Source organism: Rattus norvegicus, chromosome 1, assembly GCF_036323735.1.
Source record: "Rattus norvegicus strain BN/NHsdMcwi chromosome 1, GRCr8, whole genome shotgun sequence".
Lineage (NCBI taxonomy): Eukaryota > Metazoa > Chordata > Mammalia > Rodentia > Muridae > Rattus > Rattus norvegicus.
The window spans coordinates 178870776-178942864 of record NC_086019.1 but is presented as its reverse complement, the minus strand read 5'-3'; the positions used below and the strand labels follow the sequence as shown (position 1 = coordinate 178942864).

At 44.1% G+C, this 72089-nt stretch overlaps 1 long non-coding RNA gene across 2 annotated transcripts; it reads right to left on the bottom strand.

Moving 5' to 3' along the window:
* Nucleotides 1-37183: 37183 nt before the first annotated feature.
* Nucleotides 37184-43962, bottom strand: LOC120097959 (uncharacterized). Of its 2 annotated transcripts, XR_005495908.2 has the most exons (3): nucleotides 43851-43962; nucleotides 41795-41943; nucleotides 37184-37384 (listed from the first exon to the last, which is right to left on the bottom strand). It is a non-coding gene; the product is annotated as an uncharacterized LOC120097959 (long non-coding RNA). The 2 variants fall into 2 exon arrangements; XR_010062723.1 differs by lacking the exon at nucleotides 37184-37384 and having other exon boundaries at nucleotides 41266-41943.
* Between the last annotated feature and the right edge of the window lie 28127 nt (nucleotides 43963-72089).

Genomic DNA, 72089 nt, shown 5'->3' with positions numbered 1-72089 from the left:
CCCCAGTGGGGTCTCGACACACAGATTGAGAACCACTGCTCTAGAGGTTCACCTTCTAGACCAGGGAGAAAAGTCCATCCTTCTCCTGTCTCCGAGGATCTCTGCTGAGTCTTGGTCCCCCACCCCTCTAGCTCTGGCCTTCCTTCCAGAATAGTGTTGTTCTCCATCGCTATTCTGCTCTCTTGACATAGTTGAACCACAGAGGTTCCCCAAATGCTCTGATCCCAAATAGTCCTTTCCCCAAGGGGACACTGTGTTGGCTCGGGGTCGTAGGTCTGATTCTTCCACCTGTTCAAAGCATCTTTACAAGATGCACACAGAGAAATGGATTGTGAAGTACCCGAAGTGTTGGAGAATTTTGCGAAATGTGTGTGCTCTCAGGCAAAGTACTCCAGTTTTCTGGGTCTCAGCTTTCCCTTTTTAGAACCAGCAGCTGGAGGAGTTATTTCTAAGGTCCTCAGCGGCTGGCAAATGTGGCCCTGCCTTCTTCTTGTCTATTCTCTGAAGGCATTCTTTGAAGATCATTTTCCCAGGAGCAAAATGCTGGCAGGGAGAATGTATCAGGTTTGTGTTCCCTGTGGGTATCTTTAGGAACAGCATAGAATGTGTGAGACTAGGTGGAATGAATGAGAACAGATATAGCAGTGGGATTTGCTACTGCCTTGGAAGATATAGATGACCACTGGAAGGGGTCTGCACTCATGGGGGAGATAGGGAACTGGGGAAGGCGAAATGACTTGATTACCACCAGGTCCCAGACCCCCTGACTCTTCAGATTTCAGCAAACTTCAGGCAGGATTTGAGCAGGGTTGAATCTCAAAGATTAAACGGATAACTGGGGGTATAGCTCAGTTGGTAGAATGCTTGCCTAGCATGCACCAAGCCCTGGGTTCTATCCCCACCATCCCATGCATGAAGTGTGGTTAATGCATGCTTGTAATATATGTTCTGGAAGGGTGCAAAGTTCAAGGTCTTCCTCTGCTACATACTGAGTTTGGGGACAGTCTAAGATTCATGAGACCCTATCTCACCAGAACAGAGAGTATATATAGCAAGGCATATACAACAGAAAGGCTGCAAAGAAAGGCTGTGTGGATTGATGTCTGTATGCAGGTGAGGGTAGGTGAAGTATAAGATTAGAGCCTGTGTGGAAAAAGAAGGTAGGGCTGAAAGTTTTAGAGAGAAAGGGAACAGAAGAAGAGGAGACAGAGAGAAGATGGTGGAAGAAGATGACCCTGATCCACGTAGCTTGAAAGAGTCACTGGTAGTTTTGGATATCATAGAAGGACAATAGAGTAATGTAGGGTGCCCCATCTAGGTGTGCAGCTTGTGTTTATTTCAATTGAGTTTTAAGTTCTTTGTGTGGGCATTTTGGGAGTTGAGGATTTATTGCTGTAAATCTGACTGATAAATTACAAGTCTCTAGAGTTTTCTTTATACGTGGCTGGGGGTTTAGAGCCAGTCTTCACAGATTAGCCACAGGGGACAGATGACTGGGAATGCAAGCAGTTAGGTGGCAAGCAAACTGCATGAAGTTGGGTGGACGGTCGCTTAGGTATAGCCTTGGGGGCGTGGAGACCACGTTGCTAGTGGGTAGCTGGTGATAGCGTGGATTGTTTTTAATAATTACACACTACCAGGCTGCCACCTGAAAGTTTTGTTTTTGCAGTTCCTTCTATAAGAGGTCTCATTAAATGGTGATATAAGATTCAAGTGAGGAAGTCACTTTTATAAAATCGTTTTAGTATAACTTCGTGTGCATGTGTGTATGCATGCATGTGCCTGTGTGTGCACAGAGACTGGGGGAAAGCAACTGTAGCCTCATCTATCACTCTCTACCTTATTCCTTTTGATGTAGTGTCTCTCAGTCTCTCTCTAGACCTGGAGCTCATGCTATTTTGGCTAGAGTGTCATCCATCAAGTGACCCATCACTGGGTCAGGGATCCATACAGATATATTCTAGACCCCATCTATCTTGTACATGAATGGTGGAATTCAAGCTTATACAATAAGGATTCTTAACCCACTTAGCTGTTTCTTTGGTCCCTTATAAAGTCATTTCAAAACTTTTATCCAGAAAGAGCTAATACACAGGCTCACACATCAACTGGTAATACCCACTTGCAGACCCAATTACTCAATCCTATGCAGAATGAATTGTTTCTTATTTTAAATAGTACTTGAACATCTAGAAATACTTTTGTTCGGAGCTGGAGGCCAGACCTCCATTCCATTCTTGCAACTGTAATCCTATTCACAGATTCTTGGTTGTTATAAGTCTAATAACCAATTCTTCAAAGAATTTCTAGATAGGAGCAATTTCAACTTGACTTACCAATTAAAGGTTGCATATGTTGGAACAGAGAAATAAAGGATAGGCAAAGGCCTCAGGAATACCTGACCAACTTTCCACTATGTGCCAGACCCTTATTCACAACTTTAGTCCCTAAACCTCAGGTCTTCACGAGAGGGTTTGGTACTGAAGTTGTTAGGGTCAGAGCCTAGGTTCTGGCGCCCCCTAATAAGCTAAACTTGGTCACCCATCCTCAACTGGCCAGTTACAAGTAGTTGTGAAAGGGCAGAAAACTGGCATTCATTTGATACGGCTACACTGAGAAAAGGAAGCCAGTAAGGGATCCAGTGACTTGTACTCTATCTTCTGGGTACTGACATGAACTTTGGGCTAATGTACAGAGTAGGAAGTAGACATGACAAAGAAGTCCTGATCAAGGTGTGGTTGTGTCCATCAACAACCCATCATCCTCTCTGCTCTAGTCTCTCCTGCAAAGAGTTCTGACAAGTCAGAACTGTACCTCCTAGGAGACAAGATCCCCTTGGGCTGGTACAAGCTTCAACTCTTTCCTTCTCTGAGAATGAGATTGCTGAGGAAATTCTAGTGCCCTGAGGACCACCATTTCCATAGTTTGACTGTCTGTAGTAGGGTAGGGTAGGGCACACAAGTGTTTCTTCAGAATATCTTCCTGTCAGTATGGTTACAGGTGACTCTTGGAAAGGAAAGATACTGTGCCATCTTGTTCTACAGTACCATCTATTCTACATGGTACACATTAAGAAAGAGGCTGGAGGACCCAGGCCTGGCATGTCTTAGGTAGGACAAAGTCAGGATGGGTGCTTACTTAAGGCCCCATTCTTAAGGTCATGGAAGTAACCATAAGCAGTAGAGAAACAGATCCTCCAAGCTTTTTCTGGTTCAGAATCCTTTTATCACCCAGCCTCTGGTTTGGGGAGCAGGGAATGAGGCCTTCTCCTCAATGTATGTACAATGCATAGGCTTAACCCTACTCCCTTTCCAGCCTCTGTTGCTGGTTTTGAAAAAATATATATCATTTTCTTTTTGTTTCATGTGATGAGTCTGCATGTGTGTATGTATGTACTATATGTGTGCAGTGCCCATGAAGTCCAGAAGAGGACATCACATCCCCTAAAATTGGAGTTAACAATGATGTGAACTGCCATGTGGGTACTGGGAATCAAGCCTGGGTCCCCCAGAAGAGCAGCAAGTACTCTCTTTTTAAAATTTATTTTAGTCTTTATTTGTATAAATGTTTATTTGCATGTATGTCTGTGTACCACATGTATACCTGGAGCTCACAGAGGCCAGAAGAGAACATTGGATGCCCTGTCTAGAGGTACAGATGGTAGTGAACCTGGGCCCTCTGGAAGAGCAGCAACTGCAGTGTTATTAACCACTAATCCACCTCTTGCTGATATCATCATTTGTGCACCAGCTTCTACAGTCTCTATGACTCTTCATCTATCTGTTAAAAATGTCTTCCCTGCACAGACCTGCATCTCCTCTGAGAATGGACCACATCCACTCTGTGCTGGCCCTCTCAGTGCCTGGAACACGATGAAGTTTGGAGATACTTGCTAAATGGAAAGCTGAATGACTCAATCAACAAGAATGATTAAATAAGCAAATCCATCCCAGTCTCCAGCTTCCTGCAGGCATCACAAGTGAGTCTGTTTACCTGTCTCCTGGTACCCCATGTATATGAGAACCCCAGACCACCACTCTGATAATTCATTACAATTGTGATGGACTAGGGGCATCAGAGAAACCTTCACACAACAGATGTCTGGTTAATCAGAACAGAAGCTTCTTCCTTTCTCATGAGAAAGAAGGAAAGACAAGCATGCTCTGTCACTTACTGCCCAGGATGGCTACTCTAGTTCTAGCCATCGGATCTGCAATTCCACCCTGAAGGAAGGAAGAGTGGATAATGAAAGGCGTATTCCAGTACAAGTAAACATTAATGATCAAATCTCTGTCAAATGGCTGCAAAGAGGCTGTGAAATGTAGTCTTTGTTCTTGGTAACCACCTAAACTATAGGATCTGAATCACTGTGGAAATGTGATGATTGAGAAGCAACACTCTTCTGTAGGGATGGATGAAAGTGCTTGCCTTAGTTTTGGTAAGGAAATACGGGATCAAATCAGGAATTGAGGAAGATTAATGTGGTGGCTGGACAGAGGAAGGGGTTGGAGACAGAAGAGAGTGACTGTAAGGAGAGCAGCAGGGGGCGGTTGCAGAAACCCAGACAGGAGAGAAGAGCAGCAGAGGAGGCTGAAGGGAGGATTTGGCTCAGTAATTCAGTGAGGTGTTAGAAAACAGACAGTGCCTACTGAGTCTCACTGTTGGTGGCCAAGAAAGACAGGACTGAAAGAGAACTCAGGGCTGGTAAGAATGTAAACAAGTTCAGCCACTATGGAAATCAGTATGGAGATTTCTCCTAAAACTAAAAATAGAACCACCACATGACCAGCTATATCTTCCTGAGTATTTACCCAAGGATACAAGTCAGCACATCACAGATACACTTGCTGATCAGTGTTTATTGCAGCCCAAGCCACAATAGGGAAGTCATAGATGCAATGTAGGTATCCAAACACAGAGGAATGATAAAGAATACTATGGCCAATGTGGACAATGGAATTATTTTTCATCTGTAAAGAAATGAAAATGGATGCATACAACTGGAGATAGTCTTAAAGTTTGAAACAAAAATTACTTGTGTATGTATACTTGTTTGTGTGTATGTGCAATGTTGTGCAGTTGAGCACTGAGGCCTGAAGAGGGTATTAGAACCCTCTGTGTCCTGAGGCACTGCTATTACTGTCAGTTGTGAACCACCCAATGTGGATGGGTACGGACAACTGAACTCAGGTCCTGTAGAAGGGCAGGAAAGTGCTCTGATGTGCTGAGCTAATACTCCCTCCTTGTGGAGATAGTCTATTAAGTGAATCAGGTCAGTCTCAGAGAAATACTTGTTTTCTCTCATTTGTGGGTCCCAGATGTTAGGGAGGCATAATGTCATATATGTCTTTATGACATGAAAGTAGATAAAAATGAACTGAAAATGAGAGGGGACTAATGGGTAGAAGGAGGTATATGAGGTACAGGGACAATGTGCTCAAATCATATCATATACTTGCATAAAAATGGACTTATGTAGCCCAGGATAATAGAAAAAAATAAATGAATATTTTAGTATAAGAAGGTGTCTAGTTGCAGTCCTGTTTCAGAGTGGGGTCTGTCCCTGGCTGTATGGGAGGATTCAGGAAGACATCATCATTTGACCTAGCGAGGGGAATACTGATGGTGCTAATGGTCAGTTGAGTCCTTTGAAGAGTCAGTCAGGACTCTCTAGGACTTTCTATGGGAAGGGAATTTTAAGGAAGTGGGCAGCAGGAACAACTAGAAAGGGTGAGGTACAACACAAAGCTGTGAGGGTGTCAGATGCCTGTCCTGTCCTAGCAGGAAGGGTGGCCCAGCCCTGTCCATGGGGTCTTCATCGTCTTCCATGCTGCCAACCAGTATTCCGAAGAGTTCCGGACAGAAGCAGTTTCTCTAGTTAAAGGGAACAGCTCTGCAAGTGCCGGGAGGCCTGCTGCTACTGCTGGAGCTGTGTGTGTTTGGGGTGATGCTCTCAAATCCCCAGCCAAGCCTCAGACTCAGAGGGAGGTGCTAAGGGAGACTAAGGAGGGGCTGCCACGTGCCAGCTGGATGTGCCAAGCGGAGAAGCCCCAGGCCTGGGGTTCTGCCATGTGTTTATTTGGTTTGGCTGATGTAAAACACACACACATACAACACACACATAGACTCACAGCCTCAGGGCCTGTGTGCAGAGCCCACATTCAGTCCTCCACTAAAATCAGAAACAGCACAGTACAAAGAATGTAGCTAAAACATCGGGAGGCAACCACGTAGAAGGAGTTTAATCATTGACTCACTCACTTCATTCATTCACCCATTCACACGTTCACACACTCATTTAGCAAGTGAATGTCAGACCAGGCAGAGGCTAGATAATGAATGAAACAGGATTCAGCAGGAATTCACAGACAGGGTTAGGGAGAAGAGCGAGGACAGAAACCATTTAAGGATAGATACAGTTATTCATAATACAGCCTGTCTATGATCTGGTCATTTCCTGCCTTAAAGTCATTCAGAAGTCTTGCTCATCTCCATCTAGGCTTTAGTAAGCTTGACAACTGCATATTCAAAACTCCAGCACGCTCCAATTTCAGGGGGCTCCAGACTGTTCTGGGACCACCCCTGTCTGATCTCTGATTTCCATCTCTCTTCTGTGGAGACGGTATTACTCTGTTGCCTGCTACTTCCTGTTCACCCTTGGGGTTTAGGGTAATGACTCCTGTCAACTCTAGACTGTGTGCTCCCTGTGTTTTTTAAAGCCTCGACTCTGGGAGTCACTTACCTTACCTGCCCACCCCTTCCCTTGTTCCGTAAGAACTCTAGCAGAGGCTAGTCTGGTCCACATCTAATCAAGCCAATCAATGGATGGCTAACAAATGCCTTTGCAAATGAGTGACTATCATTTAGTGCCACTATAGGTGGCCTCAGTATTACACAATAAAAATACACTGGGAATCTAGGTTAAGATTGTACTAGAATTCAAATCTTGACCTCCGTCACCTCAAACAAGCCACTTCCTTCTCCAAGCCTCAGCTTATTCTATAGCATAATCCAGTGATGTCCATGAGTATGACGTACGTGGGGAAACTTTCCTTCATGAGTGCTTGTCTTTCTTTAATGGGCCTGGAGCCTTTCTTTGATATCTTTGCAAGACAGCAAGGCCCTACCCTAAGAACTGAGTATGCATTCAAACAGGCAAGAGGATTGCTGATGTCAGATTCCTGAGAGATACCCTTCATGCTCCCTCTATTGATTCAAGTATTCTTGACTGTCCTTACTTTAGTTATGTCCTGTAAACACTGGAAAATACTAAAGAATAGACTAAGGAACCAGATAGCCCCGGTTCAAACCCTGTTGTGCTTGACTTGGAATTCTTACCCTTCTTGGATACTTTAAGTGTATTATTCTCTCTCTCTCTCTCTCTCTCTCTCTCTCTCTCTCTCTCTCTCTCACACACACACACACACACACACACACACACACACATACACACACAAACTTGCTCTCGCTCTCTTTCTTTCTCAGATGGAACTCTCTAGATTTGGTAGAATGCCATACTATAGGTATGAGATACGATTTCCTCTGTTGTCTCAGAAAGGAGCAGCATGGCTCTCTGCTCTGTATCCCACTTGTTATAGGGCTTTACTCCCGTGTGCCCAAATAATTTCCTTTGCAATGAGGAATATGAGGGGCCATTGGTGTGATGTATGAACCTAGCACCCTCATCTTCTCCTTATAGATCACACTATCTATATGTGGGTACTGTATTTCCCAGAGAAAATAACCTACAAACTGCTTTGGGGGTCTCTTCAGGCCTCTACTCCTAAAAATAGCCTTCAATCATTGAGTTATCTGAGCCTGAAATGTGACCCTGGGGTGACTATGAGACTGGGAACAGAACTTGGTTCCCAGATGTGAGCGTGTAAGGCTATTCATGGTATAGGACCCAAATAGGGGTGGGAGTAACAGAAGCAGATCTTGTAGGCTGGGAACAGGAAGTGGGGTCTACCGTACCCACCATTCCCAATCCATAGAGCAGAATCCTAAAAAGTCCCACATTCTGATGTGGCTTCTCAGGCCATTAGCATGATATGCTTGACAATAGGGAAGGGAATAAACAGGGCACTTATCAGTTAGCATCTACTAAATAGACTCATGGTGTCTGGGTCTCTGTATTAGTAAGCTTGTTTAGTCCATCTGGGCTACCATAATAAATCACTTTATACAGAGTGAAACATAAAAAATAGAAATATATTGCTCAAGCGTCTGGTCTGCCTGATTCAGTTTCTGGTGAAAGCTCTTTCTAGCCTACAAATGGTTACTTTTTCCGGGGGGACATAGAAAAGAAAAGTTGGGAAGTTGAGTTTTGGCTCAAGAATACTAACATTAGTGTACATGTTCAACCTCCCTACCAACCAAACCAAATATTCTTACCTTAGAGTTTAGAGCTTCAACATAAAAATTTTGGATTATGTAATTGCTCACTATGCCCTGGAGTGTGTGTGTGTGTGTGTGTGTCTTTGGAAACAGTGTCTTTTGCTGAACATGGAGCCCACCTGATTTGGCAAGGCTAGCCGGCCAATGAGTTTCACAAATCTGCTTGTCTTCACCTGCTCTTGACCCTTTCCAACTAGTGCTAATGTTACTACTGACAGCACCATCATGCCATCATGTCAGGCCTTCATGCTAAAGATCTGAATTTGGATCAGCCCAGGCACATGTTTTAGGGGAGTAGCAAAAACAAGGCTATGGACATGGTTCAGTTAGTAAAGAGATTTCTGTTCAAGATTGTCCCCAGCCCTATTCTTACTTTTTTTTTAAATCCCCAAACAAATTAGAGGTGGGCCTAGAAATCTGGGAGTGCAGGGGGATCAGTTTCCCATGGAGTGATCCAGAATCAGGGAGAAAAGAAGGTTGGTAGAAGCTACTTTCCCAAGTCCCCTCTCCTTCTTCGCTTTGATAACTGCTCCTTGCAGATGATTCTTAAAACTGTTGCTAGGCCTCGGCCATTGAGGGAGGTTCAGCTTCTCTCTGGCCAGATACCTTTATAGCCTTCAATCACCCCTACCTCATTTTTCACTTTATTTCATCCTCAGCACCCACTGGGAGCTTCCTCAGGCACTGGCTTGTTCTTCCAGAGTGTCAGGCCTTTAACTCCTGCCTTGGGCTCTGCTCTCTGGCAAACACAGAATGAAGCCACTCCTCTGCTCCTTACTAGCCATGACTTTGTAGCCGGCTGCTTTGCCTGGCCCTGCCTTAGGTGTTTCTTTGTAAAGTGAGGATAAATGATGTAGCCCTTACACAGACTTACCGTGAAGACTAACAAGAGCCAATGTGTGTCAGTTTACTGCCCTAAAACCATTAGCTTTTACTATTGCTCCTCTCTTTCAAGGGTACTATATTAATCTAGAGGCTGCCAGAGCAGTACACCAGTAACCCGGTGCCGCAAACAACAGAAATTAAGTTCTTCATACCGTGGAGACTGGAAGTACATGATGCTGGTGCTGGTGCTGGTAGTGGGTGTCTGCTACAGCCTCTGTGACTTGTGTGTGGCTGCCACTCACGGCCCCTTTTCTGTGTCCCAGTGTCCTTTTTATTTTCTTTTGGTTTTTCAAGACAGGTTTTTTTTCCCCCTGTATCCCTGGCTGTCCTGGAACTCTCTCTATAGACCAGGCTAGCCTCAAACTCACAGCGATCCTCCTGCCTCTGCCTCCCAAGTGCTAAGATTAAAGGTGTGTGTCACCACTGCCCGGCTCAGTATCTATTTTTGTATCCAAAAATTTTTCTTTTTACAAAGACATCTATCAGAGTGGGTTATGTTTACTCCAATGGCATACTCTTTATAAAATGCCCCATCTCCAAATATAGCTACATTCTATGGGACTGGGGCTTAGGACCTAGCAGATGAGTCTTGAAGAAGCACACAACTCAGCCCATGACAAAGACTCCCAAGTACGATCTTACTGTAAGGTAAACACCATCGTTGTACCCTAGCAAATGCTTCTGTCCTGGGAAAACAAGGAACTCCATTCAGCTCTTCTACTGTCTAGCCTATGTCACAGTATAGAAAGATAATAAGGACTTATATGTTCAAACTACAATGGTTCCACTTATGGTTTTCTTTTTTTTTTTTTTACCTCAAGAGGGGGCAATCGATATGCAATCGATATAAGTTGTATTAATAATAATATGCAATCGATATAAGTTGCACTTTTGTTTTTATAATTTGGTGTTCTGCCATGTTAGAAATATATAGTTTAATTTAATTACAATTCCCTAACAGTACACTAGTAAGCCAGTGCCAAAGAGAGAAATATTCCACAATGTTGCTAAGCTGCAATATTTGGTTAACAACGGATTTATCTGTACTGTCATTAGTTAATTCTAATTATCTCCAAGACACATTCAAGAGTCACCCAAGAAGAGGGAGTCTCAAATGAGGAACTGCCGGGATCAGATCAGCCTGTAGAGTTGTCTGTGTGTTGTTTTGATGTTGATTGAGGTTCAAGGGCCCAGACCATGTGGGTGGTGCCATTCTCTGGGCAACTGTTTGTACTTGTATTATGGCTGGGTTGTACAAGGACACTGGTTGATCTTTGAACAGCTCAGGTAGAGAGCCAGGGAGGTGCTTTTACCTGTGGTTTTTGTCACTACTCTTGCTTGAGTTCCTGTCTTGACTTGCCTGAGTGATGAACGGTGACCTGGCAGTGTAAGATAAAGACCTCTCCTTCCCCAAGTTCCTTTGGGTCGTGGTGTTAGTAACTGAAAAATAACTAGTATATCTACACAATCCCCACTGGAGGAGAAGGAAGACTTGTATGCACTTATAATGCTCCACTTTCTCCTGATGTCTGTTTATTAGTGTGCTAGATCCACACTTCACCAACCTTATGAAGTAAGTACACGGTACAAGAAATAATATTTCATTTAAAAATATAGGAAAGGGGACTCAGAATGAATTGTCTTTGCTAGGTAGCTCTACTTGTCTTTTCCGAATTCCTTTATTTTTTTTAAAGCCCCCCCCCCCGGAGCTGGGGACCGAACCCAGGGCCTTGCGCTTCCTAGGCAAGTGCTCTACCACTGAGCTAAATCCCCAACCCCCGAATTCCTTTCATTACTAGTGCTTCCTAGACCAATAATAATAATACAGATAATAATAATACAGATAATAATACAGATCTGGATCCACTTGCCAAGGGCATAGGTAAGAGGCAATTAACCATCATATGTCCACAAATGACTCCTGAACTCTCTCTATACTAATGAGAATTAAATAAACTAAGCAGACAATCACACCTGAATGTAAGTGGGGGTGATAGTTGGTCCAGAGGCTGGACCTCAGGGCAATTGGCTGTATCTAAAAACAAGAGAGAGAGAAAGATGGAAACAGGGAAAGATGCGGGCTGGAAACAGGGGAGACGCAGACTGTTTGATGATCTGTTCCAAAAGGCAAGAAGGAAGCCATTGATTAGTGAGCTTTGTTTGATCTGCTCAAGGATCAAAGGGACAAACACCATGAGCTAAGATGAAAGATGATGTGGAAACCCTGTCCCCCAGCCTGCTGGGAAAGCTGCTGCTGAAGGCTTAGGAGTCATGATGGAGGACACTGACAGCACCGGGGGAAGAGCTGCAAGCCCGTCTCTCCCTCAGCCTGACCTCTGACACTTCCCTCACCCAGGCCTATGAGAAGAGCCTCTGTTTACCCTTTGAGCCCTCTCAGGGTTCAGGGAACACAAGGTTGGAAGGGGACCTAGGGATAAAGCAGTAGCTCTTTGGCTTAGAAGAACATGGGCATGGCCATCAGCTTACATGTGACGGATGCTATGACTGGGCTGAGCTTGGGGAACTGAAACATGTCACTGTCAAACCTTTAAACTCTGTGAAAGAGCACAGGAGACATCTCAGCCCAGGCCTCAGAAAGTGTGCAGCTAGGAGGAGGTTTCTGGTTCTGACTTAGGTGGAAAGAACTCTATGCATGAAGCCAAGGAAGAGCAAGAGGCCCCAGACAATTAACAGGATTTCTGATCTGGGCCAGGGCCTGTGTCATCCCTTTGGGTGCCAGTAGCATCTGGTAATCATGGGGGTATTTCATCTCTAACAGAACAGGGACAAAGATGCTCACAGAGTTCACAATGAAGTCACATAGTTGGTAAATAGAAGAATCAAGGTATGAACTTACCTCTGCACACATGAAAACCTGGATTCTTACTAATTACTATATCCATATTCTAGAGTGCTCCCTCTAATTCCTTGCTAGAAGCTGAGAGAGATTGATCAACTAACACCCCATTGCAGTGGTTTTTAGGGTGTCAGTTTGATTTTCCAAACCACCAGTTCGTCTTTTGTGAACTTGAGAAGCCCATTGCTGAATGGAGTAGAATCTTGGTTCAGGGTGCATTAATTTTCCTACTCTGTAACACAACACCTAACAGAAACAGAACAGAGGAAAGATTTATCCTGGCTTACAGTGTTAGAGAGATTTTGATCCTTCATGGCAGGGAAAGCATTCTGGCAGAGGCCCCTGTCTGTGGAGGCTGAAACATGCAGCAGTGCCTAATCACAAGGCATAGACCAGAAGCAGAAGTTAGACTAGAAATGGAAAATGTGGTCCCTAGTGACCTATGACTATCACCACCAGCTTGGCCCTACCTCCTGAAGGCTTCAAATAAGGCCCTAAACTCTAGCATTCAAACAAGGGGACTCTTCCTCTTTTTCCTCCTCCCTCCTCAGAGCTCTATGAATGGAAGGCTTCATGGCATCATGACAGTTGAGGAGAGGAGGAAGTGGGTATGATGTAATCATACACTGACAGAGTACTAGCCAGCCTCAGTTATTCATTTCCACAGACCTTCTTATTACTTTTGGACTTCCTAAATATTAAAGTGTGTTCAACCCATGGCATGCAGGAGTGTCCATGTAGAACTATGAATTTGGCCAATGTAAAATTGTAAACTCACTTAAAATATTATGGGCTTCTTTTTTTCTCTTTTTCTTCCTTTCTTTCTTTCCTTCTTTCTTTCTTTCTTTTTTTTTTTTTCGTCCTTCTTGGGGGTAGTTAATTCAATGCATGTTTCTTGAGCAAAACTTTGTAGATGACAATATTGGGTCACAGTGTCAAAAGACTGGACACACACCTGGCAAACTGTATACTTGGGGACCTTCCAGACTCTGTGGTAAATTCAGTGGCTCTGAAACCTTATGACTGGATGTCCCAAGCCACTACAACTAATCTTTCTATTCCTTTTGAGGTGGGTTATGGGAGAATTCCTATTATGATTGGCCGAGGCAGAAGAGGAGGAGTAGGGCACATAAGCATCGCTCTGCCTTCCCAGAGCTCATAACGGATGTTGAGAACTGTCACTCTATCTCAGCCCCTGGCCTCAGCCTAGGAGGGCAGGGCACAGATCCGTCTTAGAGATATACTTTTGTATCAGTTACCTTTCTATTACTGTGACAGAATCAAGGCAACTTATGGAAGTAAGGATTTATTTGGGTTTATGGCTGTAGAGTGTTAGAGCGCATGGTGGGTACAGTGTGGCAGTAGGCAGCAGGTATGGTGGCAGAAACAGAAATCTGAGAATTCGCACCCTGAATTTGGACATTTCAAATGGGAAAATAATGAGAGACCTTTAATCTTAACGCCCACCCACAGTGACATACTTCTTCCATGAAGGCCTCACCACCCTAACAGCACCACTGCCTGGGGAACCAAGGATTTAAGTGCCTGAGGATATTATCATTTTTCATTCAGACTACACCTGCTAAAATACACACTCATCTATCTACTTCAGGAAAGTTCTTTTGGATTCTGCCAATGTCTCCAAGCTCTGTTAATTTTTAAACTGCTCTTCCCTGTTTCTTTCTGTGTTCCTCTGTAACTTGTGTTTTGCTAGACGCTTGTAGCATAGTTGTAACACCAGCGCTCAGAAGCACATGTAGTCACATTGGGTAGATATAATTAGTGTATGTTAGTATATGCTATCATAGGCAGTGATGACAGCAATAAAAGATAACAGCTGAGGAAGGCCTCTCAGGCAAAAAAGGGTTTGGAAAAGGAACCAAATATGTTTAAAGAGGATCCCCAAGTATCCAAGATCAGAGACTGACAGAGACTGACAGCCGGGCGCATACCCTTTGTGTTCAAGGAACCATAGGAGAGGCAGTGGCACAGAGTGGGTGATGAATTAGGGAGGAGCAGTAAAAAGTGACATCACAGAGCAAGGAGACGCGAGGCCACATAGCAGCAGGCACAGAACTTGGGATTCTTTCTTAATAACACAGGAAGATACCCAACGATTCTGAGCAAACAAACGTCACGGCTAAATAATGTTTTGGTAAGCTTGCATTCATTACTGTGTGGAACATAGAATGCGGAGATCTAGAGCCAAACCTGGTTACCAAGTTGGAAACTGTTGGAGATGGACCAGGTGGCAATGTAGCTCCTTCTGAGTGGTAGCCATAGAGTTGGGGAGAGACACGGAGATTTAGGATATACCATTAATACACTCGCTGATGTTATATTACGATTGTCAAGGTAAGTAAGGAGCTACTGGAATGTCTGATGTCAGCATGTTGATGAGAGATGCTGCTACAATAGGCAAAGTCAGCTGGGACCAATTTCTGCATCTGAAAAAATGTAGGTTCAGGAGGATTATTGGAGGCCCTCTAATGTGGTTATTACAGAAGCCTCAGCTGATCCTTCAGGAATTTGGAGTTGGGACAATCTTTTATTACTGTCCAATGGGGCCAAGAGAGCCAGACCTTGGTACACTCACCTTAGCCTGCTATTATAAACATCTGCCCCAGGGAGGAGACATCACCACAGGGGAGGGCTGCATTCTAAACAGGTTCTTATTTGACCTGTCAGTCACCATGGCTCACAGCAGCCCAGCCTCTGACGGAGCACTTGATGGCATAGGCCACCACTCTCTGCAAGTGCTTACTTTGTCTCTCTAGGAATGGGTCTCAAGGAGGGGACCCTGAGCTCGCTTTAAGAAGTGTTTTTGCTAGCTTTCTCAGTCATGTTATTTTGATCATAAACCAGGAGGTGCTTGACCAAGACCTGAATTCAGTTATGAAAGGCTCTTGTTAAATTCATCAGTTAAATCTTAAACTGAATGGAATTCTAATATTAATCACTTTTTAAAGTGTTTTCAACTTCCCAAATTACAATCAATTCCTCTGATTTACAGTCAGGCCATTAGGCTTTAAAAAATAAAAATCCTTATTGATTCAGAACATGTAACTATTTTCTGAGGTAAAGATGATATTTCTGTTGGTTGAAATTTCTGGAAACCAGATATCCCTCAATGAACAGGAGTCTAAGGTGCTGAGAGTTTTATAGCTGGTGTTGGCAGAAATCCCCTTCCAAGAGCTGACATAAATCCTGTTTGATACAGTTTTGGACATCACAGCTAGATTTTTCTACAGAGAACTTGGAGAATGGCTGACATTAGATGTGGATTCCAGGCAATTTCTGCACTTAGAAACTATTGTTGCATCACGAATCTTTCCTGCAAGGAGAATGCCAAAGGTGGAAAACCCTAAAAGATGGCAGAAGCTGCTACAGGATATACGCTTAGTGTACATACATCCACAAAGTAATTCACCAAGCAGCAGTGGGTTTGGGGGAGTGGGTATAGGTGACACATCCCATATGCTAGACACATTAACCAAATTTTCCCCCTCCCCCCGCTACCCAAAAATCACAGACAACTTAGCTATAAGCACATACTGTGCACTACTTACTAGCTATATACCAATGATAGCCCCCCATCTCCAAAAACATTTATCTTAAAAATCTCTTTGGAACTCTCTCTAGGCTCCCTGTCTGTGACATTAAGAATTCTCTGCATAAATCTCTTGCCCAAAGGGGCCATCCTCTTCAGTACCTTTGGTAGACTCCCAATCTAAGACCTTACAATCAGCTAACGATTGGGTATGTATGTCTAATTGTTTATGTGTTCATGTCCTAGGTGTATAGTGGGTTATGTGTATACGTGCACATACATGTGTATAGATAAGTGTGATGGCTATAAGGGAAAATGTGTGATGGATATCATGTCTGCATGAGAATGTGTATGAGAGGGATGTGGTCGTAATCATATATATCCAACCAGGCGATCCAGGTCTGTGCATTTGGGTTTGTGACCACACGTACATGTGATGAAATGAATGTTTGTGAGCCTGCCAACCGTGCTCCCAGCCATGTGAAGCAGTCAGTTCTGTCTCAATGGCAGGAACATCAGTGCCAGGGTCCAGGTTCTCGCCCGCAGCAACTTTACTCTAGTGATCTTGCTCCAAACATTTTCCTCTCAGGCCTCTCTAATTCTTTTCTCCCTTCCCACCAGGGGTCAGGGCTCACAGGGGCCTTCAGTGGCTTCCTGCCCTTTGGAGATGTTGCTCTGATATCTTTCCTGGGAGCTTTGGCTGTGGCAGTCTTGTCACGTAGGACTCTGTGTCACTGCCAAAGTGACAATTGATGATCAGAACTGGAGCTGTCCAGAAACCCAACTTCTGCACAGAGCCCTTTGATCTACCCAGAGTAGAGCCGAGCCTGGCAAGAGCGCCTTTGATGGGGCCTGGCCAATGTGGAGCCTTCAGATTGTCCCTGCCCATCCCCTGTAGGCTTTGATGCTGATCGTGCCCACGAGAGTCAGCCTCAGAAGCAGGTAAGTTGGGGACAGGGCCAGCCATGCTGTACCTTGTTTCTTGGCCTTCTTGGAAAATCACCATCTGGTTGTTTGGCCTGGTGAAGCTCACCTCTCAGGAATGCAAAAGTTGGTGCTGAGAAAAATTCCTCTAGCAGCCACCTGCATTATCAATTCAGCTGGTATCATGTAATGGTGACAGAGGCCCTGAAGCAAAGTCATTACATATACGGCCATAGAATGAATGGGATAAAAATGGCCACAGTTGATCTAACTTGGGTAGCCTCAGTATCCTAAGTACCCTTTCATGTCAGCATTTTCTCAGCTATCACCATGTTGGTGGAAAGAACACCAACATCTACTGCAGCAAATTAGTTACGTAATTTACCAAGTCCTCAACATCCTCACCAATACTATCTACACTGCAGGTAGGCCACATGGTTGGAGGTGTGGAAGTCATGTTGAGTGTGAAGCCCCATTTCCTGGGTTCAGGATTAACTCTGAATCTGTTTCTCATCACTTCTTATAACTTACTTCCTAGGGTTACTATAAGGAGTAAATAAACTCATATCACATATATGATATTTAACTTGATGTCCACACACAATAAATACTCCAAGAAATCACGTTACCTTGTTGTTTCTGTTCTGTTTTATTCTATTCTTTTATGAGAAAAAGACTTAATTCATAGCCTTAAATTACCTGGAGTTCAATATGTAGACAAGGCTAATCTCTGTTTCCCAAGTGCTGTGATTACAGACTTTGGAGTTTTGAACAGCACTGATACTATTAAAGACGATGGGGACCTTTTATGTTGGACTAAACGTGTTTTGTTTATAAGATGCCCACAAGTCTATTAGAGACAGGGGGTGGAATGTGGTGGTTTAAATGAGAAATGTCCCCCATAGGCTTGTATATGTGACTACCTTGTTGCTAGTTGGTGTCACTATTAAGAGAAGGTTGGGACTTTTAAGTCATGGAGTCTTGCTGGAGGAAAAACATCACTGAGAACTTTGAGGGTTTGTGCCATTGCCTTACTTCCCATGTCTCTAGCCCTCTGGAGCTGTACGCCAAAATAAATTCTTCCTTAAGTTGCTTTTGGTCATGGTATTTGATCTCATCAACAGAAAAGTAACTACTACTTCCATATGGAGATTGGCTTTTGGTTCCAGAGGGCTGGATGTTTTTAATTGTGGGAAAGGAATGGTGACAGCAAAAGACTGAAAGACCACATCATGATCCAGAGGCCAGAAACAGAGAGACTACATTATCTTAAGTCCCGACTTTCTATCTTCTGCTTGATTCATTGTACTTGCAACACTTTCCTTCCAGCTTTCTAGCTGAATTAATAGGCTTTCATTCCATCTTCATTTCAGCTTGAGTCCTCTTTGGTGATTCTATCCCTTGATTGAATTCTGTTCCCAAGTCCTGGATGGTCTTTGTTATTATCATCAGCCTTACTTGCTTATGTTTGCTTGGGCGCTACTTGGGCATTTATTCTCATTAAATTCTAGAGCTGGCCCTGGTGGAGCACAGTACAGCCCAGCCTTGATTGTCACTACCCCTTTCCAGGGCAGTAATTGGCGAGCTGGCCCTGGTGGTATGAACACAGGAGAGACATGGCTAAAGGGCACACAGCCCTGATAGCACGGGCACTGGAGAACTGGTGGGTTGAAGAACTCAGCTACTACCCAGGCCCACCCAGATCCATGGCTTTGAGTTGGCCGACCCCAATATTTAACCCATCTGTGAACTGTTAGAGTGTGTGAAAGGGCCGGTCCTGCAGAACAAAAGCTGCAGGATCTCCATGACACAGGGCAAAAACAGGTTACCTGAGTGGGGTCCCTGTGAGGACCCAGTATTGATAGTGTAGCAGAAGCCAGAGACCTCAAACCAGACCAATGACTCATTACTAAAGAAGATTTGCAAAGAGAGTGTGTGGACAAAGGGTACACTGTGGGACATACTGTGACACATAGCAACTTCCAAAGAGAGGTATTTTTTGTTGTTGCTGGTGGGTTTTTTTTTTTTTGGAGGGGGGAGGGGAAGTTGCAAGACAGAGCACAAATGTGGAGGGATGGGGAGATGAATGGAATTGTGGTGCATGATGTGAAATTCATAAAGATCCAATACAAAGCTTTTTTTTTTAAAGAAAGAAAACAGAGCAGATTTACTTGAAAAAATTCTTCTCCTTTGTTTCATTGATCTGTTTCTTCATGCCTTCTTTGAAATGCTTGAATTCTTTGATGAAGTTTATGATTGTTCATTTAAATTCTATGTCCCAGGATTCATCTAGGTGACTCTCATTGGCAAACTTTTCTATAGGACTGGTAATCTCTGGAGAGAACGCATTGTCTTGATGTTTCATATTGTTGGCATTTTTGCAATGACATGTGGGCATGCAGACTTCTTTTGTTAGCTCTGTCTAATGTGGACAGAGAAGGTTGGGACAGAAGAGAGAATGTGCAGGCAGATTGTATGTAGACATTGGAAATGGCTTGAATGGAATGAAGTCAGGTAGATAAGGGGACTTGAATGGTGTACAGGCGGTATCTCCTGGTCCAATCCTGAGTATGAGATTTGGCAGGAGAGAAGGTTAGATGTGGCCTGGGAGAGGCCAATATCCTTCAGGATATGCAGAGAGAGTACTGGCAGAAGCCTGGAGATTAGTTTCAGGGCAAACAGGGTGGCCAGAGTAAAGCAAGTCACTGGATATGGGACCAGGGCTAGATTTGTAGGATGGAGAAAAGAGGGGGTTGGGAGAGCTATCAGGCTAGATACTGGAGAAGGATTTGGGAAATATGGTTGGGTGGAGAAACTGGATATGGTGCAGAAGGGACCTATATGGTCTTCAAAACTTTTAACACTTACTACAGAGACCTGGCTGAATAAACTCTTACCACCTTCCAGTGCCTTTTCATTTCTCTCTCTTCTACACTGATTCCAATATCCTTCTTCCTTCATAACATACAGCCTCTAACTCTGAGATACTTGGCCATTTTTGTGTCTTAGACTTTCATCCCAATTAATCTGAAGTTTCAGTAGCCTTACTTATATTGGACAATCCATGCAAAATCTACTCATTCACCTTCTCTACTAACACAGGGTAGCCAGATGGTTAAGCCAACGCTTCTTCTGGAATCTAAGCACATTCATGCCTGCTTTCACCACTCATTCATTATGTGCCACTCTATTTGCATGGGATCTCCAAATGATCTGGTGACACTTTACAATTCCAGGTTTAGAGGAACACATCTGCTCTAAAGATTGAGACCCTGAACTCAGAAGAAATTGAGCTTGTGTAGATGAAAACCAAGGATAGTTGGGTCACACTTAATTCTTAGACTCTTATTTTATAACTACTGGGGATTACAGTAAACTCAATAATGATCTTTAAAAGTATCAACCTCCTATTTCTAAAATCAGTAAATGTTATCTTAAATAGAAGAGGTGCCTTTGTGGATGTGACTAGTTAGAGACTTCGGAACAATGAGATAACTGTGGATTATGTGGGTTATGTGGATGGGCCTACACACCATCACAATCAACTTTATAAAGGAAGACAGGAACGAGACACATGGAAGAAGAGAAGGTCATGAGAAGCTGATGGCAGAGGTTTGCATGATACAGCCATAAGCCAACGAGTGCTAGTAGTGCCAGAAACCGGAAAATGCAAGAAATTGATTTCTTACCAGAGACTCTGGAGGTTGCATAGCCCTTGCAACATTTTGATTTTATAGATAATTTTGCTACAGAGTGAATTTCAGGATAGCCAGACTATGTAGAGAAATCCTGTCTCAAAATAAAGAAAATAACAATAAAAAAACAACAACAAAAGAAAGACTGATTTCACATATTTTTCCTCCATAACTGTAACAGAACACATTTATGTCTATTTAAATCACCAAATTTATAGTGATTTTATGCAGCGTCTCCAAGAACACAGGCTAAAATATTACTGGCTTAGGCGGATAGCACTCACTGGAAAACAGCAACCTTACTTTCGAGGTTTTCCCTAAGCTGGTATTTATCTGACTTCTTAATGCTTCATTTCTTCATTCCATCAGATCTGCATTCTCATATTCATCAGTAAATACATAATACAGACAATTTAGCAACTGGCATCACTGAGTAAAGTCAAATTCAAGACTGTGAGAACAGGACTGTTTCCACACAGTACTCCTTCTCCAAGGCTCATAAACCACTTTACGAGGCTCCAGGTAGACAAAGGCAAAGGACACATGGAACCTCAACTCATCTGTTCATTTTCTTTGTAGAATATTCTTGTCAATTGGCTACAGAAAGCTGGCTAATAGAAGTGTCTTTATTATTACTATCAGCATTTTTAAGTTATATGATTATGTATATAGTTATGTGTACATGAGTGTAGTGCCCATGGAGTCCAGAATGAGGTATCTAAATTCTCTGAAGCTATAGTTACAGGTAGTTGTAAGCTGCCCAATATGGATGCTGGATTCTAAACGTCAGTCTTCTGCAAGAACAGTGTGTGCTCCTAACCACTGAGACATCTCTCCAGGCTGTGGAAGCCTTTTCACTTGCAGTTCCCTTTAGATATGTTTTGTTTTCCAGGCAAGTATTATGCTGAATTCAGAATCAAACATTTGAGTCTCAGTTAGACTTTGTTTCTCCATTGTCTATGTAAAGAGATTGACACAGCCTAAGTCCTGGCAACAAAGGCAAATGGGGGAACTACTCTTCCAGCTCAGAGCCTGCCTGACCCTCTCCAGCACAGAGAGCATGTACTCCCCAGAAGCAGAGAAAGGAAGGCTATTGAAGACTTCCCCTATCTGTTTGAAAAAAAAGAAAAGTTTGTTTTTGTTTCTAGATGTTAAAGCCCAAAATGGGCCAGTACTGTAAATAAAACATGTGATCTCATTTGAAAAATTTATTATAAGGAATTTTGTTTATAATTTCATGCTCTCTAGTAATAATTAATTGGAGGTCTTCTGTGGTCCCCACAGACCAACCATCTTTCAGACTGTGGGGAAGGATGAGCTAACCCAGTCTCTCCCCATCTCTCATCCTTGGCCAAAGGAACCATCTCATCTCCTTTCTGTTTCTGTTTTAGCCTACTTTGGGGGAAGTTACACTGAAAATAGGTGGGTAATAGGACTTGCCAATTAAATGCTGGGGACACTTTACCAAGTCTGTGGGTGACCAGATCAGAGCACCTCTTCGGGATTTGTTAGTCTGGAGACTACCACAACTTTCTTGAGCCTTTAAAGCTACAGCCCACTTTACCCCTTGAGTGCCAAGAATGGAAGGCTAGTCAGTTGTTTGGTGAAATAAGAGAAACACAGATATATGCACACTTATATTCATGCAAATGATACTAAAACAAATTATAGCAAAGGCAAAGTTGGGTGTTCTGGATGTGTAAACACATTGCACAAATGATATATTTTTCAACTTAAATTATCTCAATCTTTTTGACAACTGAGTTAGTATAGGCTAATCTGTGCTGTGTGACAAATAATCCCTAAATCTCAGTTATTCACCCCACAAGGCTTATTGATGCTCTTGATTAACTTATCTCACGAGGCTGGTTGAGTCTCTTGCTTGTTATGACTTGGGGAGACTAGGTACCTGATATTGGGAATATGTTCTTTATGGCAGGAGAGAAGGAAGTTCTAAGAGATTGCTTATCTACATATGAGAGTCGCATATTACTTCTGACTACAACTTATGAAGTAGACATCACTTCACAATCCTTCTCAACTTTGTTACTCAAATGTGAGGATGAAGGAGGGAGAGAGTAAGGAGCAGAATTTGTAACCACAGAACTACCTACTTCATAAGTGCTTTTAAGACACGTTAGATGACCCACAGAATGAACTAGGGTCTCACAGTAGCTCACAAAGACTAAAGTGATAATCACAGGCCATCTGTGGGTCTGAGCTAGGTCCTCTGCATATATGTTATGGTTGCATAGCCTGGTGTTATTGAAAAACCTTTATGAGTGGGAGTGGGGTCTATCTCTGACTCTTTTACCATGTGCTTGGGATCCCTTTATTTCTGCTGGGTCACCTTGTCCAGCCCTGATATGAAGGTTTGTGCTCAGTCTTACTGTAATTTATTTATTTATTTATTTATTTATTTATTTATTTATTTTGCCATGTTCAGTTGACATCCATGGGAGGCCTGCTATTTTTTTTAAAGGGAAACTAGGAAGAGTGCATCTAGGGAAGGGGGCTGGGGTAGACAGGGAGGAGTGGGGGTAGGAAAACCTGTGGTCAGGATGCAAATGTATGTAAAGAACAATAAATAAAAACAAAACAAGAACAAACAAAAGTACAAAAAAATCACACTGTGTTAGACATACATACAGCAGAGGAAAAAGCAGGAACAGAGTGGTATATAACTTGCCCAGTCATATATCTAGTACATTATCTGAAAAAAGTAGCTAAGATTTAGACTTGGACAATTTGATATCTTTCTGACCCACCCTCAACACATATCTTACAGTGTGCATACATATTCAGATATATATACATGTATGCTGAGGTACTAGTTAATTGGACCAGGGGCTATTGGGTTAATGTACCTTGTGTACAAAGCCAGGAGTGGAAATTCAATGAAAGAATGAACCATTCTTTAAAACTCTTTAGAGAGAATTTGAGGTCAAACCAGGAAGTTATTAAATGTTTAATTATTAAGACTAAATGTCAGGATGAAAGCCAGAAAAAAAAAGGAAGTAGGAGAAGGATCCTTAAAGTCGAGGACTAGGACCAGGACAGAGGAATGTGCTGGCAGCAAAGGGGGTTAGTCCAGGGCTAGACAATGACCCCCAAAGATGCTCTTTACTTCTGCAGCATGGGTGGGCATGGCTGCTTTGCAGTCTGGGGAGGCAGCCCAGCATGGGATATTATGCCAAGGTTATGCCAACTGCTTTCTCTTCATTCTGGGATTGTGCCTCCCTCTGCACCTGAGGGTTGAGGATGGATTGTGTGTTGAGTGTCTACCTTGGCAGGGCAGAACACATAGTTTTTATTGAACCACCTTTGTGTGCCTTATTTTCTTTCTCCTTCATTCTATTGAATCAACCCCATGAGCTTTTCATTTTATCGAGTGCATTTTTCAGTTCTGAAATTTCCACTTGATTTTTTCATGCCCTCTGTTTCTTCCTAAAAGTTCCGATCCCACTATGTTCATAGCAGCCTTATTTATAATAACCAGAAGCTGGAAAGAACCCAGATGCCCTTCAACAGAGGAATGGATACAGAAAATGTGGTACATCTACACAATGGAATATTACTCAGCTATCAAAAACAATGACTTTATGAAATTTGTAGGCAAATGGTTGGAACTGGAAAATATCATCCTGAGTGAGGTAACCCAATCACAGAAAAACACATATGGTATGCACTCATTGATAAGTGGCTATTAGCCCAAATGCTTGAATTACCCTAGATGCCTAGAACAAACGAAACTGAAGACGGATGATCAAAATGTGAATGCTTCACTCCTTTTTTAAAAGGGGAACAAGAATACCCTTGGCAGGGAATAGAGAGGCAAAGATTAAAACAGACACAGAAGGAACACCCATTCAGAGCCTGCCCCACATGTGGCCCACACATATACAGCCATCCAATTAAACAAAATGGATGAAGCAAAGAAATGCAGGCCGACAGGAGCCGGATGTAGATCGCTCCTGAGAGACACAGCCAGAATACAGCAAATACAGAGGCGAATACCAGCAGCAAACCACTGAACTGAGAACGGGACCCCCGTTGAAGGAATCAGAGAAAGAACTCGAAGAGCTTGAAGGAGCTCGAGACCCCTTATGAACAACAATGCCAAGCAACCAGAGCTTCCAGGGACTAAGCCACTACCTAAGGACTATACATGGACTGACCCTGGACTCTGACCTCATAGGTAGCAATGAATATTCTAGTAAGATCACCATTGGAAGGGGAAGCCCTGGGCCCTGCTAAGACTGAACCCCCAGTGAACGTGATTGTTGGGGGGGAGGGCGGCAATGGGGGGAGGATGGGGAGGGGAACACCCATTAAGAAGGGGAGGGGGAGGGATTAGGGGGATGTTTGCCCGGAAACTGGGAAAGGGAATAACACTCGAAATGTAAATAAGAAACACTCAAGTTAATAAAAAAAAAAAGTTCCCCCACACCTGCAGATCCCCGCCCGAAGCAGCTCTCTGCTCCCAAACCCCGTGGGAGAGAGACCTCACTGCCTGATCAGGTGGGCACTCCTGAGGCTGCAGAGCAGAAGAGACCACCAACACTGCCCACCCCTGCCCACATCCCTGGCCCAAGAGGCAACTGTATAAGGCCTCTGGGTTCCCGTAGGGGAGGTCCCAGGAGCGGCAGGACCCCTGCGCCTGAGACACCGCCGGAACCTGAAGGAAACAGACCGGATAAACAGTTCTCTGCACCCAAATCCCGTGGGAGGGAGAGCTGAACCTTCAGAGAGGCAGACACGCCTGAGAAACCAGAAGAGACTGCACTCTGTGCACATCCAGACGCCAGAGGAAAACACCAAACGTCATCTGGAACCCTGGTGCACAGAGGCTCCCGGAAAGAGCGGCGCAGATCTTCCCGGTTGCTGCCGCCGAGGAGAGGACTTAGGCAGTACCCCACGAGCAAACTTGAGCCTTGGAACCACAGGTAGGACCAACTTTTCCCCTGCAAGAAACCTGCCTGGTGAACTCAAGACACAGGCCCACAGGAACAGCTGAAGACCTGTAGAGAGGAAAAACTACACGCCCGAAAGCAGAACACTCTGTCCCCATAACTGGCTGAAAGAAAACAGGAAAACAGGTCTACAGCACTCCTGACACACAGGCTTATAGGACAGTCTAGCCACGGTCAGAAATAGCAGAACAAAGTAACACTAGAGATAATCTGATGGCGAGAGGCAAGCGCAGGAACCCAAGCAACAGAAACCAAGACTACATGGCATCATCGGAGCCCAATTCTCCCACCAAAGCAAACACGGAATATCCAAACACACCAGAAAAGCAAGATCTAGTTTCAAAATCATATTTGATCATGATGCTGGAGGACTTCAAGAAAGACATAAAGAACTCCCTTAGAGAACAAGTAGAAGCCTACAGAGAGGAATCGCAAAAATCCCTGAAAGAATTCCAGGAAAACACAATCAAACAGTTGAAGGAATTAAAAATGGAAATAGAAGCAATCAAGAAAGAACACATGGAAACAACCCTGGACATAGAAAATCAAAAGAAAAGACAAGGAGCTGTAGATACAAGCTTCACCAACAGAATACAAGAGATGGAAGAGAGAATCTCGGGAGCAGAAGATTCCATAGAAATCATTGACTCAACTGTCAAAGATAATGTAAAGCAGAAAAAGCTACTGGTCCAAAACATACAGGAAATCCAGGACTCAATGAGAAGATCAAACCTAAGGATAATAGGTATAGAAGAGAGTGAAGACTCCCAGCTCAAAGGACCAGTAAATATCTTCAACAAAATCATAGAAGAAAACTTCCCTAACCTAAAAAAAGAGATGCCCATAGGCATACAAGAAGCCTACAGAACTCCAAATAGATTGGACCAGAAAAGAAACACCTCCCGTCACATAATTGTCAAAACTCCAAACGCACAAAATAAAGAAAGAATATTAAAAGCAGTAAGGGAAAAAGGTCAAGTAACATATAAAGGCAGACCTATCAGAATCACACCAGACTTTTCACCAGAAACTATGAAGGCCAGAAGATCCTGGACAGATGTCATACAGACCCTAAGAGAACACAAATGCCAGCCCAGGTTACTGTATCCTGCAAAACTCTCAATTAACATAGATGGAGAAACCAAGATATTCCATGACAAAAACAAATTTACACAATATCTTTCTACAAATCCAGCACTACAAAGGAAAATAAAGGGTAAAGCCCAACATAAGGAGGCACGCTATACCCTAGAAGAAGCAAGAAACTAATCATCTTGGCAACAAAACAAAGAGAATGAAAGCACACAAACATAACCTCACATCCAAATATGAATATAACGGGAAGCAATAATCACTATTCCTTAATATCTCTCAACATCAATGGCCTCAACTCCCCAATAAAAAGACATAGATTAACAAACTGGATATGCAACGAGGACCCTGCATTCTGCTGCCTACAGGAAACACACCTCAGAGACAAAGACAGACACTACCTCAGAGTGAAAGGCTGGAAAACAACTTTCCAAGCAAATGGTCAGAAGAAGCAAGCTGGAGTAGCCATTCTAATATCAAATAAAATCAATTTTCAACTAAAAGTCATCAAAAAAGATAAGGAAGGACACTTCATATTCATCAAAGGAAAAATCCACCAAGATGAACTCTCAATCCTCATCTTCGGTTGGTTTATATACAAGTGTGCAATTTCTAGGCTTGAAAGTAAAATGATGCTATCTGGTGCTGGATAGAGGAGCCTTATTTTTTATTATGGCAGCTTGCTATTTTTGTAACATGGTGATTTGGTTGAACACAATAAAGTACAGTAGTAACTGATCTCCCCTTCTTCCTGGATGAGTGAGGAGATGATTAAATGTTGATGTCAGCATCCTTGAGCATATTCAGATGAGCTTCTGCTTCTGTTGAAAAGGATGCTGTGTTTGATTGTGGTCCGAAACTTTGAAGCACTACTTGGCATCTCCTTCCTTGGAGGTCTCACTGTTTAAACATAACAGATTTGATAGCTTGTTGGTAAGGTGAGGTCCAGCTTGTCTCCACTAGATCATCAAGAAAAAAAAAAAGTTCCGATCCTTTTTATTGTGTCACATATACATAGTTTTATTACTTGTAGTATTTTTGATAATTCCAAAAGTCTGTAGGATTTCTAGGAGATACCATCTACAGAACATCTATTCTCCTGTAAATCTAGATTATTTTTCAAACCTTTTACAAAAAGAATATTCATTCTTGAGAGTTTCATACAGGCGTGCAATGAAAACTGTTCACATTTACCTCACATTTACCTCTCTCTAAACCTCCAAATATACCTTCTAATATATCCCTTCCCAACTTCATGTTTTTTGCTTTTTATAACCTAGTGAGTGTAGTTAGTGTGTGAATAGTTTTGGAGTATCTGCTAGAGCACTGGAATGCTATTAGTGATCCCAATAGGGTGACTCTTCTTTCTGTGGCAACTATCAACTCCCAATGGCTTCTCAGTAAAAGGTTGGGCTCATTCTGTCTTTGCAGAAATTTTCATTAGCTTGATCGTATGTATTTTTGTTTTGCAAGTGGCTACAGTGGCTGTGAGATTTTTAGTGTAGTAGCTATGTCGTGCCCAGAAGACAGCATCTGGCTCTTACACTCTTTCTGCCTCCTCTGGTGATTTTCTCTGAGCCTTTCGGGGTGGGTGTTGATGTAGACATCATTAGAGCCCATTAGCACACTCCCTCTCATTCACAGCATTTTGACAATAGTTTAGATTTTAGTTTTCTTTGGGTTTTCATGTATTGAACAGGCTTTGATTTCCATAGTTTGATTATCATGTTATCAGACTCTAGGTCAGTGGTTCTTAACCTTCCAAATGCTGGGACCCTTCAATACAGTTCCTCATGTTGTGATGACCCCCCCCAACCATAAAATTATTTTGTACTTCATAACTATAATTTTGCTTCTGTTATGAATTATAATGCAAATATCTGATATAGGATATATGATATGCAAACCCCATGAAAGTGTCGTTTGACCCCCCACAAGTTGAGAACTCTGCTCTAGGTCATTTTTAAGGCAGACAATTAATCAATATATTTGACTGCAGGGCATGCATTCCCAAAAGTATTTTGTGGGTTCTGTTGTCACACCAGTTGTTTTAGAAACTTTATGGTGCTGTTTAGAGAACTGGCTGGGACGAGTGGTGGTCTTTCCTGTAGCACAGCTCTCAAAATGCATTTACTATTTTAAAGGTCAGATCTACCACTCTCGGAGGATTCTGATTGATGAGGCTCATCCTCTGTTGAAAATGACCATGGAGGGGACCTATATGTTTTTCACTAAAGAGTAATGGTACAGGAGTTTCTGTCATTGACAGCTTCATCGGGTAGCCTGGGAAAACTAGTCCAGTGTAGGGCACTGACTCTTGATCAGTTTTTTCCTTTGCTCCGTTTAGTCCCTCTTCGGATTTATTTTTACTTTAAAAATGCAGATATTGTTTATCTAGTAGGCAAGTGGAGCATATTAAATGGTGTAAGTAACCTGAGGTGTAATGTCTAATGTCTGGCACATTATAAAAATGCAGGTCCTCTTGGGAATTTGTCTTGGTTAATGAAAAGGGGGGCTGAGCTATCAGGAGGCAGAAATTGAGGATGGGTTTGACATCCTTAATTAGAGTCTCTGTTTTTGTCTGAGTAGTGTTATGATGGTGAGGGACCTCAGTCCTTCAGCCCAGTCCTCACCCTTACATCAGTCCGAGTCACAGTGCTTAGAGGATGCCGATGTAATTCAGCATCTGGGACCACTCTGGTAACTGAAAGGCAGGGGCATTGTTCCACAGAGTTGCAGAGGATACTCCACAGAGAGCAGAGCATGTGCTGGGCAGCCCAGTAGCTCTTTTCATGACCACAAGTTGAGGCTTTACTACACAGTCTTGGTGATCCTTAAGGACATCCCTCCATTCAGAGACAGATGATAAACTGAGGCTTCCTGGAATTCACACAGGTCACCAAGAGCCTTATCAGCAACACAGAGGTTTTCTTAAGTTTAAGGGAGAGCTGGGAGAGAAGAAAGAGGAACATGTGTGGTCCCTATACTCACTCATGCTACCAGACATCCGGACCCTGAATGTGGACCATCACAATACACACTTAAATTTTATTGTGAATAGACAGGTCAGACACACCCCATGATTGCTAACTTTGGCTGTCAGCTTGACTACATTTAGAACCAACTAAAACATAGACACGTGCATTCCTGGGAGGGAGTTTCTTGGTTGGAAGATTTGAAGCCCGAAGATGCACTTCAAATGTGGTCAACACCTTTTGGCGGTAGAACCATGGAAGAAGGAAGCTTTGCCTGCTTGTCCCCACTCTTGCTGGCAAGTTCATCTATTCTGAGGTTGCAGCATCCCTTCACTAATAGTAGAAGCAGCTTCTTCAGACTTCCAATGTAAACTCAAATAAGCATCTTCTAGGCCTTCAGAGCAAAACAGGGACTGCTGAGACGTCCAGACTCATGAACTGAGAAGCTACAGGTTCTTAGCCTTCCCAGTGTGAGACAGCCATTGATTGAATACCCAACCCAGACCACATCTATAATCTAATCCAATGAAACATACTGTTTAATATATGAATTAGTGGATCTTATGCATATGTATGCATATATATTCCATCAGTTCTATTTTTTAGAAACTCTGATTAATAAATATTCTTCTTTGTATTTTGATTCTAACTTAGGCATTACTAGTCAACGTGGCACTCTCTTTTGGAGCTTCAGAACATACTTGTCATAACCATTACAAAAAAAAATATCTGAGAGGAAGTTAGCTGTATATACCTGGAAGAATTTAAATCTTCTGACTGCTAGCCTGCTACTTTTTCTTAAAACTTGCATTATATTGTCATTTTGTCCCTACAAACCAATAATGGTGGTAGTCTAGTCAGAGGTGCTTTGTGGCTTCCAAAGTAACTGAGCACAGTTCTCATCAGAAGACAAATAGGGAAGACAGGAAGCTCTTACCTGAAGAGTGAAAACATCTATTTGTTCTGGGTCCTGGGAGATATTCTAAAATGTCGAGGAGGATATAGACTCTGAGGAAAGGCAACTTTCACACATTGTAATTAGTTTAACTTAACTTCCGTGCCCTAAACTAACCTTAAGGTTTTGGTGGATAGAGTCTTAGAAACATCTATGCAGTGTGTGACCATAAGCATGCCAAACCTGCCAGGCTTTGTGTGTATATCATACCTGTGGCTCCTGCCCAGCATTGTGTGCAGATGCCACAGCATAGAGCAGAATGCCTTCCATGCTAACAGAAACATACATTGCACATATGTATGTGAATGTATGTAGATTTTACCCACAGTGCTTGCCTCTAAAGCTGGCTTCCTGAGGCAGAGGCTGCTCATTGCGGTTTCCTGGCCGATTCCCCAGCCCTCATTAGCACACACACTTGCTCTCCGTCCTTCTGATCACTCATCACTACCAGTAGCTGGATGCTTGCCAGGTAGAAGCAGAAACTTCTCACAGTTTCCTGGAGATTCACATCTCTGTATCATCCCTAGGCTCATCCCAGGACCAGGAGTAACCCTAAGGAACAACAGAAGGGAATTCAGTTCACTTATCTGGATATCTGTCCTAAGACCCCCCCTTTTGGTGCCCCTTCTATTCTTCTGGTTCATGTGCCCTATATCAGCCCTCCAGTAGGCTCCATCATCAATTTCAGCCAATAATGTGCAGAACTGGTCTTGAAGCACAGTCCTATGGCTGATGGAGATGTAGAAATGATCCACATGAGATAGCTATCAACAACCACGATGATTAAGATGATCGCCAGGACAAGAGTGAGCTCATGCCTCTGGCAAGTCTGTTGGTGCCCAAGCTCAGGGGTGCAGTGTTTGTAAAGATAAAACCATGATTACATCAGTATTAGGGTAGAGGCTTCTTACATTAATGAGGAACTTAGAGTTGCTTGGTAACATCTTCTGTCTTTGTAAGACTCAGAGATATCTTCTAGATACTGCATAATCGGTTTGGACCATGGTCAAGGTCATGGACAGTTCCAGAAATGTGCCAAGGTGGAGGTGGCTGTGAAGATACCAAGGGTGGAAGACTGAGAGGTGACCAGGCAGGTACAAGTGTTGGGATAGGATGGTGCTAACTTAGTCGTTTCAAGATGACCCTTGGTGGAGGAGCAATTTCTTCTTCATAATCACTTCTCAGTCCTAACCTACTGACTAACTGTATGTAGGTATGGTAATTAGTAGTCATTATTAACTTGATTAGATTTAGAATCAACTAGGAAGGTATTTCCAGAACTGTTTATCTGAAGAGGAAAAACCCACACTGAAGGTGACACTATTACATGGGCTGGAGTCTCAGGCTAATGTGGAGTAAAGGAGAAGGCAAGTTAAGCACTGACATTTGTGTTTCTCTGCTTTCTGACTGAGATGACAGTGTGACCTCTTGCTACCACCTCCAGACCTACCCCACCATGATAGACCGTGTTCCTCTGAACTTTGAGCCCAAATAAACCCTTCTTCTGTTGAGTTGCTTTTTGACTGGTATTTGGCCCAACAACAAGAATTACTAATGCATGGGTAATGAAAGCTGAGATAGACTTTGGGTGCAAATTAGGAACAGGACCACTTTCTCTGTGGCTTGCATGTTCTCCTTGAAGTTGATTAAATTTCAAGTAAAAATAAGCTGCTATTCATTTTGTTCAGCACTTACTAGGCCCCTCTGTTATACCAAGTCTGTCTCTTTCCTTCAAAGAATGTTAGAGTTTGGAGCAATGAAATGATCAGTGTCCTAGAACTGCCGTAACAGAGTTCCACAGACTGGTCAGCATAAGCAATAGAAACGACTCTCTTCGTGGTTCAAGATCAAGGTGACAGAAACACTGGCAGCTTCTTTTCCAGAGGACCCAGGATCAACTCCTAGCAGCTGAATGGAAGCTCACAACTATGTTTTACTCTCATTCCAAGGGATCTGATGCACTTTTCTGGACTTCAAGGCACTGCATGGATGTGGCGCACATGCATACATCCAGGCAAATATTCATACACATAAAATAAAATATCAGGATGACAGTGGATTGGTTTCTATGGGGACCCTGAGGTAAACACATGCTCTAAGCTGCCTTCTTGCTGGTAGATGGCCAGTATCCATTTCCTCCCTGTGTCCGCCGTGTTATATCTTTCTAAGGTGACTACATTGTCTCTCACCCCAGTGCAGTATGCCTGATAGTATATTCCTTCTCTTGAACTTGTATGAAGGCAACCCTATAAGGTTTACAAGATTCAAGCAAACAACGAATAACAGAATAAAAGTTCAAAATAATTACTGACACTCCATGCCTGACCTACCTGTATCAAAACTGTTATCAAGTGCTAACTCCCATTGCCACACCCATGGTCCAAAGAACTTCTTGATATTGCTGGGCAGCCCACTTGTCTAAACTGCCCCATACCCTAAGGTTATTGTCTTCAGTTTTCAGCCTTTCCTCAGACATCCCGATGCCCTGAAGCTTGCTTTTCTAGACCCTTGCCAGTCTTGTTGAGCAGGACCAGTCCCTTTTGCATGCTTTCTCTCTGGTTAAAAATGAAGATTAAGCATGATTGTCAATTTAGCTGGATTGAGAAGTATCTAGAAAGTTGGTAAAACTCACTTCTGCGTACTTCTGTGAAGGTGTTTCCAGGCACAACTGGCATTTAGGCGAGCACACTGAGTGGGATGATCTGTTTGAATGAGGACCATACTACCCATTATGTGGGCAACTTCTGTCTATGACAGGAGGAAGAGAGGAGGCCAGCCTGACAGCATCAGGCTCACTTTGTCATCTTCTGCCATTACCATTGACGTCAAATGCCACTTTGTCCATCACTGAAAATTAGCTGAGTCAAAGGCTCTCCAGGGTGCTTTGGACCCTCAGCCTTGAAATGGGGCTATACCATTGGGCTCTCCTGTTCCAGGGCTACCAGAATCTTGAGCTGAGTATCCGCCAGTTTCTCCAGCTCTCTGCCCTGTAACAAGCGGTCATTATGGAACTGCCTAGCTTCCATGTGTGAGCCACTTCATTGTATGCTCAGAATAGACTTGTAGCTGTAAGTGACCCTTTCTTTCCGGAGCTGAAGACTGAACCCAGGGCCTTGCGTTTGCTAGGCAAGCGCTCTACCACTGAGCTAAATTTCCAACCCTGTAAGTGCCCCTTTCTAGTTAGTATACCTGTGTGACTGCTGCAAAGACCCTGCTCTTACTTGCCCTGGTTTAGGGTCCTGGGCTTGAAGGAGCCTGGATGAAGGGCACCAGCTGTAGCTGACTGTTGCGGCACCAGGCTATCCTGGCACTTCCGAGCTCTGCCTAGGGACTTCACTCTAGCAAACAGAAGCTGACCTGGACAAAAACCATTAGAGATCAGGACATATCCATACCCCGGCACGCTCCTGGCATAAAGGACCCCACTAAATACCTTTGCAAAGCCTATATTGTGCAGGATTCTTGTACCGCCTACCCGGCCATCCCCACACTATCAAATCTTTCTTGAGGTCTTTGTTGTCAACCAAATATAGCGCTCCATTGTTTGGCCTTCCACCCATTCTGGCTGAATAAAGGGGCCTACTCCCCAGACTAGGGGCTCAGGGCTCCAGCGGTCTCCTCAATGCTATCTCACCACTGCAGCCCACATTGGGAACCTTCAGCTCCCTCACCCCCCAGCTCTGCTCCTGGGCCTGTGGCTGCACCACTGATACCCGTGCATTCTTTTTCAGAGGTTCCCACGAGCATGTCACTAACCATTTCCTGGGCCTTATCACCAGGAGGGGGAAAAAAGGAGCGCCTTTGAAACGTGGAAACAAAACATCAGGCTTCATTGTTGTGTGACTTCCCGGTCACAATCAGGCCTCTCCATCACTCAACATGCAGAGACTACAAACGCAGCCAAATACAGACACTTGGATCCGCAATTTGACCAGGACATTTCTTGTTCAGTATCTGTAGTCTCTGCCCTGTGCATGTGGCTTTTAAATTTTCCTTTTCAATGCACTTCCTATCCCTTCTACTCAGAGAAAAAAATGTCCCTGTCTGCTGGCTAACTTCAAGGAGCCCCTAAGTCCATTTGTAAACTTTGAGGTGTCTTCTTTTCACCAGAAATTCCTGGGGGTAAAGTTTTGTGTTCATCTTCTCTTTCATATCTTCCCACTTTCCTTTCTGTTCCCTCCATGAGCATATATTCCTGCCCCCATCCCCATTCTCTCTACATACCTAAACCTCACCAGAGTTGCTTCTGATTGATTTCTTGTCGTAAATGAGGAAGGCATTTCTTTACTTTCAAATTTTACTGTTGCTCCTAGACACACACGAGTCTGGACATTCCAAAGAAACTGAGGAGATGAACTTACAAGCCTTTGATGTTGTGGAGAAGGAGGAGAATGGAGTGGCCTGCCCAGTGTCACACAGTCACCAGGTGACAGTCTGCTTGAAAATGGTGTATCCAGCTGTGTGTTAAAAAGGCTCTGAAAGGCCTGGGAACATGGGTCAGTAGAGAAAGTACTTGGCATCCAAGCAAAAGGAGTAGAGAACCAACTCTACAAAGTTGTCCTCTGACCTCCAGATGTACACTGGTGTGGGGTGTGTGTGTGTGTGTGTGTGTGTGTATGTGTGTGTGTGTGTGTGTGTGTGTTTACTGGTATGTGTGCTCATGTGTTCAGGTGTGTGGTGTATAGAATAGAAGTCAGTCTTGTGTATCAACCCCCATGATGTCATCTCCCTTGTGATTTTTTTTTATGACAGGGTTTCACTCACAGACTTGGAAGTGACACATTAGTTTAAGCTGCCTGACCAGTGAGGCTTGAGTCCCTGCCTATCTCTACCCTCCGGATCTTGGATTACACACAATCATGTGCCACCCCTCCTGGCTGTTTTCTGCAGGCTGTGAGGATTGAACTCAAGTTCTTGTGCTTGAAGGGCAAGCTTGAAAGGCTCCATTTTCCAGCGGATCCATTTCTTGACATTTGTATTTCATATGTATGTCATACATAGTCAGTCACCTTGCAGCACTTCAATTCAATAAACCCAGTCAGTGTCATTGTATCTGATCACTGTCATGTCCAGAAGAAAAGGTGGAGGCCGCCAGGTCCAGACAGCCACCTGGATTCTCAGGAGAATCTCTGAAGACAGGATCTGAAGCTCTAGAACCTACGAGGGGGTGGGTGTGTAAAATAGAATACTGGGGGACAGATGGGCACATGTCAGACCTCCCTAAACTGCATTAACACTGATGGTGGTGTGTTGAGATAATTCTAGAAAGAAATCAATGCAGTGCCGGGTATATAGAAGGTGGTCTATAGAGAGGGTGATGTGTGCCAGGCGGAGGTCAGAGGATAACCTGGTGTCACTCTCTCTATCCCCTTGCCTGTATGGCAGGTGCTTTACCCACTGACTCATCTTCCTAGCCCCTTAGAGAGTTTCCAGGAGGACTTCCACTAAGTCACAGCGTGCCACTAGGCAGGCCTCTCCATTTTGTGGTCTTTCTCCACAAAAATCAAAGGTTTGACATGTTCCTCTCCTCAGTTTCCCTAGAATGGCCCAGACCTAAGTGTGACTAGCCACAACAGTAGGTTAAAGTCCTACCTCCTTCCTCGTTTACCCCAAGAAGTCGACCAGAAGCAGCCTCTGGCAACTGACCTTCTAGGTATAGAGTGAGAGAGTAGGGTGGAAGGGAGATGGGGTTAGAGAGAGAATATATGGAGGGAATTAAATAGACAAGGAAAGAATGAAAAGGCAAGTGGGATCTACAAACAGGCCTATTTCCCATGACTTCCAAGGGACACACACTATTCTAATCAGTGAGAACAAACTGTCTCCAAGCCCCAGGGATTTCTTAAAGTCTTCTGTGTGTCAGGGATATAGAGGAATTTTTGCAATAGTCACTCAGACACCAGGCTATTTCCACCTTGTAATTCTGATACTTGAACTAGAAGCAACAAAGGTTGCCTCCACTGTCAGACCATTGATCTGGCTCGTGCTTGACCTAGCTGCAAGGGAGGCCAGGAAGTGGAGGGGGAACACGTGAGTATTCGGGGAGGATTGCTTGCTCTATCCATTTAGCAGTATTCTGCTATCTCTCATGGGTAGACTGGATTGAGAAAGGACTGGAAGATTCCAGCCTAAGATGACTGGAGATAGCCAATGCCAGGGGTGGTGAATGGAGCAGAGAACCTAATCCAACTAAGTCAACCTTTGACTTTAAAATCTTACATTTGATATCTATGCTCAAACTGTTTCTGTGCATATGGAAACTATATTCTCTTAGTGTGCATATATACCAGCCTCTCACTGGGAAGTGCAGTTGCTGCTATAACCTGACAAAGTGGTTAAGATGACTGGCTGTGTCGCTGTCTGAAGTCTGTATCCCTTATCAGTACTTACCATTCAGAGGTCACATCAAGCGGTGACTGAAAGTATGAGCATAATTGTACCCTGCTTGAGAAACCATCCTAAGTTGCATGTCCAGGGACCACCCCCACCAAGGGCTAGTCCTGGAAGAGCCAAGGCTCTCCCAGTCAGTATCCTTGCCTCTCTTCTGGGTTGGTTTTGTCAGTGAGTTTCTCTGTCCTGCTAACATAGTGATCTTATCACAGCAGATTAAAAATGAGAATGGGCTCATAAAATATACATTATGGTCTCTCATGGGCTCATAAAACCAGATAAATGCTCTGCTCCGGAGAATCCTAGATGGAGCTTACACTCCTCTCTCTCCCCATAATGGAATTGTCAACAGCAGATAATTGGAGTTAAAAAAAATCCTGTCACTTGTAAGGTTCAACTTAATGCAATGATTGTCTGACCTCAAGGCTGCCCAGAGGAAAAGGATGTCACAGCAGCGGCAGCTTGGGCTTTTATTTTTAACTTCAGATAGCTGTTCCATGATTTTCATGAGAGTTGGAGCAAAGCTATCAAAAGAAATCTTGTTTCTAGATGGTTCCATCTGCCTTCCCGATGATACCTGATGATTCTTCAGCATTTGCATTCTGTTAGTAGGCTGGCTTGGCATGAGTCTGTGTCCAGAACCGGTAAGCATCATGTTGGTCAGTTTTTTCATACTTTTGTGACCAGATGCCTGGTAAGAGCAATTGAAGGAAAGAAGGAAGATTTATTTGTGCTCACAGCTAGAGGGAACAGTCTACCATGGTGGGGAAGTCATGGCAGCAGGAGCCTGAGACAGCCGACCTTTTGTCCAGAGTCAGGAAGCAGAGAGAAATAAATACTAGTGCTCAGCTGGTTTGTTGGGTGAATGGTGACAGCTGCGTTCAGGGTAGGCCTCTCTGCTCACTTAACTATTTCCAGAAGCACCTATGTAGACATACGCACAGGAGGCCTCTCTATGAAGATTCTCAGTCCAGTTCTCCAGACAGTGAAGATTAACCACTCCAGATGTCTCTCTGAGAGTTAACATGACGGAAAGTGTGTGTGTGTGTGTGTGTGTGTGTGTGTGTGTGTGTGTGAGAGAGAGAGAGAGAGAGAGAGAGAGAGAGAGAGAGAGAGAGAGAGAGAGAAGTAATTTGCTCACACAGGTCAACCCTGCCTTGCCTCTCTGTTCTTAGGCAAGGAAGATTGAAGAAGCTGGTCTTGAACAATGAGTCTCATTCTTGACAAGGTCTGATTCTGAACAAGCTAAGCAGTTTGTGTCCCAAGCTGCATTCCTGCTATACCTAAGTCCTTTAAATCATTATACACCCTCAGAGAATGAAAACCATCTACTGGGTTCTGGGTTGTGGGGATTCTGCTTCCGCTTAACGCAGTCCAAACATCTGCCTCTTTTCCACCTATTTTACCCTTGGAAGCTCACTTCTGAGGGGTTGTGCCTTCTGCCTATTGTGGGAATAAATCTCCCATTCTCTGCTTGTCTGTACTCAACAGTTCTGACTGCTGTGGACCTACAGAGCCCTGAGCCATATTGTAGCACAGACAGCGAGAGTGAAGGCCCGCCATGGAGCTTCACCATTTTCATTGGGCTGAGTGTGTCTTGCCTAATGTGCATACTAACCTGGAGTTCTCCATGGCTAGGAGAAGACATTCTTCCCAAATGGTGACACTTGTCCCATGTTTACAGTCTGCTCTGAAGATGGCTGACTCTCTTCTCACTAAACTCTGTCTCTTCCAAGATCTAAAATTAGTCAGCACTTAAACAAGCCATCCTTCCAACCTGCCCACTTGCCTATAAACTACAACCTTCAATCTGAGGCTTAGTTCTACAGCATTTCACACAGATCATTGACTTATCCCCAGTTACACGTTAGTGTCAGGGTTTGCTCACTTATTTACCCCCTGATTAAACTTTGCAGAGAACAAGGACCACTTTTGACCAATGTCTGGAACAATGTATGGGATCTGTAAGACTATATAGAGTTTTGCAATGAATAAACATATTTGTGTGTGTGTGTGTATGTGTGTGTGTGTGTGTGTGTGTGTGTGTGTTCATGCACACGCGCTTAGCCTGCTTGAAAGCAGACGAGGACTCTGCCATGTGCTGTGGCTGTTTTCCCACACACGGTACAGGGTGACTCACTGATTCTGTGACCTCCTGGGATGGGCTCTAAAACACAACTGAGACAGAATAAATGTCTGCTGGTTCTGTTTTGACTGGTGACAAGAGTTGCGAGCTGATTAATACATTTAAAGTGGGGATCAATTTGTCTTTTCACATCCTCTTATCCTGATTGTAATGAGTAGATCTTTTAACATAATGAAAACTGCATATTTCACTCAAATTCACAGTTTTGCATTCCAGAGGAGATGCCATGCTGCTTTTTCTCTAACGTTGAAATGAGGTGTACACTCTCAGCTTGAGAGGGTAGGGAGGATGATGAGCTCTTGCTCTGCTTAAAGACCAGGAGTATGGCATTGTGTCCTCGGACTGGGATCTGAAAAGTGATTTCTGGAATTATAGAATAGCAGAGCACTTTTCTAGCCAGTTTGTCTTCCTATCTCTTGCCCAGACCATGCCTGGCCTAAAGTCAGCTCAGACAGGCTTTCTAGCTTTGATTTGGATATTCCCCAATGACATCAAGCTGGAGCTCGCCATTGTTGTTTTAATTTTCCACAACCCAAGCACTAAATTATTGGATTGGTTCAAAATCAATCTTTGTCCTATTTTGATTTCTGTGGACCTACCTTTGCACCCCCTACTTCTGTATCTCCTCCACTTTACTCCTTTTTAAACATTTGATTAAATTTTTTCCTGAAAATGTCCACTATCATAGCAACAACCAGTAATTGTACAGGATCTTAGGGCTGACTTGATGTCATCACACCTGAAGTGAGTACATTCTTGTCGGCTCTCTAGTGATGTTGACTTATTGCCTCAAAGGGGCCTGATGCTACAGAGATAATGTCCTGTCTGGTCTGCACACCTTTCTGTCTCCAGAATTTGCCTGGCACACAGTAGGACCTCAGTACATACTGAGTTAATTAATGCATGTGTGAAGAGCTGCAGATATTTTGTCAAATGTCTGTACTGCAGCCTCTAGTTGGCTCTACATAAGCATTTTTTGTGAAGCAGAAGACAGGGTGAGGGGCAAGCTAGACAAAGAGATGAGCACTGTCTTCTCTGGTGTGTCAGAAATGCTCAGGAGCTGTGAAGAGGCTGTGCTTTTGCCATGGGGACCATAAAAATAAAAGAAACAAGAAAGGTAAAGTTAAGAAAACACGCAGAGAGAATGAGCAGAGTTGGGAAGCAGAGAGTAAGAGAGTTGACTTCCCCAGCAGTCCCATAGGCCCAGCTACACCTCTGGCCGGGACCTCCAGGAGACGAGGTGACCTGGTCTCTCTACACACACACACACACACACACACACACAGAGAGAGAGAGAGAGAGAGAGAGAGAGAGAGAGACACACCATCACCACCACCACCACCACTACAGAATTTCTTTCCCCAGTAAACGAGTTTTTCCAGCCCAATCAAGGTGGATAGGAAAATATCATCCTCATATGGCAAGCTTCGCAGAGATATACAGATGTTTGGTGGGGCATGGGCTCCCAAGTCAGACAGACAGGAGTGGGAGGGTTGGGAGCACTATTAGTTTCCAGCTGTGTCCTAACCCACTGCCCTCTCTCCCAGGCTTTGTCTGTATGGTCAGCAGAGTGCACCGTGCCCCCTTGCTCATGCACCCCCAACACTGTGCATCTTGCTTTCAACAAAAAGCAGTGGCTGTGGGTAAGCCAGTTGTTAGCAGAGCAGTGGGAACCCAAACCAAGAGGAATTCACTCTCCATAAATTATGCTTTAATAGATGTCAATTATTAATTCCTAAATAAATATTTGTTAATATTCAAAAGAGTTTGCCTACTAAGAAAAACTCAGGCTACACAGAATAATTAGTGCTTCTCACTGTGTGTGATGGCTGCGGCCCATGATTCCACCCCCAACCCCCACTCCTGTTCTGAATCTTTTTTTTTTCCTGAAGTGTGAATGCCTGAATGTGTGGGGTTTCCTGGGGAGTGTTAGCTTACTCTCCATGGAGATAGTTTGGGCTTAAGGTGTTTGCAGAGAAAGGGTGCAAGGGGCTGGCTGCTCCCTGGAAGAGTCTGTGCTGGCCCCTGGGTCTCTTTCTATTTTTGTATAGTAAGTTTATGAAGAACTGAAACAGTTGTATAGATAGAAAGAAAATTGTAAGACTAGGGGAAAAAAGCAAACCTAGGAGCCTAGGAAAGTACTCCTGGTTTATGAAAGACCTGTTATAATGTATTAGTATTAGTTTTGGGTTCCTGGAGAGATAGACAGGCATAGATGGGCATCATCAAAAGAGAATGCATGGGTCTCTGGGGCTCAAAGGATGTGCTGACTGATGCTGAGGGTGATATGAAATGTTCCTGGTCCAGGGAGATTGAGACAGTGCATAATAGAGTTCAACAGAATGCTAGGAGGACTTGAAGAAGCTGGAAACCACAGGGGCAAGAAGATGGAGAAATGTGTGAAGGAAACAGCATTTGAATTAGCTTGGTGGATGGATTGGATTTTAATGGACAAAGATGGCTTGACAATTAGGTTTTAGATGGGCGTTCCTTCATTTGCTTGTCATATAAGATATATTTACTTAAAGCATCTGGTATTGCCGGGCATAGTCTAGATCCTGGTAATATTACAAATAAACACACTAAACCATCACCAACAACTGTAGCAAAAAAAATGCATCTGTAAACGCCTTTCTACTGAGCCTAAGTCAGACCCACTCAGGAATCAATTGGTCACTTTTACAACAATTGTGCCATCATGGCAACAGTAAACATCTCTTCCCTGGAGAATTGTACCATTACTGCTTTTTCTTCCCCCGTGTCTGTCTCTCTTTGTGCTTCCAGACAGAGTAGCGTCTTACGGATGACCTGCTTGGCATCGCAGGACAGTATGCTCTGAGTGTGTGCCCATTCGCTGAAGCGATTCAGGGATTCTGCCTGCAGATCCTGAGAGAGGAGGGGTTGGCTAATCTCCATTGCTCCTGCATCCCATGCAGTGAAGTCAGTAGCTCTCACATGTATCTTTGAGCATTACTGCGAGCATCATGATAGCCCCTCTCAGTAGTGTTTGTTACTTTAAAGGGAAAGCACACAAGGAGACCCGCAGCCTTCTCCAGAGGCACATATTCATGTCCACCTTCTGGATGTTTCTTCCTTTGCTTCAACTGCTGGGAGAAAAGCAAAGAGTGGGGAAAGTCGAGTTAGTAGCCTCAGAAGCGAAACAAAGACAAATAAATAAACAAACAAATGAAAACAAGGCTTGACTTTGTTGTGTCCCAGGGTTCCGTAATTTCCTACCTTTATTTTTGTGTTGTAACTCCATGATGGAAGATCTTTTACCAGATTATATGTCATGTGTCAGTGGACAAAGATCATGGTATACAAGAGACCAGTGTAAGGATGGCAAGGACATCAGATCTTGATTGTGAAGGCAATGGGCAGTGGTCGTCATCCCACCTCAGGCAAGGCCCTTGAAGGGCCTTTTCTGTGGGTATTAGCAAGGTGACAACTGCCTTCACCAATGCTTTTCCGGCAGGAAAAGGGAAGGAAGAGGAAGGAAAGACTGCTATTCCTTCCTACCCAGGCCCAAAGAACGAGACATTTCTGAGATGTTTGTGTCTCTCAGCACCCATCTGCCAGATGAAGAAATAGCCAATAACTCTTACTGCTTGGGCTTCCCATAGCCACTGTCATCTACGCACCAGAATCCACAAAATACACACACACACACACACACACACACACACACACACACACACACAGAGAGAGAGAGAGAGAGAGAGAGAGAGAGAGAGAGAGAGAGAGAGAGAAAGAGAGAGAGAGAAAGAGAGAGAGAGAGAGAGAGAGAGAGAGTCTACATTCTTTTAAAAATCTTGGAAAAATCATTTTAGGTCAAAGAAAATGTTGTAATTTGAGATATTTTAATACATTCTTCTTTGCATTACTGTCATTTTTGTCATTTTCAGTTGTAGTCTCTCTCTCTCTCTCTCTCTCGTGTGTGTGTGTGTGTGTGTGTGTGTGTGTGTGTGTGTGTGTGTGTGTGTCTATCCATCTGCAGTCCTATCTAAATAGAATACAGAGCCCTTGAAGGCAGTTGTAATTAACAGCCCATGAAGGTCATAGCATGACTTTGGAACCAGAAAGAGAATTCGCTGGAACTCATGACACTTTTTGGCTTCAAGTTCCTTTAGGAATAGCTTGGTGGAAGTTAAAGCATTGATTCAGCCTAGCCTCAGGACATGAGGGAGGGGCATTGGGAGGAGGAAGGATTCTACCTAGATTTGAACCGGAACACAACACTATACATTCCTTATTTCCTGCTGTAGCAGAAGTAAGGTGGGCATAAGTGGTCCTTACAAAACACTCCTACAGGGCCATTGTGAAATTTAAACAGACCGCATGGAGCTGACCACCTTGAAGCCAAGTTCTCTGATAAGGATGGCATGTATTGTCAGGCTTCCCAAGAGAATCCTGCCAATGTCATCTGAACCTTCAACAAGGCTATCCCTCCAGCCTGCCTTAGTTCCTGTTAGTTTCCTCCTTCACTCTTTCTCCTCCTAATGGACAGAAACTGGAGACTTAATTAAGGGGCTTGAGTCTGAGGGATCAGGATCTTATTTCTTCGACATGCCACTGTTGGGCTGAACTTTCAGGGAAGATCAAATGATAAATAGTGGTTTGCTAACTGGACGAGTTTGGAAAGCATGAGCTGTTTAAAGCCCTGTGAAGCACAACCAACCAGGTTGGGAGAAAGATCTTGCATCAACAGAGTGGCTAAAAGAATAATTTTGCACAATAGTTATTATTTAAAACAAGAGAGCTAGAGGAATGGCTCAGCTATTCAGAACGCTCCTGGTACTTTCTGAGAATCCAAGTTAATTCCTCGCACACATCTTGTGTACCTTACAACTGCCTTTCTCGCCAGCTGCAAGGAGATCTGATGCCCCTTTCTGGAGTCTTGGAGCACACACACACACACACACACACACACACACACACACACACACACACACGGAACAAACACACATAAATTCAAGTAAAACAAATCCTTTAAAACATCAAACGTACCTACCTGAACTACTTCATTTAAACAGTCACATGCAAATTACAGAGGGAAGTGGGCAGAGGAGAGAAGGGAGAAGAGAGAGGAAAGCAGAGGCTTGCAGGCAGATGAAGAAACCTAGGGTTCTACATCTATGCTGTCACAGATGGCTGTGTGATCCACCCAAAAGCTCTCAGCCTCTCAGAACCTCAGTTCCTGTATCTTCACTCGGTGCTCCCTTAGTAATGCCTGGGGGTGAGGGAATGTAGCCAATATAGGGTTCATAGTGATATGACAAACCATGATGTCCAGCCCCAGAGGATATGAACACTTTAACAAAGGGGAGGCTAGGAAGCAGAGCCCATATGTAGACAGCATTTGTAATGCCATAAAAATAGCCTAACAAGATTATATTGAAATATCCCACTATTTAACTTAATAATTTAAATGTTTGCCTAATGAGGTGGACTTGATTGGATTAGGGCATTCACAATTAATTTTGATAGATCATTTTATACGTTGGAGGTGCATTCTTCTGAACCAGGAGGTGGAACGGAAGTGCAAAATGTTTATGTTCAAACGAGCATGTGATTTCACAGAAAACATTAATCCCAGATCATGCACACTAAGTCAATTTCGGAAATGGCTGCTAGAGATATTATTAGAAATTGCTCTTCAAATATAAAAAGCTTGTAATAGAGTTCTGTCCATTTTTCCTTTGGCTGATGGAAGTTGTTTTATAAATATGCCTGTGGTGGGATGTTTCTTCATCGCAGCCTTTGGTACTAATTGCAACTTCTAAGCCGTGTAAGTAGTGGCTGTCAGGGGCTCTGGAAGCCCAGTTACAAGCACGTCTACCAGAGCAGCCTCACGTTTAGGAGCGACTTCTTTAACTATCTCTAAGTACACTTCTATGTCATTTGTCCTAAAAGCACTTGACTTAGGAACTGTGAAACCCACCCTGCAGCTTTCTATGATTAAGGGATGATTTTTATTACACAATAAGAAACTGGTCCCATTGCTTACCTTTATCTCCTCAAAAGTCAAAGAGCCAAGAGTGACTCTGAATCTTCTGGCAGAGTCATGAGTACACCAAGACAAATGACCCCTGCAATGGCAGGTTAAAATGTGACCCTGAAATGCACCTCAGAGTTCAGGGCAAGTAGGTTGCCCAGCACTGTTGCTGTCAGATTAGAATTGCATCTACGTTTTCTCCCAAAGTTTTTGGGTGCAAAATGTCTGTCTTCTTGTTACTGTGATAAAATACTTAAAGCTACATAAATGAGAAAGAATTCATTTTGGCTCAGGATCTGATATCCAGTATGTCATATCCAGAAAGTCATGACAGGGTTTATGGCAGCAGAAGGGAAGACTATTGTGACCCTGAACCTGCTTGCTCAGATCCCAGCAAATCAGGGGACAGAACCCCATAGGGAGTGGGGCCAGGCTGTCACCCCCAAGGCCAGCATGCCCCGCAAAAACCCAACTAGATCCCACTTTCTAAAGATTACACAAACTACTAACTGCTGCCACCCTCTGGGGACACATGTTCAAAACCAGAGCCTAGTCAGGGTATTTCTTATTCAACCCAAGTCAGTGTCCATGGGCAAAGGGCTTGTAGAATTCTCAGTCCCAGCATTCTCTTCTGGCGGGAGAAGAGATTAGCTTACCTGTCCTTTAAGGTGGTGAGGACTAGCCATCCTAGAAGTGGCAATATTTGGTGAGAAAGTGTGCTGCCATAGAAGCTATGGTTTGGAGTCGGCTGTTCAGGATTCAAACCCAAGCTCTTCTGGTCTTAGTAGGTAGCCCCATGGAGGCCATTGGCCTTTTCAAACACTCAAGTCATAAACTGGGGAGATTTGTCACAACTAATGGAGACTTAAACGCCATAATCCTGGTGTCTGGGTGGCAGGCCCACAAATTCGACTTTCTCCTTACTAGTATCCAACTCTAGAGAAAAGCAGTCACCACTTGAGTTTCCCCCAGCCTGAGTGTGCCCAACAGAACTGTGTCACTTGGCACACCAACACCCAGGGCTTCTTGGTCCTGGGCAAGTGGGATCTGTTCTGTGGCCACAAAGCCACCTGTCATAGCAAAAGTACCTGAATCTGCTCCCCTCTTCTTTCTCCTCTTCCTCCTTCTCTTTCTTCTCTCTTATTTTCCCCTTTCTTTACCTCCTTTCACCTCCTCTCTTCTTACTCTCTTTTTTCCTCCTCCTCTTCTTCCTCCTCCCTTTCTCCTCCTCCTTATTTTCACCTTTCCCTCTTCTCTTTTTAATCTCCTCTTTCTTTTCCTCTTCTTCCTCCTCCTCTTCTTCCTCCTCTTTTCTCTTTCCTGAGGTCCAGGCTTTGGAAGGAAACCTCATACAACTCATCCTTTGTGAGGTTTCAGAGACTCTCGTACACTCCATCGCTTCTGCATGACATTTAGGGACTTGAGTTCTGTGCTTACCCTTTCAGCCTCCCATCTCTCTGTCATCAAATGTGTCCTTTAGCCATCCCACATCACTGCTTTTTGTTCACTAGACTCTGGACACTTTCTCCAACCCCAGCCCCTTTGTATGCACTTTCTTTTTTTTTTTTCCTTTTTTATTTATTTATTTTTTATTCACTTTGCCTCCTGATCACTGCCACTCTACCCAGTACCCATCTCCAATAAGTCTATCCCCTCCCCTTCCTCTTTTCCTTTAGAGAGTAGAGCTCCTCCCAACCCCCTCAGGTATCCTCCTCACCCTGGCACATCAAGTCTCTTCAAGGCAACTCTTAATCAGGAAAACACTTAATTGGGCCTGGCTTACAGTTTCAGAGGTTTAGTCCATAATCATCATGGCAGGAAGCATGTTAGCATGTGGGTAGACACAGTGCTAGAGAAGGTGAAAGTCTACATCTTGATACAAAAGCAGCCAGGAGAAGACTGGATGTGTTTCTCACTGGGCAAAATTTGAACATTTTTTTCATCTTTATTAACTTGAGTATTTCTTATTTACATTTCAATTGTTATTCCCCTTCCCGGTTTCTGGGCCAACATCCCCCTAGCCCCTCCCCTCCCCATCCTCCCCCCATTACCGCCCTCCCTCCAACAATCCCGTTCACTGGGGGTTCAGTCTTAGCAGGACCCAGGGCTTCCCCTTCCACTGGTGCTCTTACTAGGCTATTCATTGCTACCTATGAGGTCAGAGTCCAGGGTCAGTCCATGTATAGTCTTTGGGTAGTGGCTTAGTCCCTGGATTGTATGCACTTTCTGCTGTCTTGTTCCAGAATGTATTTTCAACTTGATAAGGTCTCCTGTTTATGACCCAGGTCAAATGACCCCTTCTTTCTCATGGGTGTGGCCTACCTGACCATGGGTATCATGGCACTGCACCCATGACACAGATAAAACTCTGATGTACCTGACACAGGCTCCTCCAGAATACAGTTATGTCTCTTCTTCTCGGTGTTCCCAGGATCCTTGGAAGGTAGGCTGCCCATCAGGCTTCTAAAATTCTACAGGAGTACACAGAATTATTGATCCACTTTGCGCGTGAAGAAAGCAAGGTTCAGAGACACAGTGCAGCTCTCCCGGAGTGACACGGCCTGCAGATGCAGGGAAGGGATTTGAGCCTGGAAAAGCTCACTGCCCAATCTTCCATTTTCTTCTAAGTAGACAGCAAGGTGGGGCACTCCACATTTTACTTTATTTACTTGTGTGCATTACGTGTGTATATGATATGTGTGCGTGTATACGTATGTTCATTCCTGTGTTTGTGAGTGCAGCGCGCTGGGGCACATGTCGAGGTCGGAGGACCACTTCAGGCTGTTGGTATTCAGCGTCTACCTCATTTGCGAAAGACCTGCTGTGTTATTTATAGCGCTCGCCATGTCCTATTGGCTGGCCCTAGAACTACTGAGGATCCTCCCTGTGTCTGCATTTTAGGCTTTTAAACTTTCTTTAATAATTGTTTCACTTTCAGATCAATATCACGAAGAGAAATTCCACATCTGACCTCTGTGATGCAGGTCCATTCTAAGACGGGTTAGGAATATAGACATGCACCGTTCTGTGGGCTTTGTTTAAGGTCCTGAGGTGAGTTCTGGGGATTTACCCTTCATGCTTTTGAGGTTACTGTGTCATCCATCGGGTCTTCTCCACTGACTGGGAAGGTCTCTTTGTAGAAGAGAAAATTAAGGCTGTGAGAGGAACATTCTCTTCCCAGGGTTTCCAGTCTAGTCCTCTGCAGGACCTAACTCAAACCCAGAGCTTGATTCTGGACCCAGGCCCTTTTAGCTACTTTCTCACCAATGACCTCCTGCCTAACCTATTCAGGGAGGTCAGCAGAGTAAGCAACACGGTGCTGAAGGAGTCACGTGGCTCTCAGAGCCCCTTTGAGACCCCTTCCCACAGAGGTGATGAGCAAATGACAAGGGGCATCTCTACTCCCAAGAGATTCCAGTCACGCGGACCCTACTAATTAAGGCTGGAACGATGTCATCTCCTGAAATAGCATTTTAATGACTGATGGCTCGAGTATAAATTGTTATCTCCTGATCCCTCGTTAGGGAGCTTAATTAGATCCATCATAAAACACATTGATCAATGACACTGAGCAGGTCCACAGGACATTCGCTGTCCCCCGGAACATTGCTACCATCTCTGTGGCAGGGCCAGGTGGGACAGGTCCCTATAGAGATCCAGGATTCCACTGTCTCTTTCTCCCTACCTTCTATCCTTCCATGCCAGCCATGAGCCAGGCACTGTACAGACCTCTCATGCCTTAGCTGCCTTCCCCTTTATCAGTCGTTGAAATTTCCTTATTCTGCAAAAAGTAAAATGGATCTCAGAAGCCCAGCTTTCACTCCCTTGGTGCAGCCCTGGCCAAAAGAGTTGTCTGTCAGATGATAGCTGGGGGAGTGACAAACGAAAGAACAAAGAGACAAGGTAGACTGGATCCCCTTTTAACCTACGCACAGTGTCACGTGGAGTCATGTAAACCCAACAGTACAGCTCCAGATGTTTACAGCTGAGGAGGCAGAGTTGCAGAAATTCTGCCCCAAGGAGCAAAATTGTTAGCACCCCAGCTGGAACTACAGCATGGCTCTGAGGCGCTCCAATTTAGACAGATGTGGGCTCAAACCCTAGTCATTCTATACATTTCATATAATTTTAAGCCAATTACATAGAATTTTAGAAATCATACTGCATCTATAACACTGGTGATAACAATTAGGTCTTTCTCTGAGTTACTATTGAGGTCTCAGTGAAATGTCTTTAAGCTAAACAATTTTGGAGTCTCCAAAATAGTTCAACAAATACCTTTAATTTTCATTGAACAACCCACGGTTTCCATCTAGAAGGAGATGGTGCTGCCTTTACAAAATGGGTAAGGATAGTAACTTATGCCATGAAATAATTTGTAGGCAGCATAAAGTAGAAGGTGATGGTCTGCGTGGCATTTATTGATCACCTTCTGTGTACTTGGGTGTTAGCCAGAGGTTTCAGTGGCCTCTGCGTGGATAAATCTTATTTAAGCTTTTGATCATCATTATTGTAAGGATTATTAAAATAAGGCTTTGGTGTAAAATAGTGGTGAAGATGAGGATGCAGATCAGGAGGAAATGGCAAGGAAGGGTCAGCGACACCGGACTCTCGCACTGACCTCAGGGAAAGACGTTGTTACTATAGTGGCCCAGTACAACATCCTGGGCATTCCAGGCAGGGCAGGATTGTGTTGATTCCGTGGTGTGGACTCCACAGGGCACGTGTTCATCTGTCATGCTCACACCGGCTGCACTCTGTGTCTCTGTGTGTACCTCTCTCTGGTATAGAAGCCACTTCACCAGAGGGGATGAGTCCTCACCTGTGTGCACTTGAGGGCTTTTCTCTTGCAGAAAATGTAGCTTAAAAGCTGGTGACGGGGGCTCTTTCTGAACACCGATCACATCACATCATTTTTCTTTCAGAGAAAAATGCTAGAAATTAACCTGAGAGTGGCGAATCTCACTTTTACTTCCTCTTTCTGCCTTCTCTTCCTCTGTGTATGTGTCTCCGTCTCCGAGGTTCTATTTATAGCTTGAGGCTTTCATGTTTTCACACTTAGCATATAAACGTCCTGTCTTACACAGGGAGCATGCACGGAGTGGGTCTGTAATTAGATCAGCACTCCGTCCCAGTGGCACACGCTCGGACTGGACTTTGTTCCCTACTCCACTCCTACCTGCATGCATTCCCAAGCCTCAGCATCCTGTCCTGAACCCCTTCTTCCATGTCCCTTTCAACCCCTAATGACAATCCTCCGATATGACTGTCCTGGGATCTGGTCCTCTTCTGTTGCATTAGAGGTGACTTCCATGTGCTTTGCCACGGCTCACAGCAGCCCAGATCTCCACTCTGATCTCTCTCCAGAGTGGGAACCATCCCCGCTTGTTAAGGCTATCAGAATGACAGCCCACAGTGATAAAGCTCAGCCCCTCCAACAGGCGAGGTCCCCAGTCCCTAAAATCAGAAGGCACAATTATAAAGATTTAAATTAAATGGAAAAATACAGGAACTAGGAAATCAGGCTTCATTTCCACGTCCTCTCGATGCATGTTAGTGAATATTGTTGAGAACAATTAGGGCTGTATGAGTGAGGGGTTGTTTCTCGCTTGCTTGTCAGGTCAGAAGACAATCTGTTTATTTTCCTGATACAATTTTATTCAATAAACTGAAAGGATGGGAGCCTGGAAAGGGGGTATGAACAGGATGTGTGCCATCAATTTGTCAAATAAATAATCGTGCTTGGAAACAACAGATTTTATTAATTAGACAGGATGGTGTATTATTACCATTAAAGTGTTATATTGCATTAATTTTTATATTTTACTCGGCTACTAATTACTGTAAAAGATTTCGGGAATGAAGCAAAATAAAATCATGCAGCATTATACAGAATGTAAAGATAGCGTGAATTAATTTGCCCACTGAGCGAGAGAGAAAGAGGCACTGGGGCTGTCTGTGCTTCCTTGGCTGGCTTGCCCAAGGAGCCCCGGCAACAGTAACACCCCTGTTGTCTGTCGGCAGGCAGAGGGTGGGAGGTGAAGGATGCCTCAAGCCAGGGGTTTGAGGCCAGGCACTGATATTCACCCAGAGATCTCCATGTTCAGTCTCCACTTGCCTTAGGGCAATTGTAAGAGTTTGCCCGTAAAAAATAAAAAGGTGGGGGGAGACTCTTTCAATGTGGAAGGGATAAAAGGGAGGATGGCAGGGTTTATGCAGGTGTTTGGAAGAGTATTCAGAGGTCTAGACCCAGCCTGAGCAGGCTAATGCCCAGGTCCTGGTGGAGTCGAGAGGCCAGGTCCTGAGGGAATGGGAAGAGAATTTGCAGCTTCTCAGCCACTGCCCTGCTGGGACACGCTGAATCCAAGTGGTGCAAAGCTGGCTGCTGCTAATGCCAAGACAGCAGCGCCAGGAGATCCTTGCAGTAAGTGCAGGCCAGAGGTCTGGCTAAAACAGGTGTCTCCACCAGGGAACCCCATCAGGCGTTGGTACCACGGGGGAAAAAATACACACCTCACCTCCGTGCAGCCAGACGTGAGCTATGTGGATGCAGCCAAGTCCCCTTGAACCAGAGTTTATTCTTTAGTTTCGAAAATATAAAGTAAATTTTTGTGCTTCTCCCTTCACCAAACAACAACAAAAACAGGTTGTCAGCCCCAGGCAAGGGAAATCCACGCCTGGCACAAGGTCTGATGGGGGAGGCAGGATGGGTTGGGCCCTCTTTGGGAACTCCCCATGACTACAACGCTGCAGGGATGCCAGGACCCAACGGAGCCCCCACCCAGCAAAGTCCTCGCTGACCTGGCCAGTGCGGCTCTCGCCACCCCCCCCCCGGGGGGGGGGTGCGCTCCCAGGCGCAACTCAAGCCCAGCCACGTTTTTCTGCAGGCTAGGTCTCCACAGCCAGGGCCCAGGAGAACCCACATTTCTCACGACCTACTGCCACCTACTGTCCACAGATGGGAACTGCAAATCTCTTGGAAGTGTCCTTGGGGAGACAGAGTAGCAACTCTGGGGTGCACCTGCTTGAAGCCGGAGTTTCCAGAGTGTTCCAGAGTTGCACTGTAATGGAAACAGTTCAACCAGACCTCTTAAACTTCTGGTGCCATGTCTTATTTGGGTGACACCTGGGAGGTCTGAAAACTCTTCCCCTGGAGTTGAAAGTCTCCTCGGAAAGAATCGGATGTAAGACTTACAGTGAATGGTCCTATTTCTGATTTCCTGGGTATTAGATCTTAATCGGTGCTGGAGTCTGACCTCCCTGGCCAGGGCATGCCTTCAGCCTTTTTCTCTTTTACTTCCCCTAACGTTACTTCCTCTTAAAATTACAAGTGCTATTTGGGCCCTGAGCCCTGACTGTAGTAGTAATTTACAGACGAAGCCTTATGTGAACAGGAACCTGTTCTAGCTCCCAAATAATTGACACAAAGATCTGTTAAGTTTATTAGCAAGCTTTAAGCACTGTGACTGGACAGATCTTCATCTATCCTAACCCTCTAAGCTATCTATTTCCCAGTCACACGGTTCTTTACCTTCCATTTGATTCTCGCCATCTTGCTTTGGTCCAAGTGTTGCCTCATGTGTGTTCTCTCGTGGCCAACTGATGGCAAATCATCCCTTGGTGACCTGCTCATCAGGACTCCTCCTGGACCCTCTGTCTCATAGTCTTCCACATGGTCTCTCTACCTTCTTTCCTCATGGCCCTTCTCTCTTTCCTCAGGGTCTTTCTCTTCTCTCTTTCTGGAACCAGATAAAACTTCATCTTTAAATTATTACTGTATCGGACTGCACTCTGGCTAGCCAGGAGCTATTTAACCCTTTTGTACAATACTCAATATTATTCATCTTTAAATCCCAAATGATCATGCTTTCCATACCATTGGTCATGGTATGAAATGAGTAACTATATATGAAGGACCTGGAACGAGCCTAGAATTCAGTAGGTGCTTTATAAATGCACAGTAAGGGGATTGTACAAGCCTCGGATTATCTGCATACTATCACAAGATTTCCATTTGCCTTTGAGCTCCCTAAGTGCTCAAGTAATTTCTGACTCAGTCACAAAGCCACAGCTACCTACATAGGCGGAAGTAGTACCAGGTATCCGTCTAACCATTCATTCAGTAAATGTGCTGCACACTGTGCTCTGAGACCTTTCTCTCGCAGAGTTTATAGGGTTTGGCGAAGACAGGACGAGTAAGTTAGCCATAGGGCCGCATTCCTACAACTTCTGTACTTGGGAGGCAGAGGCAGGAAGATTGCAGCAGGTTGCGGGCCAGCCTGGTCTACATTCGGAATTCAAGGCCACATAGGGAATGAAAGGGCTATATAGTGAATGAGATTCTGTATTCAAAACAACCCAAACTAATAGATGTAAAAATGCAATGAATATTAAAGCAAGGATATCCAAGGTCTCTGAAGGAAGTGTGGGGTGGGGGACTTCTGCAGATGGGGGCAGCAGAGCGCTCTGAATGAGAGGTGTCTGTGTAGTGGGTGGACCGGTGCAAACTTGAAGGATGAAGGAAGGCAAGTGGTGGTATAGGGAGGACATTGGCTATGAAGGGGAACAGACATGATCTCAGTCTTGAAGGTGCATATCAGAGGATGCTGAGGGCATGCACATACAAGGCAAAGCTCATTGATCTGCATTCTCAGAGGGAGTGGATTGCATTGCATGTGAAGTACCGTTCGATAGACTTGATTATAAAAATAAGAGATGAAAGAAAAACAAACTGGACCAGGCCTGGTGTGCTCTGTCCATACCAGCAATCTTGAGGCCGAGACAAGAGAATCTGGAGTTTATGGCCAAGCTGTGCTACATGGCAAGACCTTGTCTCAAAGACTAGCAGTTGCTGGAGGAGAGAGAAATCTTTCCTTCAGTGGCATAGTCACTGGTAAGTGCCCAAGCTCCTGTAAAATAGCCACTCACCCATGCTCCTATACGTCGCCCCAATTAAACTCGTTAGTTTATGCACACAGACATGAAGGTAGGTGGGAGTTAGTTGGGAAGTGAGATATGAGTTCGGGGACAAGGTAAGATATAGACATATAAATATGTCGTAATGAAGCTCATTGTGGAGCCTAACCAATAGAATAACTAAACAAACAGAGAAGTGGAAAAGACTTCACATGAGATGAGATGAGACATGGGAAGAAGAGATCAAGAAAAAGCAAAAGAGAGATAAGGGAGTTAAGAAGTGAAGAAGGCAAAGAAGAGGGTTCCAGACACTGGCCAGAGCTGACATACAGCCCAGGAAACAGGGAAGATCTTGTTCCACTTGGAGAACCCGGGAAAGCCCAAGTGGACCAAGCCTGATGAGAAAAGGACATCAGTAAGAGATCGGGTAGGGCTGTGGCCTTTGGATTTCATTACAAGTTCCTTTGATTTGCTGTAGAGCCCTGAGCTCTTAAGCAGCCATCTGACCGGCCTCATCTGGACAAACTTATCCTGTTTTGAAAATGTTCATAGTCTGTAAATTCAGTGGTCACAATGAGCAGAGTCATCAGAGAAGGCTGCAGTGAGGATAGCTATGAAGGTACCTAATGGATACCAAGGATGCTCATGGATAATGGGCAATCCCATGCATTCTGAGGTCCCATTCCTTCTCGACACCACCAATCAGCTTGGGGCAGAGATGTCAGGACTTCAGATGGCAGGTGATGAGTGGAGAGAAAGAGCAATGGAGAAGCAAGTACACCCCCATCCACACTACTCAGTTGTTTTCCAGTGCTATAGGTTATTTTTCTTTGTCTCATGGAACAAACACCTCACAGTTTGTAGTTACACATTTATGTTCTACATGCATTTGTGCAGTGTCTAAGTTTCTGAGGACTGCACGTTCTGTGTGAACCAGGATGGATTCTGCTCCTTAAACTTCTGTATCCCTAGACCTGGCACTTAGGAGACACTCATGTTAACTGAATGAATGAATGAATGAATGAATGAATGAATGAATGATATGATCCACTCTTCTTAACCTTGCACCCATTCCCTTCAATTATCAGCCGTGAACTAATATTAACTATCCTCTCTTGGGCCTCTCCAACATCCTCATCCTAAGATCAGGCCCCCTTCTGATGGTTCTTCTGGTTTTGATGGCCCCTATATACATCTGCATGAAATTAAGCATCACCGTACTTGTACTGTTTGGTGGGTGTTGTAAAGGACTGTCATGTCAATGCAATCTGCCCATGGGGTTCAGGAAGAACTATCACTCCTACCCACCAGATGAAGAGCCTGGCAGCTGAAGAGGTGAGCTGTCCCATCTGTGTCACAGCTCTGGTGTGGAAGGGACTCAGTTCAGGGCCTCTTGTGGGTCTAATACATGACCAGACACAACGGATGATCTGCTTGGTGGGTCTCTCCCACTTCCTGCCTTGCACGCTGAAGGTCTTAAAGCCATGTGAGGGTATTTTTCAGAGAGCAGCTTGGGAAGAAAGACAGAGGTTCTTTGTCCAATGAGTGTCTCTAGAGGCATCTACTCCACTTCTGCTTCTAGCAGTCATAAGGCAAATGTAGAATATCACGGAGACTCAAAGGACTTCCAGGTTGGTCCTCTGGGCAGTGATCTGCCAGGGCTTGCTGCTGGTCTAGCCACTGTCCAGGACTCTGACTTTGGGCAGTTGACATAAGGTCTCTCTCTCTCTCTCTCTCTCTCTCTCTCTCTCTCTCTCTCTCTCTCTCTCTCTGTGTGTGTGTGTGTGTGTGTGTGTGTGTGTGTGTGTGTGTGTGAGAGAGAGAGACAGACAGACAGACAGACAGACAGAGACAGAGACAGAGATGCAGAGACAGAGACAGAGATGCAGAGACAGAGACAGAGATGCAGAGACAGAGACAGAGAAAGACTATAATCATTCTTTCTCGCCCTTCCAGACATTCTCTATCTCTCCCTTCTTTTTCTCTTTCTTTTCAAATTTTTCCTTCTTTTTTTTTCTTTACTTCCCTGAATGTGACATACTTTACTAGTACTCCAGCAAATGTCTCCAGACAAGAAACAGATAAATAAAAGACATGGGATGAAGAGATCTGATGTTTGGGAGGAAAATTGAAACAGTAAGATTAGAAGGAAAACAGCAAATCTTGTGCTTTTAATGTTTTGTGGGGACTTTTGTTGTTTGTTTTGTTTTTGTTTTTGCCCTATTTATAAGCTATGCTATAACAAACAGCCGGGCACTTCCACTCTCCTGCTGTGTTACTTTGTATCAGCCGAAACCCCTCTGGGCCTCCATTTCTGCATCTGTGAGAGAGAAACATTCAACTAGCTCATCCCATGTTTTATCTCAGATCCTGTGAGATCACACACAGTTCCCCAATGCAAAACAAGATGCTGGCTACCTGTGATATCTGAATGAGATAGTGTGTGTGTGTGTGTGTGTGTGTGTGTGTGTGTGTGTGTGTGTGTGTGTGTGTGTAGGGAGGAATCTTGTCCTATTCCAGATGGAGCCAATTTCACTGTGGCATACGGAACGCTTTTGCAATGGGAGCACAGGTGAAGGGGTCAACTCCCTGACCTTCCCTTTCCTTATTTGGGTAGCATGGCTAAGGTGATGTATGTAAGATGTTTGGTGCAGTGACTGACAGTAACTATTCATGAAAAGAAATCAAGAAAGCCCACTATAAGCTGACTGATATGGTTCCTATTAAGTTGCATGTTGGCTGCCTGTATTTTCCATGAAGGGAAAACTGACAATGTTGGTGGGAGTATGGGTATTAGAACTTGGCCAGGGGATAGCGCTGAGAAGATGACCCAGGAAGAATCTTAGCTAGGTCAGGACGGCTGGACCAGGAGACGTCTTTCAGGAGAGCTGACCTTGTGCTTGCTCTGGCCAATTGACCTACTGCTACAGAACGAGGGAGTGGCCTCTGAAGAAGCAGGGCAGAAGCAAGGCTGAGAGAGAGCAAGGACTCTTGGAGAACTGGCCTATCAACTCCACATGTGACATGGCACATCCACAGAGGAGAAGGGTAGATGGTGGCCAGGGAGTGGGCCCGAGAGCTGGCCTGTCAAATGCTGATTCAAAACACAGCTCTCACCACAAAAGAAATAAGAACATGTTTATTCTGAGCCAAATATGATAGACTATAGGCTAGGAACATGGTTTCAGGTTGCCGTAAAGACACATTCTGTCATGGCAGCAGTTACATAGAGTTTATAGTCATTATCGTCTTTATTATCAAGAAAAGTCATTAATCAAGGTCTTTTAAAAATACACATTGGGTAGCAGGTAGGCAGCTGTGGAAGAGTGGGAAGGCTCTGTGGCAGGCTTCAGGTGCTATCTAGTGCCTGCTTAACCTTTGGGTTGGTGAGCGCTAGCCATCTCCTAAGAACACATTACAAGACTTTTATCTGTTAGTCAGAAGAAGGTTGGGTATATACAGAAGTAGACATTGCATGGCTACCCAGGGGACTGAAGATAGCCCATGAGATCCCACGACATTCCAACTCCCTGAATTCAGAAAGATCATTTTACTTCTTTATTTTTATGGAATCTTCAGTATAGGTGTGGCTTTCTGCTCCTAGGAATATCAGTTCACATCAGAGTCTCTGGACTTGGCCTCACTGGGAATGGATGGTAGACATCGGGGTATATAATCGGGTATTTTTCTTTGTTTACGTGTGTTACTGCATGTATGTGCATTACTTTCCGCTTCCTTTATTATTAGTTCTGTGAACTATCTATCCCGGTGCTAGATGCAAAGATATCTTTTTTTAAAGCTGTAATTGGTTGCCTGTCCATTCTTTGAGTCACCATGTATCAGATAGTATGCTTAGCATTGTTTGATTTTGTATTTGCTGCTATTTATTTTTTTAATCACTCGTAGTGTACGTTCCGAAGGGTTTCATCATAATATTGGCACTATGTAGTCACTATGATCTGTTCACATCCGTCCCATCTTGTCCCCTCCAGTGGGCTCCTTCCTCCTCTGTGACTCATCCCATTTCTGCTTCGATGTCATCTTGCTGTCCATGTTAAATCTCAATTTCACATGTGAGAGAAAACACGGTATTTTGTCTTTCTTCCTCTGCCCACGTCGCCTGCCGTTTCTTACCCCTCCCTCTTGCTGATCATTTTAACACCATTAGATCATCCTACCAGTTCCTGGAAGGCATATAAAATGGTATCCATAAACGGAGGAGCAGGGAGCTCCAAAGATTGACCAAGAAAGCAGAGATAGAATATAAAAACAAACAAGCGAACAAGCCTGACAGTCTAGGGACCAGTTTGGTATCAAGCAGGCAACAGTGATGATGATATTTTAAGGATTCATAGACGGATGCTGAGATAAGAGACGGCCACCAGCAGGGGGATATTGGAAAGCATGTGTCAAGGGATTTGAGGGATGTGGGGCCAGTCTGCTGCTAGACAACCTCAGGTCCTTCAGCAGTGAAGGGGAAAACTCATTCTTTGGCTTGGAGCCATTGTGGAATCTTCACCTACTTCCTGCAGCCAAGCTGATTCCTCAGATCTGCCCTCACCCCAAGTTAGAGCACACTCTCAACAGCACAGCCCACAGGGCTTAGTGAAGCCTTCTGGATGATTCCAGTGGATTTGTGCTGGGTGGAGGACTAGTGAGTTTTAAGACATCTTGAAGTCTATCGTAATTCATGCACTGCAATAAAAAAAAAAAAAAGGAAATGAGCTTGAATTTTAGAATATTCGCTGGGAGTCTTCTCCATTCCTGGAGGCAAGTGACGAAGAGTGGGCCTCTAGAAACTTAGAGATCGGTAGAGATGGCTGCTGCTATTTCTCCTGAAATCTACTCATGCATGGCTTCTCCCTCCATGATTCTCCTTACTGTCTCCTGCCCTGAGGTGACCATGCTCCTTACCCTTGTTGTCAGAAACAACGGCAGTTATGACACTTCAGGTGGCCTATGAGGGGGCTTTCTAGACTTTGGGAATCTTCACAACAGGACTGGGAGAGAAGCAGAGTCAGATCATTATGGTTCCTCTCCGACAGAAGTTCAGAGCGATTCACACAGCACAAAATCGTGTCACTGAGACCAGAAGCTATCGTCTGATTCCGAGAGAGGGACAATTCCAACAGATAGTATTGATGGGTGGCCAATTTGCAGCTAATTAGCCTCCTTGATGACACATGCCTGCTGGGGTTACCCTCTCATCTGCTCACACTAGTTAGTTTTTTCTTCGCAAAGAAAGTGTAAGCAACTTCCACCTCACAGGAAGGAAGCCCCTCTTATCATTCTCCTTCTCACACATTAATAGTCTATCTTCTAAGCCGAACACAGTGAGAAAAACGATTACAGGAGGTCCTGGGGCCGCCGATATGAATAAAATAAACATACTCCCTTTCCTCTGGGATGTATTGGCCAATAGAATAATAATATTTCATGATGGTTTTTGAATTTTTGCTGTATCTTCAGTTTTGGGCTCTTCCATTTGAGCTAAGAGCTCCAACACAGAATGCCCAGGAACTTTTTAAAGAGTAAGACGGCTGTGACTTTTACGAGTTTCTTCTTAGAGGTTGGCTGGGTCTGAGTCAGCACTTTAGAACATAGACATATAAGAAGAGGGTACTTGAGGCCTCCACTGAGGACTTGTGTGGCCTTGGCACAGCTACTCATCTCTGAACTCAGTTTCCACATTTGTAAATCAGGAATGATAAGAACCAGTTCCCAGTTGTAGGATGGCTCTATGTGCTGGGAGTGGAGCATAAGCACGCACCTGACCCAGCACAGGGGGCAGTAAGTAATCTTAGCCAGAAAAAAAAGCAGGAAGCATTTGGGTGCTCACTGTGTGATTTCTTGGTGTCTCTACATTCCTGACAGTCCTTGCCCTCCGTCTTCTCCACCCCAGTGCTGTGTACCACCACCCAAGGCAGGTGCACTCCCACGAACCGCCAAGGAGCGCATCTCTGTGACCACGGCGAGCGACAATCCCCTTATCAGAGCAGACAAAAGCAAAGCCTCCAGGCACAGAAGTCACCCTTGGGCTTCTGAACCTTGCCAAACTCTGGTGCCTACTCCAGAAGCCAGGGGAGAGGGTGGGCAACTGTGGCATAAATACAGGTTTCCTCTTGCTTGGCTTAGCTGACTGTGTGTTTTGTTAAACAAGTTTAGGTTTGGAAAAGATTATTTTTGGTACACTGCTACATAATTAGATGAATTTTCATGAGTTTATTTTTGAAATAAACTTTGAAATTGTCCGTGTTTTACTGTTTTTTAATCATCTGCAGATACTGGTATTTTTTTTTTCCTGAGACTTCACATGAAAAAAAAAAAACCTTGTTACATATCAGTTTAATTTAGATTCAAATAAAATAATTTTTTGAATTTGCAGCAACAACAAGTCTGTGAAAGTGGTTGTAACTGGTGTTGAGTTGTTTGAGGATCAAGATAATTACAGTATAAAAGATAAGAGAGAATATAATATCCTGGCACGCAGTGCCTATTCAGCTAATCCCCAGCCCATGACAGATGTTCAAACACAGTATTTTTAAAAGCTGACTTAAAAAAAAAAACCAGGGCGGTTCACTTATTAGATATAAACATGATAAGGAATTCGAAGTCTGACATCCATGATGCAGGTCCACACTGAGAACCTCAAGAGACAACAGAAAAGCTTGTGCTCGTTAATGGATGCCCAAGGCAGGACTGATTTGGCAAACATGCCAGGCCTTGGTGCTAGGAGCATGGGTCCCATCTGTACGAGACCTTGAGGAAGAGCCCCCAGGGCACCTTCACCCATGTTCCTTCTCTGTGCTATCTACCTGTACGCCACTGCTTCTGGCAACTGCTTGAAGCTGAAGCTGCCTGAAGTCAGAATGGAAATGGAGTTTAGCTGGCTTTGGACAATGGTCACTTAGTTGTATTAGGTAGCCCCGGTAGGTAGAGAGTCTGTGAGAAGCATGCCGTCTGCTTCAATGATCACTATTGTTGCTGGTCCCCATCTCTCCTGCACTTCTTTGCTTCATTGGGTTTCAAGGCTGTGTGCCAGCCTTCTAGGTTCAGTGCTGAGGAGATCGTGAATGTCTCACCCCATCATGTCTGCTAACCACAACACAACTGAGCTTGGTTTATATGTCATGCACTGGTCCAAAGTCATAGTGACTTTTAGAGAGCCTTATTACACCCATTTTACAGAAGAGGGATGATGTCCATGCGTCATAATATTGGATGAGTCTCATGCTCTCTGCATCTGACTAGGGTGTGTTAAAGAAAGAGGGACCAGAAAAGGTTTTGTGGAAAAGACCTGTGGTGGTTGAGTCTCCCCTGACAGCAGAATGAAGTGAGCTATTTCAGAAGGTCCTTTGAGGCAGACAGAACTACACAGGAAAAAGAAAAGGAGATTCTGTTAAATGCACCACGATGCACGAAGGATAGTATGCAAATTTGCTGGTAGCCTTGTTTAAATTAGACAAGGTATGGCAGATCCTTAGCCCTCTGGGACACACAGGCTGGACTCTGATATGGGCACTTTGTGCTCTTTGTTAGAACCTCTATCTGGGGCCTAGGAACGTGCTCCAAACCTTCTGCTAGATGCCTGCCTCTGAGAGGTGGGGATGAGTGCAGTGAGATGCTGCCAAACTGGGCCCAGGGATATAAAAGACAGATCTTGGTTTTCAAAGAAGTCTCTCAGCCTGGCACCATCAATCTCAGTTTACTTTTGTCTTGAAGAATTAACTTAGTAGCATCTTACTTCAAAGCAATTATGGAAACGGGGCTAGCCCAGTCTACATAGTACTTGTCTGTCAGCACCAAGTCAGACATCCTTCAACCCCACCCCTCACCTCCAGCTGAGCCAGAGCAAACCAGTGAAGCCAGGGACTACCACTGTAAGTTGCTAAGGAATGGGTAGCACCATAGCAAGCCTTTCCTAAATGAATCTCTGTGGGCTATTCTTCTGAGTAAGCTGTGGGTCCAGACAGCATTGGCCACTGGCCACACAGTTAAACAGTTTGACTTTCCTTTGATTCCTCAGTTACCCAATTTCAGAGGCACAGTTTGACCAACATGGGTATAAGAGTCAGTTAATCTTTGGAGAAACCGAGACTTAAGCCTGGTCCACATCTGTATCTATTAAGCAGTGGTGATATCTAGATAGTCAGTGTTCTAACCCTCTATATGGGTTATCTGATCTGCTGACAGCTAGGCATCATTAACTACGCACACAATCACTAGTTCTGCCTAGCAAATATTCAACTCCCATGACCACACAGTTCTCAATATGTGAGTTGTGACACCTTTGGGGATTGCATATCAGATATCCTACATATCAGATATTTACATTATGATTCATAGCAGTAGCAAAATTATAGTTATAAGTAGCAACAAAAATAATTTTATGATTGGGGGTCACCACAACATGAGGAACTAATATTAAAGGGTCACACATTAGGAAAGTTGAGAACCACTGACATAGACAGAGAATAAAGATTAAAATAAGCCTACTGGGATTGGAGCCCGTGCTGTTCCTGTTGTGTTGTGTTTCCCTTGACATGGTCCAGGGATTAGAAGCTGCACTCTAAGGGCTTGGAACTTAAGGTAACTGCCCACCTCCCCAGCATGTCCCCCACAACCTCACAACCCTGCTAAGATTTGGACAGATCCTGGGACCAATGCTTTCTTCCCTGTATCCAGGTCGTTGGAGGCATCAGAAGACATACGGCTTTTCTTTCAACCTTATTGTTTTTAATAGTCTGTGTATCTTCTATAAACCAAGGTGCAGAGGTTGAAAGAGAATTGGGAGATCACCCCTCAGTCCCAGAAGCCCCTAAAAGTATGCAAATGCATCTCAAGGTGACTTTACCACCCTAAGACGCCAGTGCGCATAACTCCATTCTACAGATCCAGGCAGCGTACTATCTAGGAATAATCAGTTCCAACCAAGACTACCCTGGCTACACCAGTTTCCTGTAATTGCTACCTTCCCACGGCTGAACAAAGAGTCACTGGCTCTCTTGAGCTCAGTAACTACTTTTCTTTCAGTGTTTAACTTTATTCGTTTGCTTAACAAACTTCTTGTCTGAAGAGGGAGCAACTTCATTAAGAGAAAACTCGAAGGACATCCAAAACTGTCTTATTGATTGAACTTCTGGCAATAATGAATGAGCAATTGTGACTCTTCTTTCCAGTCAATGGCATCCTGGGATAAATACAGGTGGCAAGTCCGGGGCACAGAGCCCAACCACAGTAGGGTGAGAGCACCTTGGGTCTCTGCAGTGCATGGGATGGGTTCTCTAACCCCACCCACAGAGCATCTTCATTTTCTTGTTGCCCTTCAAGTTCTGTTGGTTTTGTTCAGATGTTTTAATGAGTTTGTCCTCCAGCAGCCAGGGAATGGCTAACAAGTCTTCTGGGCCCTTGAAAACCCATTAGAATGTTATTTCTTACAAAATGAAAAACTAACCTCGTGCCAGATGCAAATAGAGCTCAAGCCATCAGAAAAAAAAAGTTTGATTCTGAAGGAAAATTCCACTGAGACATGAAAGTTCTCCGGCTTGGGAAAACGGTCTTTGATGTTGCGTCCGATGCACAGTCTAGTATGAGTTTTAAGAGCACGGGTGTTGCAGAAGTTGGATGGAGGTCAAATTACTCTGTGACTCACTCACAGATCTAGTGGGAGGGGCCTAACTGCACTGCTCCAATGATTTCAAGTGAAATGCTGGGGAGTAAGAGAATGAATGCTACCTTACAGAATACTGAAGGATTGTAGTGGTTTGAATGAGAAGTGAACCCCCTTGGCTCAGATATTTGAAGACTTTGTTCACAGTTGGTGGTGCTGTTTGGGGACCTGGTGCAGCCTTGAAGGAGAAAATAAATCACTGGAGGGGATCTTTGAGAGAGTTTATCACCTCATTTCACTTCCAGGTCTCTCTCTCTCTCTCTCTCTCTCTCTCTCTCTCTCTCTCTCTCTCTCTCTCTCTGCCTTGTGTTGCTGTTAAAAATATGATCTCTCAGCTCCTGCTGCTACACTGTCTAGCCATGATGACTCTTATCACTCTGAAACTATAAGCCAAAATAAACTCTTTCATAAAGTTGCTTGGGTCCTGATGTTTTATCACTGCAACAGAAAAGGAATTAGCACAAGGATTCAAGAAGTTGTAGGGGTAACACTCAATTGCAATAACAATGAAAAAAACAGTACCGGCATATTCACTCTGTTTTAAAAGATATTTTAAAACTGGTAATCCGGCACTGGCCACTGTCATCAAAGGGTCTGATATGCCATTTAACTTTCTGCTGTACTGTCTCTAGTGCTCACTGCCATTTGCAAAGTCATTCCCTGTGGTTTATGGTTTATAATAGCTGCCAGGTACCAACTCTCAATACATGTTTTAGACAAGAAGTAGATGGTAATGTGGAGGGAAGGAGGGTGTGTGTTTGTATCTCTCAGATGACTCAGGATCTTGGAAACTCCCTAGAAATTCTAGTGTATGTTATGAGATTCTTTGAATCTTCTTAGCTGCAAAAATGTCATAACCAGGGAATGCTGAACTATGATTGGGCAGCCAGAATAAACCTTGGGTTTTATCTGTTAAAGGAGAAAACATTTAGAATTGATATCTAGCAATCTTTGTTATAACATTTAAAATACTTTAACGTGTGCCTATTAGATAACCTTAAGTTTGGTCTGTAAAGGAGGAGAGAGACTCTGTAGGACTCAGTGGATAGGAGTGCCATCTGTCAGTAGAAAGGATATCTTAAGGCACTGAAGATACTTACTTGACCTGTGTGTCTTGTCCTCTTTGTGGTCATAAGGTACTGAGCTGGCTTACTCAATCTCCTTCCCTCCCTCCCTGCCTCCATCTCTTCTTCTCTCTCTCCCTCCCTTTCTCCCATTTTTCCTCCCTCCCTTCTTCCCTCCTTCCCTCTCTCCATCCACCCATCAATACCTCCCTATCTCCCTTCCCTCTACTGGGGTTCCGACTGTTCAATGGACAAGAAGAATAACCATCACCCTGCCCCTGAAAGTGGTCAGGAACCCCTCAGAAAATAAAGCCATTCTTTGCCTCTAGCCTGCTGCTCCCTACCCACAAAGTGCTAAAGTGAGCGAAGTCAACCCTGTAATCAAACAATACTGGATACTTTAATTATGGTTTTTTGCCATGCTCAGAATCACTGTTTTCATGTGCAGTGCTGTGAATTAATCTCTTAACAGTGGTGTTAATTCCTCAATGCATAAAAAGGTGTTTTAGCTATGGAAGTATTTCACGGAGCGGGGAGCGGAGCTCACATTCGATGGTCTTTTATTCTCTGCAGGTACTGTGTTGAGTGCTTTGTAAACCTTGTCTCAGTTTTTTTCTCATGCTTAACTGCATGGTAGATTTCACTTCTATTTTATAAATGTAAAGACATAGACACACTGGTCTGATCATCAGCGTAATCTGAATAACCCCCAGAAGAAGGATTTGAACCAGTATCTGTTAGATTTCAAGGCTCAAGATGCAGCCATCATGCCATGTTCCCTCACTGTCTTCCCTAGAGAAGACATTATGCAAAGGAGTGGCCCATATAGGACAATGCTGCTATTACCATATAGAATAGTGACATCACTTCTTTTATTAGCTACCTGATCTGCCACAAATAACAATGTCAAAATTCATTAGTGCATGTGCACTCTGCTTACTCCAACTTTTCTTGTGGGTTCCTTCATCTCGCCCACATTTACTAAATCATTCTTTAATTACCAGGTCATAAAGCTTAGAAACTTTATAAGATAATATATATGTTTTTTTTAATCCACAAGCAGCTTTGATACTTGATGAAGTGGGGGCAAATGAGATGGCTTACTGGCTAATTCACAAACATGAGGACCAAGTTTGGGTTTCCAGAACACGCTTAAATGATAGGTCCATGTGATGGCCTACCTCTAATCCCAATATTCATGTGGCTGAGGCAAGGAATGCCTGGAAAGCTGGTGAGTGAGAACAGACAAAGCAGCAAGCTCCAAGCTCATTGAGAGACCCTACCCCAAAATATATAAAGTGGAGAGCTATCAAAGAGGATATCCAACTTCATATATATATATATATGTGGACTTACTCTGGAAAATCTTTATTACTCTTTCTGTATTTTAAATATGGGAGGGTGGTTCACATGGTAGTTAGTTTATAATAGCCTCAGACTCACTATGTAGCCTACAATGGCCTTGAAAGAAATCCTCATGCCTCAACCTTACTGAGTACCAAATGTGTTCACTTAACAATGAAATGGTTAATCCCCATTCATATGAGAATGAATGGCAGATGTCCTAAACTGGCCATGGTTTGAAGCTGTGCTTTGTATTCATTTCCACTCCAGGTGCTCTTTGTGCTTGGACCAGTGAGCCCATTAGGCTTGTTCTTTCCACGGTGATCATAGATAGACAAATTATTCCCTATAATTATTCCACTAATAGCACACTGGAAACTAAAGTGCTGTAGGGATTGATTTTTGTCAACATGACACAAACCTAGATACAACCAGAAAGAGACCTTAACCGAGATACCGCCATCAAATTGGCCTGATGGCAAGTCTGTGATGGCATTTTCTTGATTGATGATCGATATGGCAGAAACCAGCCCACTATGGGTGGTACCATACCTGAGCAGGTGGTCTTGGGGTCTATAAGAAAGCAAAGTGAGCAATCCAGGGGAGCAATCCGGTAAGCAGCACTCCTCCATGGCAATGCTTTGGCTCCTATCTCCTGGTTCTTGCCTTGAGATCCTGATCTGACTTTCTTTGGTGATGGAATATGAGCTGAGAGTAAATCCTTTCCTCCCTGAATTTCCTTTCGTCGTGGTGTTTTATCACCACAGTGGAAACTGAGACACAAGCTGGACCCATAATTCATTGGTAAAAAAGCATATTTAAGGCACAAGGGGAATGAACACCACATCTCTGGGAATTCTAAAAGATAGCCTTGGTGGCACGAGGATGGGAGAGAGAAGGGGGGTAAGGAGTAGGGGTAAACCAAACTAAAAGTATTTGAAAACCCATTGAAAGTCTACTGTTTTATAAGCTTATTTAACACACAATTAAAAAGAGACTTGAATGAGGTACCATACCTGGATTCTTAGATGAAAATCTCAGTGCCCAGTGGGGATTCCTCCTATTCCTTGTTGGTTACAGAGGCTTTAGCGTCCAACCACTAACAATTCCTCTATTTCCTTTGCTCTTGGTTCTATCTGGCACCAGATGACAAGACCCTGCTGCTGAAGCTGCTCTGTGCTTTGGTTGTAGGACTCAGAAGGATGGATCTAGAAATAAACTTCTGTTTGCTGATTTGTTTTAAATCGAGCTAGAAGAAACTATGTAAATAGCTTGGTGAGAAAAGTCATCAACTCTCTGACATAGTGCCCACTGGTACAACAGTAGTATGACCCTTGTGGAGGTAGCAAACTGCTTTCTGTTCAGATTTAAGGCCTGCTCCACAGAAGGGAATTCATGCCTGGTACTGTAAGCCCGGTTAAGAGCCAATGGTTGGGGAGGACGTAAGCCCTGGGTGAGGGGCTACTGTGTGTTTCGTTAAATGAACAGTGTCAACCCGTCTTCTAAATTCTAATGTTGGTGGCCAGAGATTGATGCTGCTGCCAGCCTCCATCAGCTTGGATTTTTGTTGTTTGGTTGGTTGGTTTGGTCTGTTTTTAGCATGTTTGTTTTGATGTGGAATCCAGTGAAGGCAGAGCCTTATAATTTTTCAATATTCCAACAAGGGACTGCTGAGTCACATTACCTTCTCCAAGGCTCAGAGAATACCACTGAAGGGGGAATGGAAAGAATGTAAGAACGTGGCCAGGAGTGCTGTGACACTACTCTAGGATGTGGCATGGCTTTTGTGTCCCATGAACTTATGGTTGTGGTTATCTCACATGATTGGACCTATCAACCTTTCATCGTCGTTGGGGGTTGGGGGGACGCTCATGAGGCCCCACTCATCTCTGAAGGACTATTTGCCAGTTAATGGTGGCTGAGGAGAGGAACTGTCATTTTCTTCAGTGGTGGTGAATTGCCCCTGCTCCAGTAAATAACCCCAGACCCAGGCTCATGAACATCACCCCAGATCAATTCAGTAGGTCACACACATACAGAACAGGCTTGAAGGTAGGGGCAGGGGCTTGTCAGACAGAAGAAAGCTTTCAATGAGAGAGGGAAGGATGTTCAAGGGAAGTTGGTGGTGGAAACAAAATGTCTCATGCACATGCATGAACCTGTCAAAGAATTTTTAAAAAACACAAAATTATCTCATTTTAGTTATTAATTTTAAATATATCTTTATTTTTACTGATAGACACACACAGGTATGCACTTGTGTGTGTTGTTGTGTGTGTATGTGTATGTTGAATACAAAAGACAGTTCCATAGCAAATCAATTCCCTGTATTGAGAATAAGTGATCTAATACTTTTCATTCTGCTGTGGAAATGTCCAACAGTAACACTTTGTAAACATGGTAACATTACTGAAATAAGCAATGGGGAGAATTATTTCTAGTTTAGTAGCGGCCTATAATTGGAATTGCAGATGTGTTGATAAAGGCACTGCCTTATTATTCTGTCTTGTGGGTTCTATTCATTCAACTCTTCATTTCTGGAGCCACACTTGTTGGCTTGATGGAATACTGGTCAGGATTCTTTTAGTTGCAAGTGACAGAAGCCTAATCCTGCCTAGCCTGAACAGAAGGAAGGATTTAAGAGGGACAAGACATAAAGGTGCCTGTGACTGACTACCGCATCACCAGCCCTTTTCTTACATGTTCCCCTCAATCCTCTCTCCTGCTCCAGTTAGATTAGCTTCCTGCTCATTTCTTCTGTAGCTTCATCTCTGTGCTGAAGTTGGGATAGTGAGAAGGTGTGGCTGACAAGCCGACATGGCTTGAGATGGAGCCAGACGTAGAAGACCTCCATCCCGGCTCTAGAGAAAGCACGCAACATTCTTCTTGCTGGAGCTTAAATATAAAGCACAGGGAGGGTTCATAGACTGTCCTGCTGTAAATGGGCTGTGTTCTTGGAGTGCCTAATTCATAGTTCTAGATGCACACTTATTTGAGAGGTTTCTAAAGTGACCATATCTGCACCCTAAGCCCAAAGAATTCCACTTAGCTGTTTTGGGAAGGAAAGGGATTCTAGCTGGGAGCCAAGACTAAGAATCATTCTCAGTTCTTAAACATTGGTGAGAGTCTGGTCGGTAACAAGTTTTACACCAGACTTGGATAGAGGAGGGACCAAGAAAGATTAAAACATTCTCCTTAAGCTCATGTAATACAGGGTACACCAGGTAGAAGAGTATGAATCTGAAATTACTCCCACCTCAGGACAACTTTTAGATGCTTGGCCCAGATGATGGGGCTGAAATTCTTTGAAACATTGAGCTAGGTATGATGGTGCACATCTTTAATTCAAGCTCTTGGGAGGCAGAGACAATAGATCCCTGTGAGCTCAAGGGTATCAAGAGTTTAAAGCTAACCAAAACTAAGTAGATCCTGTCTGAATACAATAAAATAAAACAAAGCCATCTGAAACCATGAGCCAAGATAACTCTTCCTTTAAATTGTTTTTGCTGGGTATTGTGGCCATGGTACTATGCAATCGGCCTCCAGTCGTAGGTCAACACTCCAACACTCCCGATGAATGAGGAAGTGGTGTCTAGATAATAAAAGCAGCTCTTCTGAGTGAGGGATAGGAAGAGCCGTCTCTGAGAATTTCATAGGGAAAGGGAATTCCGGCAAAACAGAATAATTAGTGTGAAAGCTCAGATATGGAGATAAGGAGGCCCACTTTTGGACTAGTGAGAAGGCTAATACGTGGTGTATGAAGGTAATTTTCTGGTGTCATAGAGACAGGTGCAACCAGCTGCAATGCAGCTTCGTTAACTAGGCCAAAGCATGTGGATTTTATCCGATGACCAGGAGAAGGGATGTCAACAGATGTGAGGGATTAATGGGGTATAACTGGTATATTCTTAATATTTATTCTAGCTGCCATGTGAAGGAAGGGTTTCGAGTGGGGGAGTGTAGAAGCATGCATAACCAAAGACATAACCAAGTGGAAGGGAAATGTAATTTTCTGGCTAAACAAAATTCTGTGTGATTAAAGCAGGTCCATTTGCAGGAGAAATGAATGGACTCAGACTAAATTTTTGCAAGTTAATTGCAAGAACTATGGCAGGTGGGCCTTAGTCTTTTTCCATCCTACTAGGTAAGGAGAGTGAGAGAAGCATTTTCTCCTGCGGATGATCAGGACATGGTTTGCAGATGTCAGAGGAGGAAGGGAGGAGTGAGGTGACAGAGATGCAAACCATGAAATGACAAGTAGTTAGAAACATCAAACTCAGTGACCCAGCAACATGTGAAACTATCAGTATATTGAATGAAAGGTGCCATCACTGGAACACAGAACAAGATCCTCCATGTCTATTGGCACCAGTGGCATGCTCACATGGAATTGTCCACAGGTCAGCATATGTGTCAGTTACAGGTCAGCATATGTGTCAGTCACAGGTCAGCATATGTGTCAGTCACAGGTCAGCATATGTGTCAGTCACAGGTCAGCATATGTGTCAGTTACAGTAGGGCTGGGTGCCAGCAGCAGGTATGGAAGTAGGACTCAAGATGGTGGTGGAATAGTAATGCTTTCCTTCTCCAAATATATCCACACTCTACTCTCTAGTACCTGCTGACCCCTTTCATTACATGATTGAAGGCGTTGGCTGCAGGTGGAGGAGTTAGGGTTGCTCCCGAGCAGATCTGGAGGTTATTTTCTGGATTATCCATCTGAGCACCACATAATCATAAAGACTTTTCAGTGTGGAAGAGGAAGTCCATTGAACGAAGAATATACCATTGCTAAGACAGAGGAGGTCTACAAAGGTAGGACCTGAAGCCTCTTACTTTGGATTTGGAAGGAATAGTAATGAGCTTAGGGAAGTGGGAGTCTTTCAATGCAAGGAAAAAAAGTAGAGACATTCTTGTCTCTGGCCACCATGAAAAGAACCCATCCTGCCAGCACCCCTATGTTCTCCTATGAAGATATGAGTCATACTTCAGATTTACCAAATTAAAAGAGTACATCTGTGTTGTATCCTGAATCACTTTTCTCATTGCTGTGACCACACACCTGACCAAAAAAAATCTACTTAATAAAGGAGGCTCACAGTTTGAAAGTGTAGTCCATCATGGCATGAAAAGCATGGTAGTGGAACAGCTTCTAGCTATGGCGGCGGGAAGATGGGGCTGCTTCTCACATCTGAGCAGATTAGGAAGAGGGGCCAGGAAATCACTTTCCAAGTGATCTCCATACTGTGGCTAGGTTCTACCTCCTAAAGGCCTTACTGCTTCCCAAACAGTGCCATCAGCTGAGAAGAGAAACCATTCACAACTGCATGCTGGGAATGAGCATCCCAACAAAGGGACTCACTCCAGTGAACTGGTGGTGACAAGCTGATAGGCCTTAAGACAACTGTTCTCCCTCATTCTAGGTCTAAACCCAGCAGCAGCAACAGCAGTGGCGGCGGCGGCGGCGGCGGCAGTGACTGAAAGTTTAAAATTATAGAGAAAGAAAAATAAATCATCTCAGAATCTGAAGCCAGATTCACAGTAGATCTGAAATCAGCACTTACTAAGGCCCCAGGATGGAAGCTGGGTACTGTGACTGACCAGTGGCTCATCGATGGAGATGATGGAGGAGGAGGAAGAGGAGGAGGAGGAGGAGGAAGAGGAGGAGGAGGAGGAGGAGGAGGAGCAGGAGGAGGAGCAGGAGCAGGAGCAGGAGTAGGAGCAGGAGCAGGAGCAGGAGCAGGAGGAAGAGGTTATGGTGGTGGTGAAGGAAATAATGAATCCTGTTTCAGTTCCTGCCTCCATCCCTCCTCTTTCAAGATTGTCAATCCTCCTCTAATCCACCCAAAAGAGTTCTTGCCCCTCTCTTACCCATCTACCTCAACTCCATCCCCTGCCTCTATCCAGTGACTTTACTCAGGGCACAAAGCATGTTGCCCCACTAGGAGCTGAGTCCTGCTGAGGCTTTCAGAACCTCCCCACTCCTATGTTGGCTCACCACATCGCAGAGACTTGGCATGAGCAGGTCCATTCATAAAAGAGCTCTGGGCCTTCCATGAGCCATTTATTCTAAACAACTCAGGGCCCTGGTGGGATGTTTGCATGTCTAATTTTCTTGAACTATTGATAAGAGCCCACTCCAGCCAGCTAGTTGTCAGCCTTGACTCCAAGGGCCTGGAAAATGTACTATTTGCAATTACTTGAAAAGAAACTAATTAGCTTTAAGGAGGAAACCATAGGTAGAAATGACTGAAATCAGCT